This window comes from Pelmatolapia mariae, linkage group LG10_11, assembly GCF_036321145.2.
Source record: "Pelmatolapia mariae isolate MD_Pm_ZW linkage group LG10_11, Pm_UMD_F_2, whole genome shotgun sequence".
In the NCBI taxonomy this organism is placed as follows: domain Eukaryota; kingdom Metazoa; phylum Chordata; class Actinopteri; order Cichliformes; family Cichlidae; genus Pelmatolapia; species Pelmatolapia mariae.
The window spans coordinates 65,334,833-65,395,780 of NC_086236.1; the positions used below are offsets into that span (position 1 = coordinate 65,334,833).

General features: G+C 40.3%; 2 protein-coding genes across 2 annotated transcripts; both read right to left on the reverse strand.

Annotated features, from left to right (window-relative positions):
• Window positions 1-4,523: 4,523 nt before the first annotated feature.
• LOC134635523 (sialic acid-binding Ig-like lectin 14) lies at window positions 4,524-8,342 on the reverse strand. Its single transcript, XM_063484899.1, has 7 exons — window positions 8,300-8,342; window positions 7,457-7,867; window positions 6,845-7,165; window positions 6,474-6,752; window positions 6,109-6,381; window positions 5,830-5,935; window positions 4,524-4,743 (listed from the first exon to the last, which is right to left on the reverse strand). Exons 1-7 carry the CDS (start codon window positions 8,340-8,342, stop codon window positions 4,524-4,526), a joined length of 1,653 nt encoding a protein of 550 aa, XP_063340969.1.
• Window positions 8,343-18,210: 9,868 nt separating this feature from the next.
• On the reverse strand, window positions 18,211-37,876 carry LOC134635524 (sialic acid-binding Ig-like lectin 16). Its single transcript, XM_063484900.1, has 7 exons — window positions 37,816-37,876; window positions 36,990-37,403; window positions 36,368-36,688; window positions 35,979-36,236; window positions 35,146-35,403; window positions 25,826-26,154; window positions 18,211-18,519 (listed from the first exon to the last, which is right to left on the reverse strand). Exons 1-7 carry the CDS (start codon window positions 37,874-37,876, stop codon window positions 18,211-18,213), a joined length of 1,950 nt encoding a protein of 649 aa, XP_063340970.1.
• Window positions 37,877-60,948: the final 23,072 nt, after the last annotated feature.

Here is a 60,948-nt window from a genome sequence, read left to right on the forward strand (position 1 = left end):
AAAATGTGGAAGTGTTACATTTCTATAAACACTTACATTCCACAGCAATCTCATCTCACTTGGAATACCGGAACACACAGACGATCTCGCAACTTATCCCATGCGTGCAGAAAATGGCCGCTCCGCGCTTCACATCCACAAATAAAAGTAAACAGGAAGTCCAAAGATGCATTTCTTGTTAAGTTTTTTGGGAAAACTGCAGTTAAACCTTAAGCACTTTTTGTTCTTTTTTGATTAAAGGATGTTAGCTTCTGCTCACCGTTTGTCTGAAGGCTTCATTAAATGGAAACTTCCACAACAGTCCACATCCTGCCTGCCACAAAGTGACAATATCACATCTGTAGCAACAGCTGAGTACATAACTTTTGCATTTAATCATATATTGAGTTTATGCAGCAAGCCAGCTTCTGCAGTTTTGAGTTTCTTCTATTCCCTGTTTAGTTTCTTGTTTATTAGGTTCCCTTTTGTCTTTGTCCTCTGCTTCCCTCTCAGTGTGTCCGTGTTGATGCGAGTTTGTGTGGGCATCCTTGTGTCTTGTTACAGAGTGTCTCTGCTTTCAGCTAACACTTCCTCTTTCTTAAGTACCTCTAATGTACTTCCTCTGTCTTTGTGGCCAGTTTCAAGTAGTTTCAAAAACCAGTCTCATTTGTTATCATCTATCGTCCACCTGGGCCTTACACAGAGTTTCTGTCTGATTTCTCAGACTTTTTATCTGATTTAGTGCTCAGCTCAGATAAAATAATTATTGTGGGTGATTTTAACATTCATGTAGATGCAAAAAATGACAGCCTCAACATGGCATTTAATCTATTATTAGACTCAACTGGCTTCTCTCAAAATGTAAAAGAACTCACCCACCACTTTAATCATACTCTAGATCTTGTTTTAACATATGGCATGGACACTGAACATTTGGCAGTGTTTCCTGAAAACCCTCTGCTGTCTGATAATTTCCTGATAACATTTAAATTTACAATAATTGATTACACAGCAGTGGGGAGCAGACTTCATCACAGTAGATGTCTTTCTGAAAGTGCTGTAACTACGTTTAAGAATATACTCCACCCACTGTTATCATCTTCAATGCCCTGTACCAACACAGAGCAGAGCAGCTACCTGAACGCTACTCCAACAGAGGTCGATTATCTTGTTAATAACTTTGCCTCCTCAATACGTATGACTCTGGATACTGTAGTTCCTGTGAAAACTACAAATCAGAAGTATTTGACTCCGTGGTATAATTCTCAAACACGTAGCCTAAGGCAGGTAACTGGAGCTGGAGAGGAAATGGCGTGTCACAAGATCATCATTTAGCCTGGCGAAATAGTTTGCTGCTTTATAAGAAAGCCCTCCGCAAAGCCAGAACATCTTACTATTCGTCACTGATTGAAGAAAATAAGAACAACCCTAGGTTTCTCTTCAGCACTGTAGCCAGGCTGACAAAAAGTAAGAGCTCTGTTGAGCTAACCATTCCTTTTTATTAACTAGTAATAACTTCATAAATTTCTTTTCAAATAAAATTTTAACCATTAAAGAAAAAACTACTCAAAATCATCTCACAGATGTAACATTATCTACAGCTACTTTCAGTACCATTGATATTCATTTGGAGTCCTTTTCTCCAGTTGATCTTTCTGAGTTAACTTCCTCCAAACCATCAATGTGTCTTTTAGACCCCATTCCCACAAAACTGGTCAGAGAAGTCCTGTCATTAATTAATGCTTCAATATTAAATATGATCAACCTATCTCTAATAATCGGCTATGTACCACAGGCCTTCAAGGTGGCTGTAGTTAAACCTTTACTTAAAAAGCCATCTCTAGACCCAGCTGTCTTAGCTAATTATAGGCCAATCTCCAACCTTCCTTTCATATCAAAAATCCTTGAAAGAGTAGTTGTCAAACAGCTAACAGATCATCTGCAGAGGAATGGCTTATTTGAAGAGTTTCAGTCAGGTTTCAGAGCTCATCACAGCACAGAAACAGCTTTAGTGAAGGTTACAAATGATCTTCTTATGGCCTCTGACAGTGGACTTATTTCTGTGCTTGTCCTGCTAGACCTCAGTGCAGCGTTCGATACTGTTGACCATAATATTCTATTAGCGCGATTAGAACATGCTGTAGGTATTACAGGTACTCCCTTCATTGGCTTCCTGTTAAATCCAGAATAGAATTCAAAATCCTGCTCCTCACATACAAGGTCTTAAATAATCAGGTCCCATCTTATCTTAATGACCTTGTAGTACCATATCACCTTATTAGAACACTTCGCTCTCGCACTGCAGACTTACTTGTTGTTCCTAGAGTATTTAAAAGTAGAATGGGAGGGAGAGCCTTCAGTTTTCAGGCCCCTCTTCTGTGGAACCAGCTTCCAGTTTGGAGTTTCGGGAGACAGACATTATCTCTACTTTTAAGATTAGGCTTAAAACTTTCCTTTTTGGTAAAGCATATAGTTAGGGCTGGACCAGGTGACCCTGAATCCTCCCTTAGTTATGCTGCAATAGGTGCAGACTGCTGGAAGATTGAAGATGATAACAGCACTTTCAGAAAGACATGCTGTGATGAAGTCTACTCCCCACTGCTGTGTAATCAATTATTGTCAATGTAAATGTTATCAGGAAATGATCAGACAGGAGAGGGTTTTCAGGAAACACTGTTAAATGCTCAGTTTCTATTGCCATATGTTAAAACAAGATCTAGAGTGTGGTTAAAGTGGTGGGTGGGTGAGAGAAGCCAATTGAGTCTAATAACAGATTAAATGCCATGTTGAGGCTGTCATTTTCTGCATCTACATGGATTTTAAAATCACCCACAATAATTATTTTATCTGAGCTGAGAACTAAATCAGATAAAAAAGTCTGAGAAATCAGACAGAAACTCTGTTTAAGGCCCAGGTGGACGATAGATGATAAAAAGTAAGACTGGTTTCTGAGTTTTTCAGCTGGGATGGGCAAGGCTAAGCATCAGGGTTTCAAATGAATTAAAAGTCTGTCTTGGTCTTTGGTTGATTAATAGGCTGGTGTGAAAAAATTGCTGCCACACCGCCCCCACGGCCTGTGCTTCGAGATTTCTGGTAGTTAGAGTGACTCGGGGGTGTTGATTCGTTTTATCTAACATAATCATCCAGCTGTAACCAGAGTAAGTCAATTTGTTGATCAATTATTAAGTCATGTACTAACAGAGACTTAGAAGAGAGAGACCTAATGTTTAATAATCCACATTTCGCTGTATTACTATATATAGCACTATTTAGGAACATAAATAGTGCCATCATTGCCACAGACCTGGCCCACATCTGGTTGACATACACCCTGCCATGACACCAGTCAGTCAGAAGTGCCAGCTTGATGCCGGATCCAGGCCAGACCTGTTGTCTTTGAGCCTGGGCCACATAGACCAAACAACAATCGGGCCAGATGTGGCATGCCATCTCATAAACAGTGCCATCTATGCCAGGCCTGGCCCATATCTGGATGACATACCACTTACCATGCCAGAAGTCAGCCAGCAGTGCCGGCTTGACACCAGATCCGGGCCAGACCTGTCTGCTATGTGGGGTCATATTTTGGAGGGTTTACTAAATTTGTCCATATTTCTAGAAATGAGAGCTGCTCCATCCAAAGTGGGATGGATGCCGTCTCTCCTAACAAGACCAGGTTTCCTCCAGAAGGTTTCCCTATTATCTATGATAAGTATTTCCTTTTCAGTCACCTTTCTCAATAAACATGAGTTAAGAAACCTCTCTGCTGAATCACACTTGTTATTAATCTCCAGCTTTCATCCACAGCATGTCTTTCATCCTGTCTTCCTTCTCTCACCCCAACCGGTCGCAGCAGATGGCCTTACAATATAAAGCACCTTGAGGCGACTGTTGTTGTGATTTGGTGCTATATAAATACAATTGAATTGAACTGAATTCAGCCAAAGATAAGATACAGAAAATGCTTCGTTCGGCATGAAATAGGTTCATAAAATATGGAACAGTTTAATATCTGAGGAAACCTGCTTGTGTTACACGAGTCAGACTAACAGAATTAGAGGTGTATAAAATGTTCATTTTTATTCATTCATCATGCATAAGCCATCTGCAAGGAAGCAGAAGACTCACAGTGCCATAACAGACCATTTTAAACAGCACAAATGGATTACTGTGCCCCCTAAAGGTGAGTGTAATTACTGGCCAAAGGATACAATAGAACAGCATAGGTAAAATAAGCAAAGACTAATATATATATTACTGTCTTTGTCTTGAATTTGGACTTGAATGAAAACTTGAATTAAAGCATAGCAAAAATAACAGAGGTGGTTGCATGTTGCGCTACTATATTGGCACAAAATAACAGTGGAACAATCAATTCTGTCCAACTTCATTTGCTCACTTTGCTGACTTAATGAATTTTCATGTTCCCTGCTGTAGCATGTAGAGGTTTACAGCATTGTGGAAATAGTTCAAAAGCTCATTATTCAGACATCTGATGAGATCAAGGAACCTTTATCTCAGGTAACTCCACAATAAAACATTCCTCAAATTTCATTGATTATGTCATTCACATTGGAGTACACTGCTTCGTGCCCCCCTTCCTCATTTTCTGGTTCACGGCATTTCATCTCCAACTCCACCACCATCTCATCTTCTTTGGCATCTAACAATTCATCTTCCTCTTCAGCATCTTCACTTTGTTCTTTGACTGCTTTTTTAATTTCAGCATACTCTGTATTTGTGCTCTCCTGCTTTCTTCCATTTCTTTTCAACAGGGAAAAATTAATTGTAGCATATTGCACTTCTTTTCTCCCGCTGTTTGAGTTTAGCATCTGATTGTCTTGAAATGCTGGACCGTCATATATCTGTTGAGTACAAAGTAAATAATATGACTTAGTCATACCTCTCTTGTATATTTATATTCTGCTTCATACACAAATTTCTGTAGTTTCTGCTTATTTTTGCATCAGCTTGAAGAAAAAAATCAAACCTGAACTACTTTAATCCTTTACAATGCACTTGAAAAGATGGTGTAGAGTGTGACAGAAACAAGATGCTACATGACCTAAGCTTTAACTCGTTGTATACATGAAATTAATGTTGCATGAATTTGCACTGCCATGATTTGACCAACTTAGCTGCTACATTTCAACATCAATGACCTGTTCATCAAATTCTGGCAACAAACTGTCAGTTCTTCTTTTCATATTATTGGGCGTGTTTTGTGAATATTTATTATTATTATTATTGTTATTGGTTCTCAGAATCAAGGAAAAGTCTCTCATGAGAGCAGAACTTTTGTGTGAGCAAATATATTAGTTTTTTGATATCGCAGTGAGTTTCCAGCTACTAACTGAATTGGTAAACAAACAAAAAAATCATTATCATATCTACAACAGTGCAACATCCAAAATATTCTTGAGTATAGCATATATTGAAAACTGACTGAGCTATATAAAATGTTGTAGTTATTCAAATAAGAGATACAAAGAATACTTTCAGTAACTTGCAGTGCTGCTGGCCAGTCTTAATTCAGTCATACACATTGAAACCAGAAACCCTGAATTGCAGATTTTTTTTCATTTTTAAAATTAATTGCATCTTGACCATTTGTGCAGAAAATCGTGTTTCAATAGGAGCCAAAGCCAGAGCATGTCAAAGAAGCCAAAAGAAAATAAATACCAGTTTATCATTTCGACGTGTCTCCATCTCCAAAGTTTCATCAGAATTTCTGGAGCTCTTCTTTTTTTTTCTGGAGAAATTGTTAGCTTTATACAATATGTTTAAAATATATATTAAAATGTATGTACAGAGAAAACCTAATCATAACTACGAAAGTACATTTTGTACCTGTAGCAATTTTTGACCAAACAGCACACGATTATTGAAAAAAGTACCCCAGTCAAAAAGGCAATGGTGACTTTCAGGAATCCCAGCCCAAAACTAGATGGTTGTTCTGCACTCGAGAGAAATAAAGTGGAAAGTAAAAAATAAGGAAAAGGACAAAAGGTAATGTTTGTGGTTTCTGATTATATGTTTTATAATTATACAACAAAGGTTGTATTAAAAATACAGTACTAAAAACCTGAAAATGTTAAAGTGCAAAGTGTTTAGATGAAAAGCACATACCATGTTTTTTATAGACCAGCAGGTTCCCTCTTTCTTCTCCATTTCCATTGTTGCTAACACATTCAACAGTGCTGTTGCCATGGTTTTTTACAGTGAGACTGACAGTGCTGTTGACTGTGTGGTTTGACACAGTAGTAATGAGAGTGTACTGAGTGTGGTTTTCTAGGAGTGGCCATTTGATGGTAGGTAAAGGAAACCCTTCACTGATGCACACACAGGTCAAAACATCTGACTGAAGCACACATCCAGAGCCATTCTGTATCTTTGTATGCCCTGTAAACATGTAACCAGAATCCTAAAACAAGGTCAGGTATGATTTTAATGCAAATATAAACTGAGATTCAATATTCATATCATCCACTTACATGTCAGAGTCACATTGACATGGGAAGTCAGAATTTTGTCCAGATGTTTTGCTGTACAGAGGTACTGCCCAGAATTTTCTACTGTCACATTCAGGGTGACAAGTGTAGCAGATCCAGTATCATTGTGCAGGTCAGTGTTTTCGGTCTGAAGGTTTGTGGTGGAAGGAACTTTTTTCCACACAATATGAGCTGGAGGGAAACTTTCAACACTGCAGGTCAGATTCAGAACATTTCCCTCCCTCACACTTGTCATCCCAGTGATTTTAACTTCCTTCACATCTGTGAGACAAAAAATATAAATTTCACAATTTCTTGCTGTAAACTTCAGTAGATTTATAAAACAAAAACAATGAGACTGCAAAAGAACTCACAGTTTACTTTCAAAGTTGAAGCCTCTTCTGTAGTTGTTTCACCTGTGAAGTGGATTTTACAGGTAACAGTGGTGTTGTGCTGTTCAGCTGAAGATTTAAAGGTTAAAGTTGAGATGTGTCTCCGTGTAACATCAGTCAGCTTCTCAGTCTTGAAATCAGTCCTGTTTCCTGTAATGTAAGATTCAGTCCCTCCTGCTCCTCTCCATATCCAGGTGATTTCAGGAACAGATCCAGAGCAGAGACCAGGAGCAGTGCAGGTCAGTGTGGCCTGCTGTCCCTCTGTCAGTGTGGGAATAATTACTGTGGGCTTCAGCTTAAGACCTAATGGAAATAAATTACATTAATGATACCAGATTAACTACCTGAAGTTAATCTATCACATTAATCTATTAATCTAATCTAATCAAATAATAAGATATTTAATGAAAATGGTTAATGTCAAGCACAATTTTTATCAGGAACTGCTGGAGTTCCTACCAGCTGTCATAGAAGTCAACAATTCCCCAAAAGAATGAATACTTCATTAAGAACATAACAATAATAAATATGTTATTGTACATGACTGAATATCTTTTTTTTCTACATGATTGTTCTTGAAATAGCTTTTCATACCTTTAACAGAGACAGTTACTCTTGGAATGAATGTGAATGCATCTTGTTGTCCATTCCGTACACCAGTAACTCTGAGCTGATATGATCCAGAATCAGACTCTTTGAGATCATTAATGATGATGCTGCAGTTGTTCTGACTCACATCAGGCTCCAAACGTGACACTCGTCCTTCAAACCCAGACTGAGCTTTTTTGTCTGTGTTTTTGTTGCTGTGGAATATTTCATCATCACTACAGCTTCTTTGAGACGCTTCACATTTGTACCAAACTGTATGTTTGGGTGTAAACTCATCAGCAGTAGTGAAAGAACACGGGATCACAACGCAGAGTCCAGCCTCTGCTGTTAGTTCTCGCTCACTGAGAGTAACACAGTATCTTCCAACACAGTGTTGTTGTCCCCAGACTGAGGCACCTGTTAATGCAAAGGGAAAGATACATTTAGTGAAAGGAATATTTAGTTTACAACAATAAACATGATATCTAATTAAAGATATTACAGTAACTTTTATGTTTTACACAAGCTCCTTGTTTGTGCTGTTAGTCTACACAACACCTATAATGTTCACATTTCATAGCCTATTATATCCAGGTTTTGAACTCTGCCTGGATTTTGGTTAACAATATTTCGGGACATGTTTAACAAAAGATTAAATTAAAATGGTACACAAGTCAACAGATAATAAAGGCACAAATTTTCCATGAAGTGTAAGTGATAATAAATCCTTATCATCTGGATGAATTTCAGAAAAACAGTTTCACATTACAAATATTTTAAAAAATACAAATACAAATATAGCAAAATTACAGGAAAGGAGAAGATACAAACCTGTGTCAGCAATGCTGCCTTTTACAGAGACAAACAGAGCCGACCAGATGAGAACAAACATGTTCGATGCTCGAGACGTTCAGTCTCTCCCTCCACAGAATAACTTATCCAGCAGATGAAGCAAACATGCAGAAATCAAAACACAAATTAAAACAAAGAAAAAGTCAACAGCTCACATCACACAGCTCAATAAAAGATATTGCATGCTTAGCTTTGAGTCATAGTGATATGTACTTTACCAACTGTGACACACACCAATATACCAATACTCTAACAGTTGTTATGGTAAAGACTTTTGTGACATCTGTTTCTAAAATATTATTTAATGAATAAAAAAAATCCTCACAGTGCAGCATTAGCACCAATACAATAATTCAATACAATAATAATCATTTGTAATAATAAACAAATGTATATTAACTGCCAAATAAGAGGACAGCATTAGGTCATTCATATTATTTGACTAATAAATAATGGTCTTATTCACCATCATTGCTACAGATGTGAAAAAGTCTTTACATTTCCTATTTTAAAAAGATATTTTGAAGCACATTAAACTTTATTTTTACCTGTTTTACTTTATTCTTCAAACTTCTCTTCTCACTGATGTCTGCTGATTCTCTAAACTGAAGTTTTTCATTGTCGCCTCTCTTCTCTTTGTCTTCCTCCTCCTTCTTGCAACAAGATTTCAGGAAGTTTCTCAGTAAACCACTCAACTTTACAGACTGACATTCAAGTTCCTCTGTATGCTACGTATAATTATAAAAAGTTCATTGTTGATTAAGCAATTTACCTTTTTAAAACATAATGTTATCTTGAGATTTTATCATTCCAGTAATGATGCTCCAATAACTTTTATATATTCATATAGCATCAAATCATCATCATTTGCCTTAAGGCTCTTTACACTGTCAGGTAAAGATCCCACAATATTAAAGTGAAAACATAACTTGCATATGACATTTAGCTTATCTTTACATCAGTTCAACATTATAAAACTGATACAACATCATTATTTTGCTATATAAGTGGTTTTTTATGTATCCAGTGCAAAAACAAAGTTCCTTGAGACAAATTGAATGCTTTAAAGTGCAAGAGCAGAAGTGTGACCTTTTTCTGCAGGCTTTATTAAATGGAAACTTCCACAACAGTCCACATCCTGCCTGCCACACCGTGACAATATCACTCACGGTGTGGCAGGCAGGAGTGACAGCTGAGTAGTGACAGGTGAGCAGTGTTGATCAAGTTACTTGAAAAAAGTAATCAGTAACTAATTACTGATTACTTCCCCCCAAAATTAACCCTGTTACTTTACTGATTACTTATTTTCAAAAGTAATTAGTTACTTAGTTACTTTTTAAAAACATGATTTTTAACTTGAATAGGTGATAAAGCGATAGATCTTTCAGCCCAATTCTACTTTCTGCCTAATCCATCATATAAAATGTAATCAAATGGAAAAAAGTCTCTTTTTAAAATTTGTTTTATTAGTTTTTATCTTTTAACTTTATACATCAAGCAAAAATTAAATTATATGCAACATTCTCTGAATGGAAGAAATTTGTTTAACATTTAAACCTATTTTCTGCACATTCCTGCACATAAAATAAAATAGGTTTTTGTCTTTACACTCAGTCTTTCAAATAAATGCAAGAAAAACACAGCAGAAAAAAAATAAAATCAAAGACTGGGGGTCCTATTGCACTATTTTCACCTGTATAGCAGGAGTGGGGCAGGCGGAGGTTTGCCCTGGTGTAGGTGTGCCGTAGCGGTCAGTGGAAGAATCTGCGAGTTTGTCTGTGAATTTCCCATTCCCTGGTAGCATACTCGGTGCTTGCTCGGAGGTTATTCGCTGTAAAAAGAAGTTTTCTTCCCACACAGTGAACAGCGGACGCTAATGCTTTTGTCACTTTTTACGGAATCAAACTCAAAGTAAGGTCAGTACTTCCATGCGTTAAACGCTGCACGGTGTTGAGACAATGCCGGTCTCTGCGATTCTTTTGGTCCTGGAAGAGATCACTCTGAGATGTTTCCATGTTTTACACAATCCTTTATTACCCATTATTCTTACAGATGCATCTGGAGATCAGCACACTGCATTCCTATGCAGTCCTATGCTAAAGGCTGATCTAAAGAACTCCACGCAACAGTTACAGTTATAACCTCTGGTCTCCTCCCCCCTACAGTAAACACCCCCACAATGGAAATACACTAGTACAGTGGCCAAGCGTGCTGACACCCTGACCCCATCTCCTTTTACGGTAGTGTCCATTGACCATTGTCTGCCCCTCACCCTCAGTAACTCTTGCTACTGTCCTGGTGGTGGGGGTTGATTGTCCTTCTGCCCTGCACCCCAGTTCTTTGTTCCCATCCCAGGCCTATTTTCTATTTTGTATTCTTACACCCATTAACTGCAATATTAGAATGTTGCAAGAAATCACAAACTATATTCTCTTTAACTCTGATCTATATTAAGGAATCTATTCTCAACAAAGGTCATATGCTCTCCCGCACTTGATATATTATCCATTGTTGATCTTCACACAGCTGTTGCCACGAACGTCACACTCGCCTACGTCATTGTCATGAGACACTCACAAAAAAAAATCACGGTTTTAGTAACGCAGTAACGCAGCGTGCTTACGGGAAAGTAACGGTAATCTAATTACCTTTTTTGCAATAGTAATCCCTTACTTTACTCGTTACTTGAAAAAAGTAATCGGATTGCGTTACTGCCCATCTCTGCAGCTGAGTACATAAATTTTGCATTTAATCATATATTTCATACATATATGAACATATGAGGCAACTCCTCATAGTGAATAAAGTGCTGCAAAGTTAAAATAACAGAATGATGTGTGTTTGATGATTTCCTTAGCCATCCATGTGTTAACTGAAATGCTCTTACTTTGCCACCCGTGTAAATGCGCACATTGCTCTGAGTTTATGCAGCAAGCCGGCTGTCTTGCATTCTGCAGTTAGAACACGTTGCTGTGAACGTGTTTGAAGAAATCTTAAGTGTACAGTTTATTGGTTTTGATGGTCCAGCTGTTATATCATCTTGTTCGGTTCACTCAGTGGGATGAGAAGTGATATATAAACTAGTGGACTAGTATTATATTAGGAAAGATGATTGAATTATAGCAGGGGTAAACAGAATGCTGAAGAGAGGTTTTGAATAAGTGAAACTAATAGATTATTGAGTTTCCTGTTTCTGATGTGTGGGGAAGGTTTTAACAAGGCACACACCTGACTACATGGAAAGAAGCTCAGTATCTAATAGAACATTAGTGTTGTGTGGTGTGTGTAGCTGATGGATGGATGTTTTTGGGATTTATCTGGCTGATGCATTTTCTTTTGTTACAAAGCTGAACCTGCTATTTAGTTTTGGTTTTATTTACCCTCCTAAGATGAAGAGCATGCTTAGACATGACTTAACTAGGCCTTCTTATTTTTTACTTTCACAGTGCACTGAGAGTTTTGTTTGTCTCTCTCATTTAAGCAGGCATGCACGATGAACTGAAAGTGCTACACAACATTTTTGCCAGAAACGATCACAAAGTGAGCTTCTCCACATTACAATGGGCTCTGGAGAAAGGCACTTATTTGGGACCTTTTCTTTTTTGAAATGACGTCATATTGCTGCCAGTAGAAACTTAATGCAACACGAGGGGTTCTGCTATCAGCAATAAACATGGGGGCCTGACTGGACTGACAAAATCTTGACTGACTTGACACCAATACGCAAGATTGCACCCAGACGTGACAAAAGGGTGGATGTATGTATGTTTTTTACAGGAGCAGAAAGATGACAGCAACATCCTGGGTTTGCATAAGCTTGTGGGCCATGCAGACTTAACCTTTTAGTTGCCACTTTCTGTGTGTATTTACCAGCAGTGTGTTATTTCTGACCATGTATTGCTTACAATGCAAAGGTCACTGTGAGAAAGTGTGCATACAGATGGACTGTGCTAACATCTAGATCACTTTTTCCACAGCACATGGTTAATCATGTGATTTAATCACATGATTTACAGCAGGACACACCACTTGCTAATGTTTTTTTTTGTTTGTTTTTTTTTTTTTTTAAATACAGGGTTACAGGCCTGGAGCGGAGCTACTCCAGGGGAGAAGCCTTGGAATTTTTAAGAGACAATGAACATCTTTCTTCTGCATCTCTGATTGTGTTGAACTGACACATGGGAAGGACCATGTGGCAAAAGAGGGTTTTCCAGGGGAGTTTTATTTTTTTTAAATATTTAATATTATTTTAATATTTCTAGGATTGTACCATTTGGCTTCCTAGAAACCGTCATGAGAAGATTTTTGAACAACAGTAAAATCCAAAAAGGTGGAAGAGATTCTGTGGTGAGGAGGACGACAGGGGTGTACGACATAATTCTTGATATCTATAAATGGAACAAGATGGTCTTTTTCATTATGTACAGAGTTACAAATCTCTGTTAATAAAAGGAAAAATCATTAACGGAGAAAGAAAGCCTTTATCATAGCAGACAAATTAGGATTCAGCCTTAATAATTATCTCTTAAAAATAATGTGGTTTGTGTTGTAACTAAGTTTAGACCACACAATCTGAGGTGGAGGAAAACTTAACAGAGCAGGTCAGATTCAGAGTCTCACCCTTCCTCAGACTTATACTGCCAGTGATCTTTATAACTATGAGAGAAAAAAAAAAAAAAAAAGGATAAACTGACTGTTACGACCCTGCTCGAGGCCGCAACATAAAAAAAGGAGACGAATAGCAGAGTGTAGGTAGGAAGAGGTTTTATCTTATAATGGATAGGAGGTTGGCTGAAATGGCTGGTGACACCAAGGCAAACGCAAGTGAGCTCCCTGAGAAGCTTGCCTCAGGTATGCTTTTATCCACACCTGACTAGGTGTGGCCAATTAGCACCAGCTGAAAACATTGAGGAGATTAGGGGATGCAGAGGGACGTAACACCTCCTCCCTCAAAAGGGTTCCTCTAGGACCCATAAACAAATTAAAAGCCCCTCTGAAGCCTTGATCCCTCAAAAATAAGCCCTCAAAAAGCATACACTTGAGTACTTTAATACCAGGTCTCCTAACACAACTAAATACTGACATTTCATTAGTTAGCATCTTTAAGCATGGATGCCCCGTCATGAGGATCTGAAGTTGCCACACTGAACACACACAAAGTAACATGTGACCAACACAAAGGAGTACAGTCACAAACCCAAAATGATTACCTGACCTGCTACAACACAAAACCAAAAGTAGCAGCAAATAATCCCAACTAAGTGATCTGTTGTCTCCACCACACAAACAGTCACATACAAGTGGCCCTATACCACAACAAGTTACTTTATTCCAAAAAGTTCAGTAAAGCAAGCTACACTAGTGACCAACCACAAAATGGAGAGCTATGGCCACACAATGATCACATCAAGGGTGGCTCAGCACCCCTCAGTGTTATTGCCATCACCTGGCCAACAACACTCACAAGTGATCCAACAAAATAGCTATATTCCCCGCAACACTAAAGGTCACAACATAAAACACTCACCTCACAAGGATCTCTTTAGCATCCATCAACACTGACATATTAGATGCACACACAGTACACATTATGCCAACTTAAAAACAACCTACCCGCCTCAGCTACAAGACCATGTCTTAACCTCCTGCCAAGTTTGGTGCCACTAATTCACTTTGAGCAACTCCCAGCCTAAAACGCTAAAAAAAAAAAAAAAAAAACAATAAAACTTTACCTGTCTAGTCTTCAGTGGTGTACCGGGCTCGAGGCACCTTTAAACGCAAACTCAAGGGTAGGCAGCAGACCAGGGGTACAGTCTCCCACCAAACCCTGAAGCGTACCCCCACCCAGGATAACCACCAAACACAAAAAACTAAAACAACAAAGCAAAACAACAAACAAGTGCTTCGATGGAAGGGCAGCACAGCCACCCAGCTGAAACACACTTACTAAAGGGAGTCTGCCCAATTACAGTGAACACCATCACTCACCCACTTAAAAGCAATACAAAAAACTGATATTCAGTCTCCACTAAAATGTCCAAACAATCCCGGACGAGCCCCCACTTATGTTACGACCCGGCTCGAGGCCGCAACATAAAAAAAGGAGACGAATAGCAGAGTGTAGGTAGGAAGAGGTTTTATCTTATAATGGATAGGAGGTTGGCTGAAATGGCTGGTGACACCAAGGCAAACGCAAGTGAGCTCCCTGGGAAGCTTGCCTCAGGTATGCTTTTATCCACACCTGACTAGGTGTGGCCAATTAGCACCAGCTGAAAACATTGAGGAGATTAGGGGATGCAGAGGGACGTAACACTGACCAATCACATAACTTCCAAAACTTTCAAATTTTTTCATCAAGATAGAAAAAAAATATTAAATAGTAAAAGCAGTCACAGTTCACATACATTTTTTCTTTATTTGTTTCACAAGTGAAGCTGATTTTACAGGTGGTACTGGGTTATGGTATTATGATAACTGTTAAATGAGCTGTGTATTTGTGTTTATCAGCCACATAAATTTGGGTACGTCGCACAAAAAATTAGGAAATTTGTGTTTGGTCGATTATTTCTTTGTTGTAAAAATCCTTCTTGGCACTAAATCTTATATAGTCAGAAAGCCTGTTTATTTCCCCACACATTTGTAGGCTAAGCAGCAGAATTGAGTGTATAGATTGCGTCTATGAATAACTTGCCAAATCTTCTCCACCAAGGCCAAACAACTTATTCTGACTCAAAAAGCATATCAGCACAGAAACCTCTGACCAGCTGTGAAGTTAGTTCATGGGTATGTGTCATAGTTCTGGATCCTTTTGACCCAGCTTTATGAGTTTCATATGTTTAAGTGATATTTTGTATGGCTTATGTTTTAGGTTATTTATTAGTTTAAAGTTAGTCGGTTTTGAGTTTTTTCTATTCCCTGTTTAGTTTCTTGTTTATTAGCTTCCCTAGTGTCTTTGTCCTCTGCTTCACTCTCAGTGTGTCCGTGTTGATGCGTGTTTGTGTCGGCATCCTTGTGTCTTGTTACAGAGTGTCTCTGCTTTCAACTAACACTTCCTCTTTCTTAAGTACCTCTAATGTACTTCCTCTGTCTTTGTGGTCAGTTTCAAGTAGCTTTCTCACATTGCTCAACCCTTGCTCAGAAGCTTATACTTAAAACATTTAAATGTAAACATTTTATACCAGGTAGACTTATTAATACTTCAGTGAATGCAAAAGTTTCCCAGATCACATGCACAGCTTTGTCCTGAGCTCATATAAATGGAGGAGGCTGCACCAAATATGCTGATCAATCTGCTGTAGTGTCCCCTGAGATAAAAGGGAGCTGATAAAACTACATAAATACCATTAATTAATTTACTTAGGCATGGTTCACAAACACGCTGTACCCAGACTCAACAGAAGAGACTCCACAGTGGTCAGCACAGCGTAAAAGATCGACTGCCCCCTCCCCTCTTTCACATCTATACATCCTACTGCCTCAGAGCTGAGAAGATCACAAGAGACTCCACCCATCCTGCAGCCCACCTGTTTGACCTGCTGGCCTCAGGTAGATGCTACAGGTGCATCCAAACCAGGACTAGCAGACCCCAGTCCAGTTTTTATCATTTAAGGCGACTGGCAAGAGTGAAATCTTTTCTTTCTAGGCAGCACCTCGAAATAGTGATCCATGGTTTTGTTTCTTCCCATCTAGACTACTGTAACTCACTTTGTGTGGGGGTCAGTCAGTTGCTGCTCTCACATCTTCAGCTGGTTCAAAATACCGCAGCACGACTGCTAACAGGAACTCGTAAAAGAGAGCATATATCCTCTGTGCTGGCCTGGCTGGTTGTTTTAAAGTGCTTTATAAATAAAGGTGATGATGATGTTGACGATGTTGAGAATTTCTTGATGTTAAACAGGATTTTTTTCCTTCCCACTGTCACTAAGTACTTCCTCACAGGGGGTCATGTGATTGTTGAGGCTTTCTATGTAATATTGTAGGGTTTTACCTTACAATATAAAGTGCCTTGAGGAAACTGTTGTTGTGATTTGGCGCTGTATGTATGTATATATATATATACATATATATATATACATACATATATATATATACATAACCTCATATCGCATCACTGTACTCACTGTCTAATTACTTCCTCTTCTAACGTAAAGGTTAAACTATCACTGCCAGCCTGTATGTTTACTGATGACGCAACAGAGAGTAAAACCATTTTGTAACCAGTCCCTGACCTAAATATTTGCATGTCAACAATCCCCACTATTGTACACTGTAATATACGCAGTACACTGTTCACCTTAATTTATGATTTAGAGGCAATATTTGGGTTCAAACTAAAAGAAACAATTCACTCCAAACATCAGGTTAATGTTTGCTTTGGCTTTCACCATTTGCAATATTAGCCAGGTGAAGGGAAATTTCTACACTCAATATTAAAGTGCTATACTCTATTATAGTTATACATTCATTTCATTTCAGACATGCAGGATGTGTTTTAAAGGACACAGAAAGAGCCACTGAAAATCCAGCACCTTTGAAACTGAAATAAGCTTAAACTTTAAGGCAAAGTAGATTACATTAATTTATTAAGCCGTGAATCAGTTTCAGCACAGCAGAATGGTTGAGAAATCACTTCACAACTGTAAAAGGCCAAGAAACATGCATATCTGACTGATGTGCATGTTGTATTATAAGTGAGGAAAATCCCAAAGACCAGTGTTAGTGAATTATGCTGTTCCCCAGCATCTCTTAAAAATGATGTCGTGCTGCCTAAACAAAGTACTGTTCAGTTAGAAGTAAGAGATATTTCTCTCTGTTACTACACACACTTTAGGAAATCACAAACATACTACAATTAGAATTATAAGACAAAATCTGTGGATACCAGCCGATAATACCGTCTAACCTGAAAATAAATAGGTTAACATTTACGTCATTAGTCAAACACTGCCCTCTGCTGGACACATGTTGCTCTGAAACATCCTTCAGCATCCGCAAAATGTGCAATAACCTCAACTATTTGTAACCACAAAAATGTTACAGATTTTGTTATATCTGTTTACTACATATTTTCTAACTTAATACAGCCACTTGTATTTTTCTATTGTATTCTCTATTCTATTCAAAGAGAAAGGACAGCAATATTCAGGTAGAAGAAACAGATTTTAAGGGCTGTGTGAGTGCTTGTGTCGTCTGACTGGCAGAGATGAACGTTCAATTTCAATGTATCACATGCTGGGAAAGAAAGCATGTCAATGTTGCTGACACACTGGTTTAAGTTGTCATTTGTGTTGATGTTTGGGCCAGGGGTCTGCAGATATGGAATGGTTTTAGGACACAGGACTACAAATCATCATTCAACAATGTGGGGTCACTAGAAGACTGTGCTCTAGGGACCGATGAATGCGGGTCATGGTTGACAGCTACACAGAAGTGCTGGAGAAGCAAGAACCCCGGCTAGCCTTGGGCCGATCCTGCCAGTTCTCAGCTAAGCGCTGCTAAATGTGCCTCCATATTATGCCTAAAATAATGTGCCTCCATGTGCCTTCCAACTCATTAGTGGGAAGACAATTTTAATTTAGACTTTTGCTCAAATCAAATAGTTAATATTATTAGACTGTGTAAAAACAGCTGAGAGAGAGAAAAGTTGACCTGTCCTTTTCCTGAAAAATTTCAGTTGATTAATATTTGCTCAAAATGAGAACTATAATGGGCTTTAAGAAGTATATTTTTGGCTGACCAATATGCCAATATATTTATACTTCTCAATTAAAACATCAAAAACCAATCTGAGACCATTAATCATTGAGATGGTTCCATCTTGGGCTCCTAAATGGACACTCTGATACCTTAATAATGGTTTTAATTAACTCCATAACAAAACATTCCTCAAATTCCATTGGTTATATTATTCACACTTCACTCACTGCCTCATCTCGCCCTTCTACCCTTTCTGGTTCACAGTGTTTCAACTCCATTATCACATTCTTCTCTTGGCCCTCCAATATATCTCCTTCCTCCCCAGCATCATCTCCCCATTGTTCTTTGACCGCTTTCTTAATTTCAGCATAGTCTGTCTTTGTGCTCTCTTGCTTCCTTGCTGCCTCCCTGCCACTGTTTCTTTTCAACAGAGAAAAATCTATATTGGCATACTCCACTTCCTTTGGCTCACTGTTTGAGCTTAGAGTCTGATTGTCTTGTAATGCTTGACTATTATATACCTGTTAAAGACATGAAAACACAGGGAGAATCACACAGCTATGTGGGAGGACGCGACACTGAACACAGGAAGACAGAGGTGTTAAATACACACATGAGGTGATCAGGAGAAGTGGCAACACATGGGGAAATGGCTTAAACAAATGAACATAACGGTGTCACAGGGGAAGTGTAAAACTAAACACTAAATGCCCTGACAATCAGCTTGATGAAAGAACTGAAGCTTAATTAAGCAATTGCTTAAAATGTACTTTCAAAAAGATTAACTGTTAAAGAAGACATGCCAAGGATTTGAAACATATTCTCAGCTAAAACTCATGGTGTCCCTTTATGCATGAAATTAATATTGCATAGATTTACTCTTCAATTCTAATTACTGTTAAAGAGAGACAGTGAAAGTGGACATTATATCCTTAGTTTCTTAAGATAAAACTCACTGTTGCAGCCAGGGAAAGTATAAAGATGACCCCCTTAAACTTTTAGTTTTAGAGTCCTTACTTTCCATAGTGTTATTTGTTTGTTATTAGTTAGTTAACATAAACTAATGTAAGGCTACTGACCCAGACACTATATTAAGTAATCAGTATTCAGTAATCAGTTTTCAGAATATGTTACTCTCATTGAGTAACATAACGGAATACGTTACAAAATACATTTTGGGGCATTTATTCTGTAATCTGTAGTGGAATACATTTTGAAAGTAATCTTTTCAACACTGCCAGTGTGTAAGCTACATACACGTACACATGTAGGTTTGTAAAACAATGCTGTATTCTGACTTTCCATAAAAATGTCAAAAGACAGTGATTTCCCATTAACCTCATGCTGCCAGTAAGGGACAACCAAAGGATGGCCTGCAGGCCATGCGATGCCCATGTCTGATCTCAATTGACTAAATACTCAGCTACTTTTAGATTTGTAATGGTCTACATAGAGTCCAATAAGTAGAACTATATAAGAAAATAATGTAGAATAATGTAATAGATTAAGAAAACTGATTTTTTTTTTCTTGGCTACAGGAGGCCTTGTAGTGTATGAAACATCTAGCATAATATTAACAGCCAGTCCTGCATTACCATGGTAAAAATGAATCAAAAAACATGGGCAGGCAGGTGAGTTTCCCAAAACCTGAATGCTGTTGTTGTGCTAGTACAACTGTGGGCCTTAGATTCCAGAAGGGATCATGGGTTTCTAAGGCAGTGTGGGAAGAATTGAAGGAAGGTAGTAGCACGTAAACCAGACACAATGATAACTGAATTGAACTATCAAAAAACAAATTTATACAAGGTTGATTGATTTACCACAGATCACACACACTCAGATCATGTCTGAAGGCGACATTAACACTTTCTGGCACATTCTGGCACCAAAACATTCTTCAGCATATCTGTGTTATAAGCATGATTCAAATAACCTCAGACCTGGATTTACTGATACCTGGTCATGATAAGTAAGTTGAGACAGATTCCTTAAGACTAGGCCGTCTGTCAGAGTAACAAATGATCTGATGTCTTTAATAAGGGGGGATAGAAAATGACGCCCTCTAGAAAGTGAGAACTGTCTTAAAAGAATGCAACAAGGCTCCCTCAATCTAGGAATGAAAAGATGTCACATCATTTGATGGAAATGAAAATTTTCAACTTATGGAGGGTTGAATTCACAGACACCTGAAAATGTAAACAGACCCTTGTACTGCAAGATTAACCTTAGTGTCCCAGTCCTGGACTGTTTTTTTAACCAGGAGGATCCCAGGCCTGATTTTTGTTGATGCATTATAAATATTCTCGTTTTATTGTTATTGTTATTTACTTTATTCTTATTAAATAAATATCCATTTAAAATTGTTCAGAGTTAGCATTATGTTCACGTTAAAAATACCTGTAAATAAAATGAGTTCTGTAGGAATGTTTAGCTTATTTTAGAGTTTAGGAATGTGTTAGATAGGATATAGAATTGTGAGACACTGACACTGCCCTGGATATAAATGAAGGCCTGACTGTGTCATGAACTTAGGAGTAGATCTTAGGAGACCCTCCCCCCAGTTGAACTGTGAAAGTAAGACAAAGAGGAGTTAATGCTGAGTGGAAATTCCCCAGAGGATACCTGGGTGGGGGTCTCAAAGTTTGTAACTTGATAATTGTGGTCTGGAAGGGAGATGGACTTTTATGACCGGCAGGGAGTCACGTACACAGAGACACACACACACACACACACACACACACACACACACACACACACACACACACACACACACGAACACAGTGCTTAAACTGTTACACTCACACATCCACATGCACACTCACTCACGTGCACTCACATAGACACGTGGGTACGCGCACTTCTTCAGTTCTTCACTTGGATGAGTAACGAAACGTGTCTTCATTGTGTTTAGTTTTACACTTCCCCTGTGACACCGTTATGTTCATTTGTTTAAGCCATTTCCCCATGTGTTGCCACTTCTCCTGATCACCTCATGTGTGTATTTAACACCTCTGTCTTCCTGTGTTCAGTGTCGCGTCCTCCCACATAGCTGTGTGATTCTCCCTGTGTTTTCATGTATGATTTATTGTTAGTTTTCCCAATTTTGTACCGTTTTCCCTTGTTTTCAGCAATAAAGCCGTGCTTTTGAGTTCATGTTCCATCTCGGTGAGTTTTGCATTTGGGTCCTCTCCTGCCTACACACAGCCATTTTGTGACACTAACAACACAACCACTACAAAAATTTTACTTTTGTACCACCAGTTTTTCATGTACTTACATTTAAAAGTGTATTCCTCTCCAACATTAACTCCCACTTCATCCGCGATTGTTAAGAGAAAAATTCTCCTGTATGACCCGCAATGAATCCTGGGATATGGTGGGCCACGAAGGATACACCCGACCCACCCTTCAAATCTGGGAGAAAGGAGGATGCATTTGTTGCCCCATTTGGAGGTCTCTTCGAATTTGGACAGACTTCGTCGTGTCACTGTGACATAATTGCCTACAAATGCGGCCATCTTTGGACTTAGCCATTGAGAGAAGGTCAAGGGTTTGCAGAACTATCAACAAAGCAAAGGGTGATCTAAAATATAAAACATATTTAGAGTTATTTATCAATTTCTTCTTTGCTACATAATTCCATATATCTTGCTTCATATTATTGATTTCTTCAGTATGTATCTAGCTGTTCTGTAGCTATTTTAATAAATTTAACTTTCACTACTATTCAGTGAGTCAGATGATTATGAGTGATCAATCCCAGTGTCTCTACTTTAAACTGAAATGTCATTTATGTCATTTCCTCCTTCTTATTTGTTTCCTTTGTCTTTGTGAAAAGTGTCTTGTAAATTACTCTATATACTGCTAGTCATTATTGCCCCTGTCAAGAATACCAGAATACCAAGAATACCATTTTCATATATATATTATACTAATAATATATATTGATTGTGTGTAATCAGCTAGATCAGGTACTGCAGGTGGAAATTCAGTTTGAAAATACTTACAGTTACACATTATCGAAGCACACCAGCTTCACCAGATTCTTTGATAGCAAGAAGTCACTCGGAGACGTGAAGTCCAACTTCAACTCTTTATTCAGAAAAGCATATGCATATGGAGAAACTCTCAGCCGCACAGAGTATGATTCACAGTATGATCTGGTGAGCTCTAGTGACAGAGAGCCTTGTTGGTTTGCAGCTAGTGAGCTGTGTGTGGTGACTGATTGCTCCTGCTCTGTGGAGAGGAGTGTGTGTTTGGTGATTAATCCTTCTTTTACTTACTTTTCAGTTTACTGACCAACACCTGAGTTTTCTTTCATTAAAAGGTAGCAGCTTGTCAGTCTCTCTTTGTTTAGTTATTAATAGAAACATTAATAAATACCGGTTAATTTAACCATTTTGCTTCCCTGTCTCCTTTTTTCAACCTGAATACCTTTTGTTACCTTCCCTCATCCCCTGCACCTTTTTAGGGGAACACAACAGTTCTCAAGAGGATTTAAACCAAGTAAATAATAGAAAAAAAATGCATTTTTATTGATCAATACTCTGTCAACTAATATCAAAAACATATCACATGAAATGACGTTACTCAAACATGACCACATGTGGCATCAGATAACTTCCTGTTCTCACTTTGTAAGTAACAGACTTACTGTGAGCTTTAGTTTGGTGTGAGATATTTTGATATTTAAAGTTAGAGGCAGTCTGGTTCACTCGAATGGTGTCAAATTGGCACTTAAATGCAATCGAATCATAATAAAAAGCAATAATACTGTGATTATCTGTGAGAAATCTCAAATCTGTTGCTGTCTGGATCAGACCTGCAGTGCTGTACAGAGACTAACTGCTGGCAGATGTCTGAAGTGTGGATCAGATGAAATGCTAATTGATCTGTGTATCTGTGTCCATCAGCTACTTCAGTTTGGATACTTGCTGCAAAAAAAAAGAGGAAATTTGTGTTTAGTTGATCATTTCTTTTTTGTAACAATTCTTCTGAAAAACTCAATAGTTTTGTTGACGTTTCACTCATGAGTACTATAAAATAGCATGCTGAAACTGCAAGTATGGTGTTAAGAAGTGGGCCTCAAAACCGTTTCCTCCTGAAACTTCCATAATACACAGGTCCAGCAAATCAATAGGTTCCTATTCCTAATTAAAACGAATCCTTCTTCTGGTAAAATGTAATTATTATGAAAGCAAAACCATTCAGGCCATGTTAAATCTATTATCAGTTTCTCTCACTGGACTCTGCTGCTGCAACCAGCTGCAACTGTGTCGTACAACCTCTCTCCTTCCTCCTTTCTCTATCTTTTACAGAGACGGGCCAAAATCTACACCATTCAACTAATCCCAGTACTCAACTCCAAACACCTGGCAGACTAGACTGAAATCTTCACTCCCACATGTGTGTGGCTTATATCTTTGACAAACAAAAACAAATGCATGCAATAATTGAACAGAATAGTAGAATAATTGTTGCCTTGTTAGCTACAACCTGCTAAACCTTCAAAGATAAGAGAAAAGAACAAAAAAAGCTTGATTTGCAGCTGTAGACCGTTGAACAATTTTATTAAACTCTATGTATAAATTGAAATAGAAAGTTTAATATATTACATATTAACCCTGGAGAACCCATGGGGTCGGATCTGACCCCATGGGTTCTCCAGGGTTAAAAATCTCATTTATTTACAATGCAATTTAAAAACTAATTAACAAATATTAAGCTTTAATTTAATAGATAATTTAAATTAAAAGTTGTAATACCAGAGTATACAATGAAACAAATTAATTACATCACCAAAGTATTGACAACAGGCTGCCATTACAATCACACAGCTTTCTGAAACCTGACTTTTCAGTTTATATGTTGTGCAATAACATCATAATCTGGTGACACATCCGCTTTTTGCAGTGACATGTAGGTTCTCTCCTCCTGATGTAGGTTCACCTTTTTTCTTGAATTCCTTTGATGAGAAGAAACAGAAGCCAATTATTGTCTAAAACTCTTGACTGCATTCAAAGAGTCAAAAAAACATAAAAATACATGTGGAGAAACATACCAAAGGAACCATATGTAGGTTATGCAGAAAGCATTCAAAGTGAGAGATACACCAGCAACAATCCAGGGAAGAACTGTACTGTAAGAACCACAGTGTTTCACACGAGCTGCTGTAAGACAGAAGAGAGCAGATGCACACACATATTTTATATATGTAAACACACATACACACACACACACACACATGGGGGGGCTAAAATGCTGTGGGAGCAAAGAAAGGTGACAGATGTAAGCTTAGCTTTGTATTTTCCCCCCATATAATATCAAATAGTTTTTCTTTTTTTTATTTTAACGTTTCCAGAAACCACAGCTGAGAGGCTAAACAGCCACATGTGTCCAGTGAGCTGCTGGATGTCAACCTCTACATGTATACAGTTGTATACATACTGCACATATTTCGTCACGTTGACTGATGTGTAGAATGTTGTTGAGAAATGCTTAATGCAAATATTTCCTTTGTTTTGGATCTTTTTTTAAAATTATTTTTGTGTTTGAAAATACAAAATGATTTTGCAGCGCGCGATTCAATCACCATTGTCCTGAATGTGAGACTTTTCTGCTGCTGCAGTTAAAGTGCAGATGCAGTCAAGATAAAAAAAATACTGAAATGCACCTTTTTGTTGTTTGAAACAATATTTTCCTTTGCTGGAATGAAAATCAGCAATGTTCTGTGGCATACTACTAGGAATAAATGCTCTGGATAGTTTTTGTTCTTAATTAAATTATATTTTGGTATTTTATTTTATTTATTGCAGCTTTATTATCTACTGTACTTGTATTTAAATAACATATAAGTAAACCATTTGGTAGAGATCAATATTTAAAAACTATAGGATCTATTGAAAAAAAAAAAAGATTGTGGTTATTATTCACCCAAGACAATAAGAAATGCAAACAAAGAAAAATCCATCTCCAAAGTCTAATTCGAATTTCTGGAGCTCTTTTTTTTTCTGGAGAAAAGGTAATTTTCACAGAATATGTTTACAAATATATATTAAAATCTATCTACGGAGAGAACCTGATAATAATTTTTAAAGTTAATGCTGCACCTGTAGCAATTTCTGACCAAACAGCACACAATTGAATAAAGTTTTACTCTATATCTATAAATAAAGAACATACATTTGTACATCGTCTTTAACTTTTCAAAATTATTTTAAATGACATTTTTAACATTTTTTTAAAAAATACAAGTAGTCATTGGTATCACTGTCTAAACATTTCAAAGCCAATATACACAGGTGTTGAGATGATATCACATATTTAACGAGGTGTGGCTGTAAGAGTTATTCAAAAGAATTACACTAATCTAAACTCACCATTTCAGGTACCAGATGAAACAAATATGACCACTGCTAAAAATGTTCTGCTTAAAAGCACAAAGTTGTGTACTTACATATCACTGTGATATTGACATCCTTCTTCAGGGTATTGTTCATATATGTAACTGCACAGATGTACTGTCCCGAATGATCTGGTTTCACATTCTCAATGACAAGCCTGGCTGATCCAGAATAACTGTGCAGGTTTGTGTCAGAACCAAGTTTAGACCACACAATCAGAGATGGAGGGAAACTTTCAACACTGCAGGTAAGATACAGAACATCTCCCTCCCTAACAGTTGTAACACCACTGATTGTAATTTCTTTCTTATCTGTGAGATAAAAATATACATTTTACAATCATGTTATTTCCTTTTAAAACTCTCCGCTGATCATTCAATAGATTTAAAAAATAAATGAATAAATACAAAAAATCAGAGGTTACAAAGTACTCACGGTTCACATTTACAGTCAAAGTCTTCTCTGTACTTTTTCCCCCTGTGTGGATGTTGCAGGTGACACTAGTGTCATGATGCTCAGCTGAAGGATTGAAGGTTAAAGTTGAGATGTGTCTCTGTGTGAAAGCCGTCAGATTCTCAGTCTTGAAATCAGTGCTGTTTCCTGTAATGTAAGATTCAGTCCCTCCTGCTCCTCTCCATGTCCAGGTGATTTCAGGAACAGATCCAGAGCAGAGACCAGGAGCAGTGCAGGTCAGTGTGGCCTGCTGTCCCTCTGTCAGTGTGGGAATCATTACTGTGGGCTTCTGATTAAGACCTAATGGAAATAAATTGCATTTATAGAAACAGATTAACTATCTGAAGTTTGTCTAGTACATCAATCTGTTTTTTTCAAATAATAAGATATTTAATGAAAATGGTTAATGAAAAGCACAAGTTTTATCAGGAACTGCTGCAGTTCCTACCAGCTACCATAGAGGTCAACAATTCCCAAAAAGAATGTATACTTTATTAAGGCCTTAAAAATACTAAATATGTTATTGTACATAAACAAATATCTTGTTTGTCTGCATGATTGTCCTTGAAAAAGCTTTTTTCACCTTCAAAAGAAGCATTTACTCTTGGAATGAATGTGAATCCATTTGGTTGTTTATTCAGTTCACCAGTAACTCTGAGCTGATATGATCCAGAATCAGACTCTTTGAGATCATTAATGATGATGCTGCAGTTGTTCTGACTCACATCAGGCTCTAAACGTGACACTCGTCCTTCAAACCCAGACTGAGCTTTTGTGTCTGTGTTTTTGTTGCTGTGAAATATTATGTCAGCATCACTGCAAAATTTTTGAGATGCTTCACATTTGTACCAAACTATATGTTTGAGTGTAAAGTTAGCAGCAGTAGTGAAAGAACACGGGATCACAACACAGAGTCCAGCCTCTGCTGTTAGTTCTCGCTCACTCAGAGTAACACAGTATCCTCTAACACAGTGTTGTTGTCCCCAGGCTGAGGCATCTGTTAATGCAAAGGGAAAGACAAATATAGTGAGAAAAAATATTTAGTTTACAACAATAAACATAATATCTAATTAAAGATACTACAGTCACTTTTATGTTTTTACAATCTGCTTGTTTGTGCTGTAGCCTACACAGCTACTATGGTTTTCACATTTCATAGCCTATTATATCCAGCTATGAAATATTCCTGGATATTGATTAACAATATCTCGGGACATGTTTAACAAAAGATTAAATTAAAATGGCACACAAGCCAACAGATAGTAAAGACACAAATTTATGATGAACTGTGGGTAATAATAAATTCTTATCATCTGGATAAATTTCAGAAAAAGAGTGTCACATACAAATATAAAAAAAAATCAAATACAAATATAGCAGAATTAAAATAAAGGAGAAGATACAAACCTGTGTCAGCAATGCTGCCTTTTACAGAGACAAACAGAGCCGACCAGATGAGAACAAACATGTTCGATGCTCGAGACGTTCAGTCTCTCCCTCCACAGAATAACTTATCCAGCAGATGAAGCAAACATGCAGAAATCAAAACAAAAAATAAAATTAAAAAAAGTCAACAGTTCACATCACACAGCTCAAAAAAGATGTATAATATATATATATATATATAATATAATATAAATGTATATTAACTGCCAAATAAGAGGCTAGCATTAGGTCACTCATAATATTTTATTCATAAATACTGGTCTTATTCACCATCACTGCTACAGATGTGAAAAAGTCTTTACATTTCTTCTTTTAAAAAAGATTTTTTGAACCACGTTAAATTTTATTTTTACCTGTTTTGCTTTGTTCTTCAAAACTTCTCTTCTCACTGATGTCTGCTGACTCTCTAAACTGAAGTTTTTCATCTTCGTCTCTCTTCTCTTTTTTCTTCCTCCTTCTTGCAACAAGATTTCAGGAAGTTTCTCAGTAAACCACTCAACTTTACAGACTGACATTCAAGTTCCTCTGTATGCTATATATAATTATATTTTTTTAATTGTTTATTAAATAATTTACCTTTTTAAAACATAATGTTATCTTGAGATTTTAAGATTGCAGCAATGGCGCTCCAACAAGTTCTAAATATTCATATAGCATCAAATCATCATCATTCACCTCATGGCCCTTTACACTGTCAGGTAAAGACCCCACAATATTAGAGTGAAAACACAACTTGTATATGACATTTAGCTTATCTTTACATTACTTCAAAATCATACAACCGATACAACATTATTTTATTGCTATATAAGTGCTTTCTTTTGTACTCAGTTAAAAAAAAAAGTTCCCTGAGACAGATTGAATGCTTTAAAGAGCTTAAGAATTTAAAATAAACTCCTCTTCTCTCATTCCCCTTATTTCTGCATATTTAGTCATATTTCATTCCCAAATATGCAGAAGTTTTTGCTGCCTCTCTGCAAACACTTCTGCATATTTAGTCATATTTCATGCCCAAATATGCAGAAGTTTTTGCTGCCTCTCTGCAAACACTGCTGCATGTTTAAGCTTCTTATGTATCCATTTATATTCTGCACCATCTCTACTGCTCTTAGTATTGCTATGTAATTCATTTTAACATTATTATAGCAATGCACTGCTCTGCTCTGCATGTGTATTTGTGAAAATTATTTTTAACCATTTAAAATAAGATCAGTGCAGCAGATTGTTGTATGCGTGAGTCTACATAGCTGGACCCAGAGGATTGAGATCACCAACATTATATATGTCATAAAAAATTCTCTTCAGTCTTTGTCACATTACGATTGGCTTACTGACTTTCCTCTGAATTTGATGCCTGCTTTCACAGAATTCTAAGATTTAAGCTGAGACAGACTGTTTTGACCTTAAACACTGAGTCATATTTATTAGAAATGAATGATACTTCCCAGATATCAAATTTTAACAACTTAATAGATTTATTAAAAGCAGCTAGTTATTATTTTTCAAAATATTCATGAATACCACACATTCATTCATCCATCCATTTTCTTACCCTAATCTTTATCAGGGTCTTGGGCCCCCTGGGCGGGGGGAATAAAACAGTGTTGAGCTCTATTGTTCTTGTTACGGCCTTAGCAGGGCCTTTTCCTGAGATTGCCCTTGTGTGGGTGTGTCCTGCCATCTGTCCTGCCATCTCTCCTGCCTTAGGTGCCATCTTTTTGGTACAGGTAACTCCCATCAGCAGTAAGAAGTACTTAAGGCCAGAGAAAGGTGAGCTCTAGTGCCAGAGAGCCTTATTGGTTTGTAGCTAGTGAGCTGTATGTATGGTGATTAATTACTCCTGCTCTGTGGAGAGGAGTGTGTGTTTGGTGACTAATCCTTTTGTACTTACTTTTCAGTTTACTGACCAACACCTGAGTTTTGTTGTTTTCTTTCCTTAAAAGGTGATAGCACCTTATCTGTCTCTGTGTTTAGTTATTAAATTAGTTTAAACTAAGTATATAATAGAAAAAAGTGTTATCTTTATTGATCAATACTCTGTTACTAGGCTTTCTGCATCAGACCTGCAGTGCTGTACAGAAACTAACAGCTGGCGTACGTCATACATTTTACTTATCAGTACTATAAACATGCATGCTGAAACTGCAAATATGCTGTTAAGAAGTTAGTCTCAGAACAAAACGGCCACAGTACAAGAAAGGAAGAAGTTCTAACAGTGACCAGTAGAAAACCAATAGAAATTCATCACGCTTATTCCATCACAAGGTTTATTTTTCTTTCGAAGCAGATGAGTGCCTGAAGATGTAGTTCTGGCCTGCAATCCAAGGCCCAAGGACACCAGGGTCAGAATTATCAGCATGGTTGTAAACAGGAGGTAGTGTTCACTACAAACAGTTAATTGCTTAGCAGTCTTGCATCTTCCAGAGAAAGACTTTCCCCCCACCTTAATAGGCCTTGCATTAGTAGGGAGTTTGTTTCCACACCAGATCCTGGGAATTCAACTCTCAAGCTCTTCCTCTCTAGGTCTTGAAGAATGTTATCTGGTTGGTCAACTCCTAATTACAGAGTAAGCATTTCCTCCTTAAACTTCCATAATATACAGGTCCAGCAACAGGTTCCTATCCTGTCCTATCAAAACAAATCCACAATAATCCTAATTAAACTGAATAATTCTTCTGGTAAAATTGAATTATTATAAAAGCAAAACCATCCGGGCCATGTTAAATCCATTTTCCTTTCAAATATCCCTATCTGTCACTGGAGTCTGCTGCTGCAACCAGCTGCAACTGTGTCGTGCAACCGCTCACTTTCCTGCTTTCTCTTCCAAATTCCTCCTTTCTCTCCCTTTAACAGAGAAGGGCCAAAATCTACACCAGTCAACTAGTCTCAACTCCAAATAGTTGGCAGCTGAACTAGACTGAATTCTCCTTCCCACATGCGTGTGGCTGATATCTTACACAAACATAAACGAAAACAAGAGAATGCAATAACTGAACAGGAACCCAGTGTTTTATGGGATATTCTATATACATATACACATACATATACATAGCAGTAATCTGAATATTAAATTATATCATTTGTGAAACACTGAATATTGACAAGGTGAAACAGCTGTGGAGCTCAAGCAGTCTAAGATTTAAGCTGAGACAGACTGTTTTGAATGAGTCATATTTATTAGAAATGAATGATACTTCCTAGACATGAAATTTTATCAACTGAATGGATTTATTATTATTTTTCAAAATGTTCATTAACACAACGCTTAAATTACACACATTCATTCATCCATCCATTCTCTTACGCTAATCCTTATCAGGGTCCCGGGCGCCCTGTGGGGGGTGGCAATAAAACATATATAGTGTTGAACTCTAATGTTCTCAAGAGGTTTTAAACCAAGTAAATAACAGAAACAAGCGTCATTTTTATTGATCAGTTCTGTGTAAACTAATATCAAGCTGTAAAGACTTCTGTATGTTGTTTTTAGTAACCCTTACACTGGCATTGTTATTGTATACTTAAGAAGTGTTTTGGGACTTTTGTCATTAGCATTAGAACTACTGAAGCTAGTTATGTCAAAAGCTTTAAATGGATTATTTGGTATGGAACAAATGATTTGGTCAACCTGATGATGGTGCCGGATAAAAACTGAAAAAGAAAATAAATGATCTTATGCAAAAGAGGAAAAAAATAAATGCATTTACTTAACAAAAAGACATGTTTTTCTGGAAGAATACAAAGCACAAAACATGGTGTAAAAGGGCATTTTGTGAAAGCACAAAAAGAAAATTCCAAAGGTCATTTGGCACACTTTGGCTGCACACTTTCAAATGTATTTAACCAGACAATGTCAGTGTTGGCCATCTGCCACCTGAAAAAATCTGCAAAATACATCAAGAACAGAGTCAAGAAAAAGATAAGCCACTATATTTACTGCTACTGCTAAATGTCACTGGGCAAGATTTTATAGTAAAGCAGTATAGGTATAGAACATTTGCTTAACCATAACATTTTTCTAATACTTGTAATCACTAAACTACTGCAGAGCACTATATTCAGAGGTAACACTCTGTAAGATTTGATTTGTTAATATTTGTGAAGTTCACAGCATAGAGAAAATTGTTTTACAGTTAGTTATTCCAACACAAAATGGAAATCCATCCATCCATCCATTACATCTGATGAGATCAATATTTATCCTTAGCAACTATACAAAAGAATTCCTCAAATATCAACGATTATGTCATTCACAGTGGAGTACACTGGCTCATCTTCCCCTTCCTTCTTTTCTGGTTCACAGTGTTTCATCTCCCCCTCCAACATTTTACCTTCCTCTCCACCATCATCTACTTGTTCTTTTTTTATTATCTTCTTGATTTCAGCGTACTCCGTCTTTGTGCTTTCTCGCATCCTTGCTGCCTTTCTGCCACTGTGTGTTTTTAACAGGGAAAAATCAATTGTGGCATATTTCACTTCATTTGTCCCACTGTTTGAGTTTAGGGTCTGGTTGTTTTGTAATGCTTGACCATCATATATCTGTTAGGTACAAAGTAAATAGTTTCAGTCATTTATCGGCTACAGGCAGCCCAATATTGTGAATACCATCCATGTATCTTGTATATAGTCTTTCATGCTTCAAAGGGTTTGAGTTCTCATTGGGTGGCCTGAAAATCAGCTTTACACAAGAAAGGGACCTTGCATTACTGTATTTCTGGTTTCCATTTGTGTATTTGTGTATTTATTTTATTGCGTGTTTGTTGTATCATGAATATTGAAGATCAAAGTTTTACTGTGACAGAAAGTTGAGATGTGTCATATTTTAAATCAAACCATCCTATTTGCATGGTTTCTCTCTCCATCTGTCCCTTACTGCATTGCGCTGGAGTACACCTGAGAATTGCCAGGCTGTGTTAAACACCGCCTAGCAGAATAAAGGTGGCATCACTGCTGGATTACCAGCAGCAGTGAGACTTCCACCATATGTATGCGAGATATTTGTGCTGAAACTCATTTGAACTATTTAAAGAGTTATATCAAAAAAGATGAATTAACATAAATACCAGTGGATCATCTGGACGTGTCAGCATCACAAAAGTGTCATTCAAATGTCCAGAACTCTTCATTTCTTTTCTGTAGAAAAGGGCATATTTACAGAAATGATGTTGGAATGAATGTTACATTGCATCTACAGAGAAACATTAAAAATAACTACAAAAATAAATTCAGTACCTGTAGCACTTTTTTGCCAAAAAGCAAACACCTGATGAAAGAACTACACCAATCAAAAATGCAATGATAATTTCCAGAAATCGCCACCTAAGACCCGATGACAGCTCTGCACTCGAAGGAAACAACATGAAAAACCTGTTAACTCGCATATGGCATTGAATTATATACCGCACACCTAATTGTAGTCTAAGGATTGTCTTAATTACATAGGTCATTACATGTGTTAAAAAATGGTAGTAAAAATGTCAAGTGGTTAAAAGTGTTACAGAAAGGGTTTTAATTTAAAACAACAAAAAAAACAAAACTTACCATCTTTTTTGGACAAGTTGTTATTGATCAGCAGGTTTTCTCTTTCTTCTCCATTTCCATTGTTGCTGACACATTCAACAGTGCTGTTGCCATGGTTTTTTACAGTTACACTGACAGTGCTGTTGACTGTGTGGTTTAATACAGTGGTAACGACAGAGTACTCAGTGTGGTGATTCAACAGAGGCCATTTGATGTTAGGTAAAGGAAACCCTTCACTGATGCAAACACAGGTCAAACCCTCAGACTGAAGCACACATCCTGAGCCATTCTGTATCTTTGTATGCCCTATAAACATGTAATCAGAATCATAAAACAGGGGACGCTGCAAGATATAACGTTAATTTGAATTTCAGGCAAAGATACATGCCATCTACTTACAAGTCACAGTTACATCAACATATGAAGTCAGAGTTGTGTACAGATGTTTTACTGTACAGATGTACTGTCCAGAATGTTCTGATGTCACATTATGGACGACAAGTGTAGCTGATCCAGTGTCATTGTGCAGCTTTGTGTTAGAACTAAGTTTAGACCACACAATCACAGGTGGAGGAAAGCTCTCAGCACTACAGGTCAGATTCAGAACATCTCCCTCCTTAACAGTTGTATTCCCAATGATCCGAGCAGCCCTGTCTGTGGAGGATATTTCAGAGGTTTATTTAAGGAGTTCGGAAACAACACTGGCATGTAATCATTCTTCACAGCTTCAACTGCAAAATTAACCTGGAAGATGATAAGGCTGCTGATGACATCACTGGTGATGTTAACCAGTAATGTGACAATGTGTGGTACTTACATATTGCTGTTATGGTGACGTTATTCTTTAGGGTATTGTTCATATATGTAACTGTACAGATGTACTGTCCAGAATGATCTGGTTTCACATTTTGAATGAAAATTGTGGATGATCCAGTGTCATTGTGAAGGTTTGTGTCAGAACCGAGTTTAGACCACTCAATCAGAGATGGAGGGAAACTTTCAACACTGCAGGTCAGATTCAGAACATCTCCCTCCTTCACAGTTGTATTCCCAATGATCTGAGCAGCCCTGTTATCTGTAAAATGCATTTCAGTGGTATTTTTATGGAGAGGGCAAGTTACACTGACATGTCATCATTCACCAGAAAAATGAAGGATAAGAATGATAACAATGTGAGTTTAATTAATGCAAAGTGTAAAATGCCGCAAATGTCAATAAAATGCAAATTACAATTTGGTCACTGTACAATATCATAATAGGTTTCAAAAGGCTCTTAATACATTTCCTCTTACTTTCCCTGTATAGTGCAGTCTACAGTGTTCCTCTTTCTGAATAAAGTTTTAATCTACATCTATAAATAAAGAACATACATTTGTACATCATCTTCAACTTTTCAAAATTATTTTAAATGACATTTTTGAGATTTTTTAAAATACAAGTAGTCATTGGTATCACTGTCTAAATATTTCAAAGCCAATAAACACAGGTGTTGAGATGATATCACATATTTAACGAGGTTGTCAGGGTCCTGGGTCTCCTGACCCAGCGTTTTTAGTTCTTTGTGATTTTTGTATTATTGTTCTTGTGTGATTAATTCTATGGTTTCTAGTTTTGATCCCTTGCCCTTCATGTCTCTCTGTGTCCCCTCTGTTCTGTGTAAGTCTGTGTCTGCATGCTTGAGTTTCCCTCTGTGTCTTTTGGTTCGTCGAGTCCTCTGCCCTACTGGTTATGTCTCTGTGTTTCTTAGTTGCTGTCTCCACCATGTCAAGTTCGCGTCTCTGTGTCATACTTCCTGTTTTACTTTGAAGGTCCTTGTCTTATGTGAATGTGTTCAGTTTACGCTTCCTTGTCTCGTCAGTTCTGATTTCCCCCAGCTGTGCTCTCCTTCTGTGTCTCATTCCCCTCGTTACTTCCCAGTGTATTTAAACCCTGTGTTTCTCTGAGTCACTGTCGCGTCGTACCCTCAACTAGCTGTGTGTTCTGCTTCCGTGTTACCAGTGTTTAGTCTCCCGCTCCTGTTTAGTACTTCAGTTTCAGTGTTTTAGTTCTCTCGGGTTTTTGTTGTCTTTAGATGAGTTTTGTTTAGTGGTGGTTTTTCCCAGCAATAAAGCTGCGCTTTAAGTTGAACTCCCGTGTCTGAGTCCTGCATTTTGGATCCACCACTCCTGCTTGCCTGCCTGCCACACAGCCAACCATGACAGAGGTGTGGCTGTAAGAGTTATTCAAAAGAATAACACTAATCTAAACTCACCACTTCAGGTACCAGATGAAACGAATATGACCACAGCTAAAAATGTTCAGCTTAAAAGCACAAAGTTGTGTACTTACATATCACTGTGACACTGATATTCTTCTTCAGGGTATTGTTCATATATGTAACTGCACAGATGTACTGTCCAGAATGTTCTGCTGTTGCAATAGGGATGACAAGTGTCGCTGATCCATTGTCATTGTGCAGGTTTGTGTCAGAACCAAGTTTAGACCACACAATCAGAGATGGAGGGAAACTTTCAACACTGCAGGTCAGATTCAGAACATCTCCCTCCTTCACAGTTGTATTCCCAATGATCTGAGCAGCCCTGTTATCTGTAAAATACATTTCAGTGATTTCAGTCGTATATTTATGGAGAGGGCAAGTTACACTGACATGCAATGATTCACCAGAAAATTGAAGGATAAGAATGATAACAATGTGAGTTTAATTAATGCAAAGTGTAAAATGCCACAAATGTCAATAAAATGCAAATTACAATTTGGTCACTGTACATTATCATAATAGGTTTCAAAAGGCTCTTAATACATTTCCTCTTACTTTCCCTGTATAGTGCAGTCTACAGTGTTCCTCTTTCTGAATAAAGTTTTAATCTACATGTATAAATAAAGAACATACATTTGTACATCGTCTTCAACTTTTCAAAATTATATTAAATGACATTTTTGACATTTTTTAAAATACAAGTAGTCAGTGGTATCACTGTCTAAACATTTCAAAGCCAATATACACAGATGTTGAGATGATATCACATATTTAACGAGGTGTGGCTGTAAGAGTTATTCAAAAGAATTACACTAATCTAAACTCACCATTTCAGGTACCAGATGAAACAAATATGACCACTGCTAGAAATGTTCTGCTTAAAAGCACAAAGTTGTGTACTTACATATCACTGTGATATTGACATCCTTCTTCAGGGTATTGTTCGTATATGTAACTGCACAGATGTACTGTCCAGAATGTTCTGCTGTTGCATTAGGGATGACAAGTGTCGCTGATCCAGTGTCATTGTGCAGGTTTGTGTCAGAACCAAGTTTAGACCACACAATCAGAGATGGAGGGAAACTTTCAACACTGCAGGTCAGATTCAGAACATCTCCCTCCTCAAAAGTTGTATTCCCAATGATTATAATTTCTTTCTTATCTGTGAGATAACAATATACATTTTACAATCATGTGATTTCCTTTTTAAGACTCTGCTGATCATTCAATAGATTAAAAAAAGAAATAAATAAATAAATAAATACAAAAAATCAGAGGTTACAAAGTACTCACGGATCACATTTACAGTCAAAGTCTCCTCTGTAGTTTTTCTACCTTTGAAGTTAATCTTGCAAGTGATACTGGTGTTGTGGTGTTCAGATGAAGCGTTAAAGGTCAAAGTTGAGATGTGTCTCTGTGTGAAATCAGTCAGATTCTCAGTCTTGAAATCAGTGCTGTTTCTTGTAATGTAAGATTCAGTCCCTCCTGCTCCTCTCCATGTCCAGGTGATTTCAGGAACAGATCCAGAGCAGAGACCAGGAGCAGTGCAGGTCAGTGTGGCCTGCTGTCCCTCTGTCAGTGTGGGAATCATTACTGTGGGCTTCTGATTAAGACCTAATGGAAATACATTGCATTTATAGAAACAGATTAACTATCTGAAGTTTGTCTAGTACATCAATCTGTTTTTTTCAAATAATAAGATATTTAATGAAAATGGTTAATGAAAAGCACAAGTTTTATCAGGAACTGCAGCAGTTCCTACCAGCTACCATAGAGGTCAACAATTCCCAAAAATAATGAATACTTCATTAAGGCCTTAAAAATACTAAATATGTTATTGTACATAAACAAATATCTTGTTTGTCTGCATGAATTTTTTTTTCCACATGATTGTTCTTGGAATAGCTTTTTTCACCTTCAAAAGAAACAGTTACTCTTGGAATGAATGTGAATCCATTTGGTTGTTTATTCAGTTCTCCAGTAACTCTGAGCTGATATGATCCTGAATCAGACTCTTTCAGATCATTAATGATGATGCTGCAGTTGTTCTGACTCACATCAGGTTCCAAACGTGACACTCGTCCTTCAAACGCAGCCTGACCTTTGTTGTCTGTGGTTTTGTTGCTGTGAAATATTATGTCAGCATCACTGCAAAATTTTTGAGATGCTACACATTTGTACCAAACTATATGGTTGGGTGTAAAGTTAGCAGCAGTAGTGAAAGAACACGGGATCACAACACAGAGTCCAGCCTCTGCTGTTAGTTCTCGCTCACTCAGAGTAACACAGTATCCTCTGTCACAGTGTTGTTGTCCCCAGGCTGAGGCATCTGTTAATGCAAAGGGAAATATAAATATAGTGATAAAGAATATTTAGTTTACAACAATAAACATAATATCTAATTAAAGATACTACAGTAACTTTTATGTTTTTACAATCTACTTGTTTGTGCTGTAGCCTACACAGCTACTATGGTTTTCACATTTCATAGCTTATTATATCCAGGCTATGAAATATTCCTGGATGTTGATTAACAATATCTCAGGACATGTTTAACAAAAGATTAAAATAAAATGGCACACAAGCCAACAGATGATAGTAAAGACACAAATTTATGATGAACTGTGGGTAATAATAAATTCTTATGATCTGGATAAATTTCAGAAAAAAGAGCGTCACATACAAATATAAAAAATCAAATTCAAATATAGCAGAATTACAGTAAAGGAGAAGATACAAACCTGTGTCAGCAATGCTGCCTTTTACAGAGACAAACAGAGCCGACCAGATGAGAACAAACATGTTCGATGCTCGAGACGTTCAGTCTCTCCCTCCACAGGATAACTTATCCAGCAGATGAAGCAAACATGCAGAAATCATAACAAAAAATAAAATAAAAAAAAGTCAACAGTTCACATCACACAGCTCAAAAAAGATGTATAATATATATATAATATAATATAAATGTATATTAACTGCCAAATAAGAGGACAGCATTAGGTCACTCATAATATTTTATTCATAAATACTGGTCTTATTCACCATCACTGCTACAGATGTGAAAAAGTCTTTACATTTCTTCTTTTAAAAAGATTTTTTGAAACACATTAAATTTTATTTTTACCTGTTTTGCTTTGTTCTTCAAAACTTCTCTTCTCACTGATGTCTGCTGACTCTTTAAACTGAAGTTTTTCATCTTCGTCTCTCTTTTCTTTTTCTTCCTTCTTGCGACAAGATTTCAGGAAGTTTCTCAGTAAGCCACTCAACTTTACAGACTGACATTCAAGTTCCTCTGTATGCTATATATAATTATATTTTTTTAATTGTTTATTAAATAATTTACCTTTTTAAAACATAATGTTATCTTGAGATTTTAAGATTGCAGTAATGGCGCTCCAACAAGTTCTAAATATTCATATAGCATCAAATCATCATCATTCACCTCATGGCCCTTTACACTGTCAGGTAAAGACCCCACAATATTAGAGTGAAAACACAACTTGTATATGACATTTAGCTTATCTTTACATTACTTCAACATCATACAACTGATACAACATCATTTTATTGCTTTATAAGTGCTTTCTTATGTACTCAGTTAAAAAAAAGAGCTCCCTGAGACAGATTGAATGCTTTAAAGAACTTAAGAATTTAAAATAAACTCCTCCTCTCTCATTCCCCCTATTTCTGCATATTTAGTCATATTTCATGCCCAAATATGCAGAAGTTTTTGCTGCCTCTCTGCAAGCACTTCTGCATATTTAAGCTTCTTATGTATCCATTTATATTCTGCACCATTTCTGCTGCTCTTTATATTGCTATGTAATTCATTTTAACATTATTATAGCAATGCACTGCTCTGCTCTGCACGTGTATTTGTGAAAATTATTTTTAACCATTTAAAATAAGATCAGTGCAGCAGTTTGTTGTATGCGTGAGTCTACATAGCTGGACCCAGAGGATTGAGATCACCAACATTATATATGTCATAAAAAATTCTCTTCAGTCTTTTTCACATTACGATTGGCTTACTGACTTTCCTCTGAATTTGATGCCTGCTTTCAAAGAATTCTAAGATCTAAGCTGAGACAGAGTGTTTTGACCTTAAACACTGAGTCATATTTATTAGAAATGAATGATACTTCCCAGATATCAAATTTTAACAACTTAATAGATTTATTAAAAGCAGCTAGTTATTATTTTTCAAAATATTCATGAATACCACACATTCATTCATCCATCCATTCTCTTACCCTAATTCTTATCAGGGTCTTGGGCCCCCTGGGCGGGGGGAATAAAACAGTGTTGAGCTCTATTGTTCTTGTTACGGCCTTAGCAGGGCCTTTTCCTGAGATTTCCCTTGTGTGGGTGTGTCCTGCCATCTCTCCTGCCTTAGGTGCCATCTTTTTGGTATAGGTAACTCCCATCAGCAGTAAGAAGTACTTAAGGCCAGAGAAAGGTGAGCTCTAGTGCCAGAGAGTCTTGTTGGTTTGTAGCTAGTGAGCTGTATGTATGGTGATTGATTACTCCTGCTCTGTGGAGAGGAGTGTGTGTTTGGTGACTAATCCTTTTGTATTTACTTTTCAGTTTACTGACCAACACTTGACTTTTGTTGTTTTCTTTCCTTAAAAGGTGATAGCACCTTATCTGTCTCTGTGTTTAGTTATTAAATTAGTTTAAACTAAGTATATAATAGAAAAAAGTGTCATCTTTATTGATCAATACTCTGTTACTAGGCTTTCTGCATCAGACCTGCAGTGCTGTACAGAAACTAACAGCTGGCATACGTCATACGTTTTACTTATCAGTACTATAAACATGCATGCTGAAACTGCAAATATGGTCTTAAGAAGTTAGTCTCAGAACAAAACGGCCACAGTACAAGAAAGGAAGAAGTTCTAACAGTGACCAGTAGAAAACCAATAGAAATTCATCACGCTTATTCCATCACAAGGTTTATTTTTCTTTCAAAGCAGATGAGTGCCTGAAGGTGTAGTTCTGGCCTGCAATCCAAGGCCCAAGGACACCAGGGTCAGAATTATCAGCATGGTTGTAAACAGAAGGTAGTGGTCACTACAAACAGTTAATTGCTTAGCAGTCTTGCATCTTCCAGAGAAAGACTTTCCCCCCACCTTAATAGGTCTTGCATTAGTAGGGAGTTTGTTTCCACACCAGATCCTGGGAATTCAACTCTCAAGCTCTTCCTCTCTAGGTCTTGAAGAATGTTATCTGGTTGGTCAACTCCTAATTACAGAGTAAGCATTTCCTCCTTAAACTTTCATAATATACAGGTCCAGCAAACTAACAGGTTCCTATCCTGTCCTATCAAAACAAATCCACAATAATCCTAATTAAACTGAATAATTCTTCTGGTAAAATGTAACTATTATAAAAGCAAAACCATTCGGGCCATGTTATATCCATTTTCCTTTCAAATATCCCTATCTGTCACTGGAGTCTGCTGCTGCAACCAGCTGCAACTGTGTCATGCAGCCGCTCACTTTCCTGCTTTCTCTTCCAAATTCCTCCTTTCTCTCCCTTTAACAGAGAAGGGCCAAAATCTACACCAGTCAGCTACTCTCAACTCCAAATAGTTGGCAGCTGAACTAGACTGAATTCTCTTTCCCACATGCGTGTGGCTGATATCTTACACAAACATAAACGAAAACAAGAGCATGCAATAACTGAACAGGAACCCAGTGTTTTATGGGATATTCTGTATACATATACACATACATATACATAGCAGTAATCTGAATATTAAATTATATCATTTGTGAAACACTGAATATTGACAAGGTGAAACAGCTGTGGAGCTCAAACAGTCTAAGATTTAAGCTGAGACAGACTGTTTTGAATGAGTCATATTTATTAGAAATGAATGATACTTCCTAGACATGAAATTTTATCAACTGAATGGATTTATTAAAAGCAGCTAGTAATTATTTTTCAAAATGTTCATTAACACAACGCTTAAATTACACACATCCATTCTCTTACGCTAATCCTTATCAGGGTCCTGGGCGCCCTGTGGGGGGTGGCAATAAAACATATTCAGTGTTGAACTCTAATGTTCTCAAGAGGTTTTAAACCAAGTAAATAATAGAAACAAGTGTCATTTTTATTGATCAGTTCTGTGTAAACTAATATCAAGCTGTAAAGACTTCTGTATGTTGTTTTTAGTAACCTTTACACTGGCATTGTTATTGTATACTTAAGAAGTGTTTGGGGACTTTTGTCATTAGCATTAGAACTACTGAATATCAATAGCTTCAAATGGATTATTTGGTATAGAACAAATGATTTGGTCAACCTGATGATGGTGCTGGATAAGAACGGAAAAAGAAAATAAATGATCTTATGCAAAAGAGGAAAAAAATAAATGCATTTACTTAACAAAAAGACATGTTTTTCTGGAAGAATACAAAACACAAAACATGGTGTAAAAGGGCATTTTGTGAAAGCACAAAAAGAAAACTCCAAAGGTCATTTGGCACACTTTGGCTGCACACTTTCAAATGTATTTAACCAGACAATGTCAGTGTTGGCCATCTGCCACCTGGAAACTTAAACCGTTAAAAATCTGCAAAATACATCAAGAATAAAGCCAAGAAAAAGATAGGCCACTATATTTACTGCTACTACTAAATGTCACTGGGCAAGATTTTATAGTAAAGCAGTATAGGTATCTAAAATTTGCTAAACCATAACATTTTTCTAATACTTGTAATCATTAAACTACCGCAGAGCATTATATTCAGAGCTAATATTCTGTAAAATTTGATTTGTTAATATTTGTGAAGTTTACAGCTTAGAGAAAATTGTTCTATAGTTAGTTATTCCAACACAAAATGGAAATCCATCAATCCATCATTACATCTGATGAGATCAATATTTATCCTTAGCAACTATACAAAAGAATTCCTCAAATATCAACGATTATGTCATTCACCGTGGAGTACACTGGCTCATCTTCCCCTTCCTTCTTTTCTGGTTCACAGTGTTTCATCTCCCCCTCCAACATTTTACCTTCCTCTCCATCATCATCTACTTGTTCTTTTTTTATTACCCTCTTAATTTCAGTGTACTCCGTCTTTGTGCTTTCTCGCGTCCTTGCTGCCTTTCTGCCACTGTGTGTTTTTAACAAGGAAAAATCAATGGTGGCATATTTCACTTCATTTGTCCCACTGTTTGAGTTCAGGGTCTGGTTGTTTTGTAATGCTTGACCATCATATATCTGTTAGGTACAAAGTAAATAGTTTCAGTCATTAATAAGCTACAGGCAGCCCAACATTGTGCATTCTATCCATGTATCTTGTACATAGTCTTTCATGCTTCAAAGGGTTTGAGTTCTCATTGGGTGGCCTGAAAATCAGCTTTACACAAGAAAGGGACCTTGCATTACTGTATTTCTGTTTTCCATTTGTGTATTTGTGTATTTATTTTATTATATGTTTGTTTTATTATGAATATTGAAGATCAAAGTTTTACTGTGACAGAAAGTTGAGATGTGTCATATTTTAAATCAAACCATCCTATTTGCATGGTTTCTCTCTCCATCTGTCCCTTACTGCATTGCGCTGGAGTACACCTGAGAATTGCCAGGCTGTCTTACACACCGCCTAGCAGAATAAAGGTGGCATCACTGCTGGATTACCAGCAGCAGTGAGACTTCCACCATATGTATGCGAGATATTTGTGCTGAAACTCATTTGAACTATTTAAAGAGTTATATCAAAAAAGACGAATTAACATAAATACCAGTGGATCATCTGGACATGTCAGCATCACAAAAGTGTCATTCAAATGTCCAGAACTCGTCATTTCTTTTCTGTAGAAAAGGGCATATTTACAGAAATGATGTTGAAATGAATGTTAAATTGCATCTACAGAGAAACGTTAATAATAACTGCAAAAATAATTCTGTACCTGAAGCACTTTTTGGCCAAAAAGCAAACACCTGATGAAAGAACTGCACCAATCAAAAATGCAATGATAATTTCCAGAAATCGCCACCTAAGACCCGATGACGGCTCTGCAATCGAAGGAAACAACATGAAAAACTTGTTAACTCACATATGGCATTGAATTATATGTAGTACACCTAAAGGCTAGTCTATTGATTGTCTTAATTACATAGGTCATAGATTACATGTGTCAAAAATGGTAGTAAAAATGTCAAGTGATTAAAAGTGTTACAGAAAGGTTTTTAATTAAAAAAACACATCTACAACAAAACAAAACGTACCATCTTTTTTGGACAAGTTGTTATTGATCAGCAGGTTTTCTCTTTCTTCTCCATTTCCATTGTTGCTGACACATTCAACAGTGCTGTTGCCATGGTTTTTTACAGTTACACTGACAGTGCTGTTGACTGTGTGGTTTAATACAGTGGTAATGACAGAGTACTCGGTGTGGTGATTCAACAGAGGCCATGTGATGTTAGGTAAAGGAAAGCCTTCACTGATGCACACACAGGTCAAACCCTCAGACTGAAGCACACATCCTGAGCCATTCTGTATCTTTGTATGCCCTATAAACATGTAATCAGAATCATAAAACAGAGGACGCTGCAAGCTATAACGTTAATATGAATTTCAGGCAAAGATACATGCCATCTACTTACAAGTCACAGTTACATCAACATATGAAGTCACAGCTGTGTCCAGATGTTTTACTGTACAGATGTACTGTCCTGAATGTTCTGATGTCACATTATGGACGACAAGTGTAGCTGATCCAGTGTCATTGTGCAGCTTTGTGTTAGAACTAAGTTTAGACCACTCAATCAGAGATGGAGGAAAGCTTTCAACACTGCAGGTCAGATTCAGAACATCTCCCTCTTTAACAGTTGTATTCCCAATGATCTGAGCAGCCCTGTTATCTGTAAAATACATTTCAGTGATTTCAGTGGTATATTTAAGGAGAGGGCAAGTTACACTGACATGTCATCATTCAACATAAAAAAATGAAGGATAAGAATGATAACAACGCAAGTTCAATTAATGCAAAGTGTAAAATGCCGCAAATGCCATTAAAATGCGAATTACAATTTGGTCACTGTACATTATCATAATAGCTTTCAAAAGACTCCTTATACATTTCCTCTTACTTCCCCTGTGTAGTGCAGTCTACAGTGTTCCTCTTTCTGAATGAAGTTTTACTCTACATCTATAAATAAAAGATACACATTTGTACATCTTCTTCAACTTTTCAAAATTATTTTAAATGACATTTTTGACATTTATAAAAAATACAAGTAGTCAGTGGTATCACTGTCTAAACATTTCAAAGCCAATATACACAGATGTTGAGATGATATCACATATTTACGAGGTGTGGCTGTAAGAGTTATTCAAAAGAATTACACTAATCTAAACTCACCATTTCAGGTACCAGATGAAACGAATATGACCACTGCTAAAAATGTTCAGCTTAAAAGCACAAACTTGTGTACTTACATATCACTGTGACACTGATATCCTTCTTCAGGGAATTGTCCATATATGTAACTGCACAGATGTACTGTCCAGAATGTTCTGCTGTTGCATTAGGGATGACAAGTGTCGCTGATCCAGTGTCATTGTGCAGCTTTGTGTTAGAACCAAGTTTAGACCACACAATCAGAGATGGAGGAAAGCTTTCAACACTGCATGTCAGATTCAGAACATCTCCCTCCTTAACAGTTGAATTCTCAATGATTATAATTTCTTTCATATCTGTAAGATAAAAGTATACATTTTACAATGATGTTGTTTCCTTTTCAGACTCTTCAGGTAATCCAATAGATTAAAAAATAAATAAATAAATATAAACCATTACAATAGGTTACGAAGTACTCACGGATCACATTTACAGTGAAAGTCTTCTCTGTAGTTTTTCTACCTGTGAAGTTGATATTGCAAGTGATACTGGTGTTGTGGTGTTCAGCTGAAGCATTAAAGGTCAAAGTTGAGATGTGTCTCTGTGTGAAAGACGTCAGATTCTCCGTCTTGTAATCAGTCCTGTTTCCTGTAATGTAAGATTCAGTCCCTCCTGCTCCTCTCCATGTCCAGGTGATTTCAGGAACAGATCCAGAGCAGAGACCAGGAGCAGTGCAGGTCAGTGTGGCCTGCTGTCCATCTGTCAGTGTGGGAATCATTACTGTGGGCTTCTGTTTAAGACCTAATGGAAATAATTTGCATTTGTAAAAACAGATTACCTATCTGAAGTTCATCTAGTACATCATTCTGTTTTTTCAAATAGTAAGATATTTAATAAAAAAAAAAAAGGCAAACAGTTTTAACAGGAATTGCTGCAGTTCCTACCAGCTACCATAGAGGTCCAACAATTCCCCAAAAGAATGAATACTCCATTAAGACCATAAAAATACTAAATATTTTTATTGTTCATGACTGAATTTTTTTTCTACATGATTTTTCTTGGAATAGCTTTTCATACCTTTAACAGAGACAGTTACTCTTGGAATGAATGTGAATCCATCTTGTTGTCCATTCCGTACACCAGTAACTCTGAGCTGATATGATCCAGAATCAGACTCTTTCAGATCATTAATGATGATGCTGCAGTTGTTCTGACTCACATCAGGCTCCAAACGTGACACTCGTCCTTCAAACCCAGACTGAACGTTTTTGTCTGTGTTTTTGTTGCTGTGGAATATTATTTCATCATCACCACATCTTTTTTGAGATGCTTCACATTTGTACCAAACTGTATGTTTGGGTGTAAAGTTAGCAGCAGTAGTGAAAGAACACGGGATCACAACACAGAGTCCAGCCTCTGCTGTTAGTTTTCTCTTACTGAGAGTAACACAGTATCCTTTGTCTCTACAGAGTTGTCTTCCCCGGGCTGAGACACCTGTTAACGCAAAGGGAAAAATAAACATAGTGAAAGGAATATTTAGTTTGTAGCAATAACATTTATATCTAATTAAATATATTACAATAACTTTTATGTTTTTTACAAGTTGCTTGTTTGTGCTGTAGACTACACAACAACTATAATTTTCACATTTCATAGCCTATTATATCCAGGCTATGAAATCTGCCTGGATATTGATTAACAATATCTTGGAACATGTTTAACAAAAAAATAAATTAAAATAGCACACAGAATGATAGTAGAGATGTAAATAGTAAAGGCACAAATTTATGATGAACTATAGATAATAATAAATTCTTATCATATTTTTTTTAACATGCAAATATTAAAAAAAAAAAACCTACATATATAGCAGAATTACAATAAAGGAGAAGATACAAACCTGTGTCAGCAATGCTGCCTTTTACAGAGACAAACAGAGCCGACCAGATAAGAACAAACATGTTCGATGCTCGAGACGTTCAGTCTTTCCCTCCAAAGAATAACTTATCCAGCAGATGAAGCAAAAAGAAATCAAAACAAAAAATAAAACAAAAAGTCAACAGTTCACATCACACAGCTCAATAAAAGATATATGTAATATATATAATATAATATAAATGTATATTAACTGCCAAATAAGAGGACAGCATTTGGTCACTCATAACATTTTATTAATAAATAATGGTTATTCACCACCATTGCTACAGATGTGAAAATGTCTTTACATTTGTTCTTTTAAAAATATTTTTTGAACCAGATTAAATTTTATTTTTACCTGTTTTGCTTTGTTCTTCAAAACTTCTCTTCTCACTGATGTCTGCTGACTCTCTAAACTGAATTTTTTCATCTTCGTCTCTCTTTTCTTTTTCTTCCTTCTTGCAACAAGATTTCAGGAAGTTTCTCAGTAAACCACTCAACTTTACAGACTGGCATTCAAGTTCCTCTGTATGCTATATATAATTATATTTTTTATTGTTTATTAAATAATTTACCTTTTTAAAACATAATGTTATCTTGAGATTTTATCATTCCAGTAATGGTGCTCCAACAAGTTCTATATATTCATATAGCATCAAATCATCATCATTCACCTCATGGCCCTTTACACTGTCAGGTAAAGACCCCACAATATTAGAGTGAAAACATGAGTTTTATACATTTCGCTTATCTTTACATTAGTTCAACATCATACAACTGATACAACATCATTATATTGCTATATAAGTGTTTCTTATGTAGTCAGTTAAAAAAAAGTTCCTTGAGACAGATTGAATGCTTTAAAGAGCCTAAGAATTTAAAATAAACTTCCCCTCTCTCATTCCCCCTTTTTCTGCATATTTAGTCATATTTCATGCCCAAATATGCAGAAGTTTTTGCTGCCTCTCTGCAACCACTTCTGCATATTTAAGCTTTTTATGTATCCATTTATATTCTGCACCATTTCTACTGCTCTTAGTATTGCTATGTAATTCATTTTAACATTGTTATAACAATGCACTGCTCTGCACGTGTATTTGTGAAAATTATTTTTAACCATTTAAAATAAGATCAGTGCAGCAGATTGTTGTATGTGTGAGTCTACATAGCTGGACCCAGAGGATTGAGATCACCAACATTATATATGTCATAAAAAATTCTCTTCAGTCTTTTTCACATTACGATTGGCTTACTGACTTTCCTCTGAATTTGATGCCTGCTTTCAAAGAATTCTAAGATCTAAGTCTAAGATTTAAGCTGAGACAGACTGTTTTGACATTAAACACTGAGTCATATTTATTAGAAATGAATGATACTTCCCAGATATCAAATTTTAACAACTTAATAGATATATTAAAAGCAGCTAGTTATTATTTTTCAAAATGTTCATGAATACCACACATTCATTCATCCATCCATTCTCTTACCCTAATCCTTATCAGGGTCTTGGGCCCCCTGGGCGGGGGGAATAAAACAGTGTTGAGCTCTATTGTTCTTGTTACGGCCTTAGCAGGGCCCAGGGGCGATTCTAGGATCAGAGCTTTGGGGGTGCTGAGCACCCAGAGAGCTGCCCAGCCAGGCAAGATAAACTTTACACGTCACGATGAGACTTCTTCCCTGTCTCTGTGTGTCCATGCATCCTTAAATGTCTCCAGTTGTCCCGAGTTCCCTCTGACTGTCTCCTTGTTGCATTTAAACCCCTGTTCCTCCCTGTCCTCATCGTCTGTTGTCTTCATCTCCACTATCAGTCATCATAATTTTACCATCTCTGTGCAAGTCTGCAAATTTCTTTATTAAATCATAAGATTCTTAAATTCATCAAGTCTCTCTGTGCCTGGGTCCTCGTCACAAAACATGACATCACTGTTTTGTACATTTTAACACAATTTAATCCCCACATCTGTGAAAGAAAAGCAAAACACTTTTTTGAGAAGTCTGTAACAAAACCATCAAATCTGATAAAAGTTATTTAAATGATGCTCATAGTGAGTAAGAAGTAAACTGAGTGCATGTTTTGGACAGAGATTCACTTTTAATGTGTATGTATAATATAATACAGATACATAAAAAACACTCCCAAAACAGAATAAATTATTACAAAATATTAATAAAAAAACTATAAAAAATGGAGGCAACTTTGCCTGTGGTAGAATGTATACAATGTATGAAAAAATCTTTACTGCAGATACTAATTTAACTAATTTAATAATACTAATTTTGTGTTGTTGTCATGGACCGGCTGTGTGGCAGGCAGGAAGTGGACCCAAACGCAAGCTCACGGAAGCAGGAATAAACTCAAAACACAGCTTTATTGCTGGACAGAAAAACGGCGAAGCAAACTGATAAGGAACTACACTGGGAAATAATACACTAATGCACAGAGAAACACACGGCCATGAATGAGGGAGAACGCGACACAGAACTGAGGGAGACGCAGACCTAAATACACAGAGGGTTAACGAGGGGAGTGGGAGCACACGAGGAACACAGGTGACACTGATAATCATAACGAGACAGGGCAGGAGTGAACACAACGTGACGCATACTGACGAGGGACTGTCAAAGAAAACAGGAAGTGCACAGAGGTTCAGACAGGCGGAGAGAGAGAGGACCGACATAACGGGCTGGGGAAAAACATTGAATGAAACACAAGGAGGGGAAACGAGGGCTCAGATACACAGAGGGGCACACAGGGGGTAATCAAATAAGAAACATCTTAACAGAACCTAGAAACCAAGGCATAAATAAAGAACAAATCCCAAAACACACGAACTAAGAATGCTGGGCCAACATGGCCCAGGACCATGACACCACCCCCCCCTCAAGGGCTGGCTCCTGACAGCCGAAACCCGAGAACCAAAAACAAGAAAAACCAAAACAACCCACCCAGGGCGGGAGGCGGGGGACCAGGACGGAGGGACCGAAACCAAATGAAACACAAAGAGCATGATACAAAACCAGGGTCATAGGAACACAAAAAATAGTCCAAGACAGGGAAGCAATGTCCACATAGAACAGAGTGTCGACCCGGGGGCGACAGCACCAAAGTTCACAGTACGGCTGTTCCGGAGGCCGCCCACGCGAAAAGCGGCAGTGGCAGCAGAGCGGGTCCAGAGGCCGGCCGCGTGGAAGACGGCGGCGACGTGGACACGGGTCCGGAGGCCGGCCGCGTGGAAGACGGCGGCGACGTGGACACGGGTCCGGAGGCCGGCCGCGTGGAAGACGGCGGCGACGTGGACACGGGTCCGGAGGCCGGCCGCGTGGAAGACGGCGGCGACGTGGACACGGGTCCGGGGGCCGGCCGTGCGGAGGGCAACGTTGCGGGAACAGTTCAGGGGGCCGGCCTCGACGGCGGTGACATCTGGCTGGTGGCCCGGAAAGGGACCGGCGATTCCCAGGTGCAGAAGCTGGAGCCGATGCAGAGGCCGGACCAGGAGCGGGCGAAGCTGGAGCCGATGCAGAGGCCGGACCAGGCGCGGGCGAAGCTGGAGCCGATGCAGAGGCCGGGCCAGGCGCGGGCGAAGCTGGAGCCGATGCAGAGGCCGGGCCAGGCGCGGGCGAAGCTGGAGCCGATGCAGAGGCCGGGCCAGGCGCGGGCGAAGCTGGAGCCGATGCAGGGGCCGGGCCAGGCGCGGGCGAAGCTGGAGCCGATGCAGGGGCCGGGCCAGGCGCGGGCGAAGCTGGAGCCGATGCAGGGGCCGGGCCAGGCGCGGGCGAAGCTGGAGCCGATGCAGGGGCCGGGCCAGGCGCGGGCGAAGCTGGAGCCGATGCAGGGGCCGGGCCAGGCGCGGGCGAAGCTGGAGCCGATGCAGGGGCCGGGCCAGGCGCGGGCGAAGCTGGAGCCGATGCAGGGGCCGGGCCAGGCGGAGCAGAAGCTGACTTGGACCCTCCAGCAGAGACGAGGAGGTGCTGGCCGGGCTGACCAGAGCCGCCAGCGGAGACGAGGAGGTGCTGGCCGGGCTGACCTGAGCCGCCAGCGGAGACGAGGAGGTGCTGGCCGGGCTGACCTGAGCCGCCAGCGGAGACGAGGAGCGGCTGGAAAGGTTCTCCTGAACCCCCAGCGGAGACGAGGAGGTGCTGGCCGGGCTGACCAGAGCCGCCAGCGGAGACGAGGAGCGGCTGGAGAGGTTCTCCTGAACCCCCAGCGGAGACGAGGAAGTGCTGGCCGGGCTGACCTGAGCCGCCAGCGGAGACGAGGAGCGGCTGGAGAGGTTCTCCTGAACCCCCAGCGGAGACGAGGAGGTGCTGGCCGGGCTGACCAGAGCCGCCAGCGGAGACGAGGAGCGGCTGGAGAGGTTCTCCTGAACCCCCAGCGAGAACAGAAACAGAGCCAGCGGGTACGCAGACTTCTGCCTGAGGGGACGCTAACTGTAGCTGCACAGGGCACGCAGTCGGCTTGGGATGCAACGACTGGGGCTGTGCAGTGCAAACAGTCTGTCCAAACTTTGTCAGCATTTCGCTGTCCTCAACTGACTGAGTGAGCACACAAGAGCTTCCAGCCGAGGATGGCAGTGACTGAACAGGTTGCTGAGCTACAAACTGGGCTGGTAATGACTGAGCTGATAACTGAACAGACAGTGGAGCAAGAAACTGAGGTGGTAACAAAACGGATGACTGAGCAGACAATGGAGCTGATAACTGTGCTGGTGACAAAACAGGAAACTGTACTAATAACTGAGCTAATGACTGCGCTATGGACAAAAGTGCAAGTTGTAGTGGTGGTGGAATAGCAGGCAGTTGAACTTGTGACTGAGCAGGTGTCTGACTCTTGGCTGCTCTCCTCCGGGGAACAGGAACGGGTACTAGGCCTGGCCGAACACCAGTCATCCCCACCCGAGGAACAGAGACGGGTGCAGGGACGAGCTGGGCTCTGGCTGCCTTTACCCTGGGGGCCGGTGTAGGTGCAGGAGACAGCTGGACCTCTGCTGCTCCCACCCGAGGAACTGAGACGGGTGCAGGAGTCGGCAGGGTCACAGCTGACCTCACCCGGGGAACCGGAACAGGTGCAGGCAACGGCTGGGTGTCCATCAACCCCACCCGAGAAGCAGGTACGGGTGCCGGGATGAACGGCGCCTCTGCCAGGCTGGGGACAGAAGCAGGGACCAGCTGGACCTCAGCCACCCTCACCCGAGGAACTGATACGGGTGCAAGGGAAAGCTGGGCCCGCGCTGCCCTGGGTACAGGAACTGGAGGTGGAGAGCGAAGCACAGGAACAGTTACAGTCACTGGGTAAACGAGGTTGCTGGTGCTGAACACAGTACTAGCACTCAGCGACTTATGGTGGGCTGGCTCTAGCAACTCTGCTGTACATAAATTGTCCATGTTAGAGGTAGCAGTCTTTGGAAGAGCGAGTTCAGGAGCAGTTACAGGTACTGGGGAATTCACACAAGTAGTGTCTGGATAACCTGGGTGTGAAGCAATACTACACACAGTTGTACAGGATGTAGCTCGAGACGTAGTACACACAGAGTCCATGAAACTTGGCCGAAAAGCATAGCGCACAGAGTTAAACTGACATGACCGGGGAACAGAAAAGTTAACCTGTGCAACCAGCTCTGCAGTGCTCAAACTAAATTCTTTTGCCAGTCTATGTATAGCAGATGACACCTTGCGGCTCTTAACCTTAGCGGGCATTGAATACACAGTTGCAAGGAGTCCACGAGGAAAAACAGAAACAGTCTCCTGCTTAGCAGGCACGGGAGAAGGTGAGGTTTCACAGGTAGCGTCCGAGTTGCACTTTCAAGTTGTGGCACAGAAAAAAACCACAGCCTGAGAAACTGACAGAGCAACACTGGGAGTCACAGATACAAGAGCTGGTTTAAAGATTAAACTGTTCATAGCAGAGGAATGGCTAATAGTCTCTGTGTCACTTGGCTCAGGCAGAACGCTAGGAGTACACGGTAAATTGGCTTGCTTAGCAACACAGGCCTCATTCACAGTAACTCTTTGAGGAGCTGAGAGAGCAGTGGCTGGTTGAGAAGTTGGCGGAGAAATATCAGAAATATCTAAAGACACAGCGGGCTGGAACATGAAACAGTCATTTGAAGGAGCATCAGCTATAGAACACTCAGTCTCGGATGGTTTGTGCTCCACAGCATGCACTGTTACATCTAGAGCTGATGGTGGTGGTGGTGTGTGGCTGAGCTCAGACTGGGAAACCTCAGAACATCCAGGCTGATTAAAACAGTTCTGCGGGGCTACAATGCTGGTAGCAGTATGTAGGTGAGTCTGGTGTAGGATAACAGTCTTTGGTTCAGCTAACTCCACAGGTGAAACATTCATACTGGCTAACTCAGAGGAAACACTGCGAGCATTGCAAGAATCTGATGGCTCAGGAACACAAAGATCACTGGTTAGGACAGCCGGTGAATAACTCGGCACGGATGTGTCACTCGGAATAACGTCTTTAGAGTCCAAACACAGAGTGGCGGAGTTATCCGATTCAGGCAACACAATGGCGGGCAAAGCAGAGTTACTCACAGTGGTGGATAAGTCATGAAGTCCGGGATCAGAAAACTTGGGCTGAGTGAGTGACGCACAGTCACTCTCTCCCACGGGTGCAGCCTGCTTGGCTGTACAGGAGCGACGGCGGCGTGAACGCCGTTTCCGCCGAGAAGGGGGAGGAGACGAGCCAGGCCGCGAATCCTCCAGCGGACCGGGCTGAACGTCCTCCAGCTCTTCATACTGGAGCGGCAGCTCCGGGCGGATGCGTACAGTGGAGACGAGGAAATCCTGGATGTGGGGGTGTAGCGCGCCGAACAGCCATGGGAGTCCGGACACCATCCTCTGTAGACGGATGGCTACGGTCTCCCGATATTCTGCCCCTGGCAGCGCTGCCCACTCCTGATAGTGATACTCCACCGTGTAGATTAAATCCTCGCGGAGCTCAGCGGAGGGATTGTGAGCTGCTGGGTCCATGACTCGGTCGCGTTCTTCTGTCATGGACCGGCTGTGTGGCAGGCAGGAAGTGGACCCAAACGCAAGCTCACGGAAGCAGGAATAAACTCAAAACACAGCTTTATTGCTGGACAGAAAAACGGCGAAGCAAACTGATAAGGAACTACACTGGGAAATAATACACTAATGCACAGAGAAACACACGGCCATGAATGAGGGAGAACGCGACACAGAACTGAGGGAGACGCAGACCTAAATACACAGAGGGTTAACGAGGGGAGTGGGAGCACACGAGGAACACAGGTGACACTGATAATCATAACGAGACAGGGCAGGAGTGAACACAACGTGACGCATACTGACGAGGGACTGTCAAAGAAAACAGGAAGTGCACAGAGGTTCAGACAGGCGGAGAGAGAGAGGACCGACATAACGGGCTGGGGAAAAACATTGAATGAAACACAAGGAGGGGAAACGAGGGCTCAGATACACAGAGGGGCACACAGGGGGTAATCAAATAAGAAACATCTTAACAGAACCTAGAAACCAAGGCATAAATAAAGAACAAATCCCAAAACACACGAACTAAGAATGCTGGGCCAACATGGCCCAGGACCATGACACCACCCCCCCCTCAAGGGCTGGCTCCTGACAGCCGAAACCCGAGAACCAAAAACAAGAAAAACCAAAACAACCCACCCAGGGCGGGAGGCGGGGGACCAGGACGGAGGGACCGAAACCAAATGAAACACAAAGAGCATGATACAAAACCAGGGTCATAGGAACACAAAAAATAGTCCAAGACAGGGAAGCAATGTCCACATAGAACAGAGTGTCGACCCGGGGGCGACAGCACCAAAGTTCACAGTACGGCTGTTCCGGAGGCCGCCCACGCGAAAAGCGGCAGTGGCAGCAGAGCGGGTCCAGAGGCCGGCCGCGTGGAAGACGGCGGCGACGTGGACACGGGTCCGGAGGCCGGCCGCGTGGAAGACGGCGGCGACGTGGACACGGGTCCGGAGGCCGGCCGCGTGGAAGACGGCGGCGACGTGGACACGGGTCCGGAGGCCGGCCGCGTGGAAGACGGCGGCGACGTGGACACGGGTCCGGGGGCCGGCCGTGCGGAGGGCAACGTTGCGGGAACAGTTCAGGGGGCCGGCCTCGACGGCGGTGACATCTGGCTGGTGGCCCGGAAAGGGACCGGCGATTCCCAGGTGCAGAAGCTGGAGCCGATGCAGAGGCCGGACCAGGCGCGGGCGAAGCTGGAGCCGATGCAGGGGCCGGGCCAGGCGCGGGCGAAGCTGGAGCCGATGCAGGGGCCGGGCCAGGCGCGGGCGAAGCTGGAGCCGATGCAGGGGCCGGGCCAGGCGAAGCTGGAGCCGATGCAGGGGCCGGGCCAGGCGAAGCTGGAGCCGATGCAGGGGCCGGGCCAGGCGAAGCTGGAGCCGATGCAGGGGCCGGGCCAGGCGGAGCAGAAGCTGACTTGGACCCTCCAGCAGAGACGAGGAGGTGCTGGCCGGGCTGACCAGAGCCGCCAGCGGAGACGAGGTGCTGGCCGGGCTGACCAGAGCCGCCAGCGGAGACGAGGAGGTGCTGGCCGGGCTGACCTGAGCCGCCAGCGGAGACGAGGAGGTGCTGGCCGGGCTGACCTGAGCCGCCAGCGGAGACGAGGAGCGGCTGGAAAGGTTCTCCTGAACCCCCAGCGGAGACGAGGAGGTGCTGGCCGGGCTGACCAGAGCCGCCAGCGGAGACGAGGAGCGGCTGGAGAGGTTCTCCTGAACCCCCAGCGGAGACGAGGAAGTGCTGGCCGGGCTGACCTGAGCCGCCAGCGGAGACGAGGAGCGGCTGGAGAGGTTCTCCTGAACCCCCAGCGGAGACGAGGAGGTGCTGGCCGGGCTGACCAGAGCCGCCAGCGGAGACGAGGAGCGGCTGGAGAGGTTCTCCTGAACCCCCAGCGAGAACAGAAACAGAGCCAGCGGGTACGCAGACTTCTGCCTGAGGGGACGCTAACTGTAGCTGCACAGGGCACGCAGTCGGCTTGGGATGCAACGACTGGGGCTGTGCAGTGCAAACAGTCTGTCCAAACTTTGTCAGCATTTCGCTGTCCTCAACTGACTGAGTGAGCACACAAGAGCTTCCAGCCGAGGATGGCAGTGACTGAACAGGTTGCTGAGCTACAAACTGGGCTGGTAATGACTGAGCTGATAACTGAACAGACAGTGGAGCAAGAAACTGAGGTGGTAACAAAACGGATGACTGAGCAGACAATGGAGCTGATAACTGTGCTGGTGACAAAACAGGAAACTGTACTAATAACTGAGCTAATGACTGCGCTATGGACAAAAGTGCAAGTTGTAGTGGTGGTGGAATAGCAGGCAGTTGAACTTGTGACTGAGCAGGTGTCTGACTCTTGGCTGCTCTCCTCCGGGGAACAGGAACGGGTACTAGGCCTGGCCGAACACCAGTCATCCCCACCCGAGGAACAGAGACGGGTGCAGGGACGAGCTGGGCTCTGGCTGCCTTTACCCTGGGGGCCGGTGTAGGTGCAGGAGACAGCTGGACCTCTGCTGCTCCCACCCGAGGAACTGAGACGGGTGCAGGAGTCGGCAGGGTCACAGCTGACCTCACCCGGGGAACCGGAACAGGTGCAGGCAACGGCTGGGTGTCCATCAACCCCACCCGAGAAGCAGGTACGGGTGCCGGGATGAACGGCGCCTCTGCCAGGCTGGGGACAGAAGCAGGGACCAGCTGGACCTCAGCCACCCTCACCCGAGGAACTGATACGGGTGCAAGGGAAAGCTGGGCCCGCGCTGCCCTGGGTACAGGAACTGGAGGTGGAGAGCGAAGCACAGGAACAGTTACAGTCACTGGGTAAACGAGGTTGCTGGTGCTGAACACAGTACTAGCACTCAGCGACTTATGGTGGGCTGGCTCTAGCAACTCTGCTGTACATAAATTGTCCATGTTAGAGGTAGCAGTCTTTGGAAGAGCGAGTTCAGGAGCAGTTACAGGTACTGGGGAATTCACACAAGTAGTGTCTGGATAACCTGGGTGTGAAGCAATACTACACACAGTTGTACAGGATGTAGCTCGAGACGTAGTACACACAGAGTCCATGAAACTTGGCCGAAAAGCATAGCGCACAGAGTTAAACTGACATGACCGGGGAACAGAAAAGTTAACCTGTGCAACCAGCTCTGCAGTGCTCAAACTAAATTCTTTTGCCAGTCTATGTATAGCAGATGACACCTTGCGGCTCTTAACCTTAGCGGGCATTGAATACACAGTTGCAAGGAGTCCACGAGGAAAAACAGAAACAGTCTCCTGCTTAGCAGGCACGGGAGAAGGTGAGGTTTCACAGGTAGCGTCCGAGTTGCACTTTCAAGTTGTGGCACAGAAAAAAACCACAGCCTGAGAAACTGACAGAGCAACACTGGGAGTCACAGATACAAGAGCTGGTTTAAAGATTAAACTGTTCATAGCAGAGGAATGGCTAATAGTCTCTGTGTCACTTGGCTCAGGCAGAACGCTAGGAGTACACGGTAAATTGGCTTGCTTAGCAACACAGGCCTCATTCACAGTAACTCTTTGAGGAGCTGAGAGAGCAGTGGCTGGTTGAGAAGTTGGCGGAGAAATATCAGAAATATCTAAAGACACAGCGGGCTGGAACATGAAACAGTCATTTGAAGGAGCATCAGCTATAGAACACTCAGTCTCGGATGGTTTGTGCTCCACAGCATGCACTGTTACATCTAGAGCTGATGGTGGTGGTGGTGTGTGGCTGAGCTCAGACTGGGAAACCTCAGAACATCCAGGCTGATTAAAACAGTTCTGCGGGGCTACAATGCTGGTAGCAGTATGTAGGTGAGTCTGGTGTAGGATAACAGTCTTTGGTTCAGCTAACTCCACAGGTGAAACATTCATACTGGCTAACTCAGAGGAAACACTGCGAGCATTGCAAGAATCTGATGGCTCAGGAACACAAAGATCACTGGTTAGGACAGCCGGTGAATAACTCGGCACGGATGTGTCACTCGGAATAACGTCTTTAGAGTCCAAACACAGAGTGGCGGAGTTATCCGATTCAGGCAACACAATGGCGGGCAAAGCAGAGTTACTCACAGTGGTGGATAAGTCATGAAGTCCGGGATCAGAAAACTTGGGCTGAGTGAGTGACGCACAGTCACTCTCTCCCACGGGTGCAGCCTGCTTGGCTGTACAGGAGCGACGGCGGCGTGAACGCCGTTTCCGCCGAGAAGGGGGAGGAGACGAGCCAGGCCGCGAATCCTCCAGCGGACCGGGCTGAACGTCCTCCAGCTCTTCATACTGGAGCGGCAGCTCCGGGCGGATGCGTACAGTGGAGACGAGGAAATCCTGGATGTGGGGGTGTAGCGCGCCGAACAGCCATGGGAGTCCGGACACCATCCTCTGTAGACGGATGGCTACGGTCTCCCGATATTCTGCCCCTGGCAGCGCTGCCCACTCCTGATAGTGATACTCCACCGTGTAGATTAAATCCTCGCGGAGCTCAGCGGAGGGATTGTGAGCTGCTGGGTCCATGACTCGGTCGCGTTCTTCTGTCATGGACCGGCTGTGTGGCAGGCAGGAAGTGGACCCAAACGCAAGCTCACGGAAGCAGGAATAAACTCAAAACACAGCTTTATTGCTGGACAGAAAAACGGCGAAGCAAACTGATAAGGAACTACACTGGGAAATAATACACTAATGCACAGAGAAACACACGGCCATGAATGAGGGAGAACGCGACACAGAACTGAGGGAGACGCAGACCTAAATACACAGAGGGTTAACGAGGGGAGTGGGAGCACACGAGGAACACAGGTGACACTGATAATCATAACGAGACAGGGCAGGAGTGAACACAACGTGACGCATACTGACGAGGGACTGTCAAAGAAAACAGGAAGTGCACAGAGGTTCAGACAGGCGGAGAGAGAGAGGACCGACATAACGGGCTGGGGAAAAACATTGAATGAAACACAAGGAGGGGAAACGAGGGCTCAGATACACAGAGGGGCACACAGGGGGTAATCAAATAAGAAACATCTTAACAGAACCTAGAAACCAAGGCATAAATAAAGAACAAATCCCAAAACACACGAAAAACTAAGAATGCTGGGCCAACATGGCCCAGGACCATGACAGTTGTAAGATTTATGAGTTTCATGCTTGGTACTTGGGAGAGCTTGACATTTTTCTCAGGTGGTACACACTGTAAAAAGTTTGAGAAACACTGATAAGGTAAGTGTATGTGTACTTTTGGAAAACATTTAAAGCTGCTGTACAGAATCTTTGAAACAAGCTAGCTTAAAACATTTTTAGAATATAAACAGAGCACTCTGCTTCTCTTTACAGCTCCTCACTCCACCAGGGCTCTGTTTGGCACTTTCTGATAGTGTGCAAATGTGGTGCAGGCACTGCGGCAGTCATACAGACAACTGGACAGTCCAAAAGTTGGCCAACTATTACTGGCTGAGGTTTTAGTAGAGTTGTGGCTGAACCACATAAAAATATATCATTAATTTTAATCTCCCCAATCAATGATAATGTTATGTTGGAATGTTGTTAAAGAGGGTCAAAAATGTTCCAACCCAGTTTGTTTTGCAGATTCTGTATAGCAGCTTTAATATAGGGAGGACACAACTTCCAGATTGTATGAGTAAAATTGGGTTTTTTCTATTTGTCAGTTTAACAGTTTCTGTTTTGCCTGTCACTGTTCCCTGTCTGTTTTCTTACCTGGTTCTTCCTGACCTTGTACTTTCTCCTCACGTTCCCCTCTTTCCTCTCTCCCTCTTTGGACTGACAATCATACACAAATAGATTGTATTCAATTAGATGAAAAATTACATTAATATGAAAAAAAAAATATTAAGATCACTAACAAAAAGTCCTCTCTCAGTGTACTTTCAACCAAACCACATGAACATCTAATAAAAGACATAAAATATTGAAACACTGATCCAACATTATCCTTTATTGATGGATCATTTGTTCTTACACTTTTACCTGAATGTGGCTCCTGTTTTTGAAAAAACTTCCTTATATCCATTATGAACCTGGCTGTCTCTCTGTACACAAACACACACACACACACACACACACACACACACACACACACACACACACACACACACACACACAACAGGAGTTATAAGGTTAATGGGCATCCAGTCAGTCAGTTAGTTAGTATCCATTTCAAACAGGACAGTGGTAACAACAGCAGGCTACGGACAATTTTAAGTTTTAGATTTTAAATAGGCTGTATACATTTCAATGGGAGCAACAGGACGGTCAAATGTCGCTGAATTTACTACAGAGTAGGACGGATTGTAGGGTAGCAAACATCATTGGAAAACACGTTTTCAACACTGCAGGTTACCTGGGTGTAAGGTTTTTCAGCTAAAAAGAAACATGACTCCTATCTAACTATATAAAGAGTAACTGAAGGTTAAATGCTGCTAATATGTCCTGTTTTAATCCAGGCACTCCACCTCCGCTCCGCTGCGTCTCAGCTACCATCACTCTGGCAGCAACGACCCTAGAGCCAGAGTGGGGGCGAGCTGGAACAAACCATTTTGGGAGGGGGGAGAGATTATCTATACTTTTGTTGTTAAAATGTTCCATCTCAACCAAGTACTGTATGCTTTTTATATTTTTAGTAGTGTGTCACACAAACAGCAAATATTGTCAAAAATAAGTAAGAAATCTTTGGGGGTGCTTTGATTCATTTTGGGCTAAAATCGCCCCTGGCAGGGCCTTTTCCTGAGATTGCTGTTGTGTGGGTGTGTCCTGCCATCTCTCCTGCCTTAGGTGTCATCTTTTTGGTATAGGTAACTCCCATCAGTAGTAAGAAGTAATTAAGGCCAGAGAAAGGTGAGCTCTAGTGCCAGAGAGCCTTGTTGGTTTGTTGCTAGTGAGCTGTGTGTATGGTGATTGATTGCTCCTGCTCTGTGGAGAGGAGTGTGTGTTTGGTGACTAATCCTTTTGTATTTACTTTTCAGTTTACTGACCAACACCTGAGTTTTGTTGTTTTCTTTCATTAAAAGGTGATAGCAGCTTGTTCATCTCGGTGTTTAGTTATTAAGTTAGTTTAAACTAAGTATATAATAGAAAAAAGTGTCATCTTTATTGATCAATACTCTGTTATCCATTGTCAAAAACATATCACATGAAATGACGTGACTCAAACATGACCACATGTGGCATCAGATAACTTCCTGTTTTCACTTTGTAAGAAACAGACTTACTTAGCGATGGGTATCGAAAACCGGTTCTTGTTGAGAACCGGTTCCCACTGTTTCAATTCCTTGGAATTGTCCGGCATCTTTGCAAACGATTCCCTTATCGATTCCAGTCGCCCCGAATGATGTCACCGCGTTGCGGAGCGTCATTTACCTGGCAGGAAACATGGCGGCTCAAACGCTAAAAAGTTTGGTCATACTTTACGAGAACGGATGACAACAGGGCAACTTGCAATACTTGCAAAGTAGATATTTCATTTAAGGGAGGAAACACTACGAATATGCAAAAGCATTTGCTCACAAAACACGCGATGACCTTAAATGAATGTCGTCATTTTAATTCCACTCCGGACTCGTGAATCTCAACCCAGCAGCAGC

Excerpts from the sequence above, each read along its gene's own strand:
- LOC134635524 (XM_063484900.1), bottom strand. The coding sequence starts at position 37,876 with ATGTTTGTTCTCATCTGGTCGGCTCTGTTTGTCTCTGTAAAAGGCAGC. Across the intron at positions 36,689-36,989 it reads AGTAACTGTTTCTTTTGAAG|GTCTTAATCAGAAGCCCACA; the intron begins GTGAAAAAAGCT and ends TATTTCCATTAG. Across the intron at positions 18,520-25,825 it reads ATGTGAACCGTGAGTACTTT|GTATATAATAGTCAAGCATT; the intron begins GTAACCTCTGAT and ends TGTCTTTAACAG.
- LOC134635523 (XM_063484899.1), bottom strand. The coding sequence starts at position 8,342 with ATGTTTGTTCTCATCTGGTCGGCTCTGTTTGTCTCTGTAAAAG. Across the intron at positions 6,382-6,473 it reads TGTCAATGTGACTCTGACAT|GGCATACAAAGATACAGAAT; the intron begins GTAAGTGGATGA and ends ACATGTTTACAG. Across the intron at positions 4,744-5,829 it reads TTGGTCAAAAATTGCTACAG|AAATGGAAGAAAGCAGGAGA; the intron begins GTACAAAATGTA and ends CCTGTTGAAAAG.